The following is a 72,089-nucleotide window of genomic DNA, read 5'->3' on the forward strand; positions in this document are numbered from 1 at the left end:
CAGTAAAACATATAATAAATCCTACTACCATCAGGGCTTGAAAAGTTTAAAGAACTCCAAATACAGACTTAATGAAAGCCAGTTTGAACTTAAGGCAGGCAATGCCTCTAAATTTTAACTCTACTCCTAGAGCCACCTAAATTACACCAAACCAACCCCCTTTTTCTTCTCCCTCTCCTCATTCAGACTAAAAGTACCAACTGCAAATTAGAAAAGACCATTGTACAGTAAGGCAGAAGTTTCTGGACTTTTCCTTTCTTTTTGTCTCCCCCTTTCCCTCCCCCCCCTCCCAATACTGGATAGATGAAAACCAGTAAGGCTTAACAGATAGGTTAACAATTATTTTATTAGTTTATAATACATACAACTTGAGAAATGCTTTTAAAAAATTTATATTGGAGTCCATTCCAATTCTGGGTCAGGTCAGGAAAAACCATGTTGATGTATTAAATAATATTCTATATTTCAACAATAGCTTAACTTCAGTAATTTAGCAGACATGGTTAAATACTCTTAAATACGCATATATATACAATTGTGAAGCCTTAAAAAAAAAAGTAATTTTCTTCCTGTCTTCTCCCAAAGCCATGCACCCTGTGAACACAGTACTGGCCTCTAAGCTTTCAGTCTCTCACCCGGACTTCAAATATCTGAAGAGGAATGTTACAACAGTGGAAATCGCAGCAACCCTATCTTTCTAAACGTTTGATGAGAGGAGATGCCCAACAGGCAAAATTACCATCAAGTCTCTCTATAAATAGCAGCTTCCTTAATATCCAGTTCTAGGTTAAATTATTGCTTATGCATTTTCTGCCCAAAATGGATTTTTAATATAGTCAAAAATACTGAGCTTTAAGTCTGCCTTCCTGAAAGACAGCATCCTTTCAGTCACTTATTTGCCATTCCTGTTTTGTACACTTAACAGATTTTTTCGCAAGCGTGTACAATACAATGCAATTCTCTGCAAATTCTTTTAAAGTAACATGAATAGCACAGGACTAATTTAGCACACAACATTTAGGCACTGGCTTGCAGTTTACTGTTCTCTTTAGTTTTCTGTTGTTTTTTTTTTTTTAATTTGGAATTAGTTTTGTATTCTGATTGCCAAACTTGGTCCATTACAGAAACAAGAATCTGAGTTACAATTTTCAAATCAGGGACTACTCTGCATTCCTTGTTATCTCACTGAACCAAACTGCTGACGGTATTCGCAAGTAGGTACACAACACAACCTAAAAAGTCAGAAAGCCTGCCGCAAGCGCAGAAGGATCAGACATAAACATTTAGAGTGGATGAATGAGATATTTATATAGGTACAATTAAATTAATTTAAACATGAAGCTCCTAAAAATATCAGTTATATTGCACCAGGATCCGGACTTCTGGATTTCCAAAGTGATTTTAACAACGGATTCACAAACTGAAAACACTGTGACAGAAAAAAATAAATCTTCAGCTAACTACCCAGTCTAGGTAAAGTAACTTTCAATGATGAAATTATAAAGGAGCAGGGAGTATGTTTCAATAAACATTATAAAATCAACTACCTGCCCTCCAAAAGTGACCATGTTAATGGTTCCCTTTTCCATAAAAGCTACACCTAACTACAAAAGTCTCACTTACTTACCTGACCTTAAACTGTCCTAACTGGACCCCACTCCCAGGTTTTAGATACACTGTCACATGACAGGAGCTGTTCGGAGGAGGCAAGAATTTTCTTTGGAAACAATTAGCCATGCATTACAGGCTCCAGCTCAGGAAGACACTGTGCTGGTACTTGCTGCTCAGCTCTCAGCAGCGATTCTGTTTTGGTCTGGGCATTTTAAACTAAGAAATGCCAAGTTTAGAGGAAAGCTTACTTCAAAATGTGCATAATAGCAGAACTGTCTATCCATCAGGGCATAACCAAAATGAATCAATAACACACATGTTAAAGTAATAGAAATTAAGACAGTCTACATGGATTGCTAGCTTTTACTTAACTTTCATTATCCAAAACTATTTTCCATCACACTCAGAGAATTCCAAACCTAACCTCCAAACTCAACCTTTTGGGTGTTGCTTCTCCTAATTTGTTTCATCTTTTACCTCACTAAATATTTCCTAACGATCTGTTGTATTCTTGAGGAGTCAAGCATTTATGAATTTTTTTTTCAAGAAAATAAATCTTAGTATTAATGAGGTAAACTAAGCAGAAGAATTTTTAAAAGGACACCTTCCATGAAACAATGAAATGGAGTTTATAAAAGATGCATTACCCGGGTGTCATGTGGTGGACATACACACACCAGCACAACAAGTGTCAATACATGAAGTTTCCTGTAAGGATTCAGGGTTGAGATTTTTCTGAGTTTTCAAACGTAGTCTCTAATTCAGGACACGCTGACTGAAACGTCAGTGTGCAAAAAGATCAAGTTCAAAAATTAATGAATTTCAAAATACTGTTAGCAACAAAACCCAAAAGGATTTCTGTAACTAATGGAGAATAAATGCATGATTTTTTCAGTAGAGAATTTTTTTTGCTTCTAAGATATTTGTCCCCTTGAAGTTTTTCCAATTCCTTAAGAAAAGGAATGATGCTGTTTTCTCCTTACACCTTTATTCCCTGATTCACCCAGCCTACAGAGACAACTTTACAAAGAATAAACACAGGAATTAAGAAGGTAGCACCATCAGAAATAATCACTCTATCTAAATCGTGAAAAAAAGAAAAACTTCATTTATCCTTATCCAACATACTTTGACATTCAGCAGCCTAATAATATATGGTTAAGGGAGCTTTCATAGCTTTATATTGATAACATTCATAATGGTCATGCATATTACAATCAGGTTTCTAGGGTGCCGTTTGCAAAGTAAGCCTTCATGCAGATAGGCATTCAGTTCATTAACTCCATTTTCCTATTTCCTATTAGTCCCTGAGAAGTTAATATTTCTACCTACAATATGGCTATTAAAGACATTATAACGATCATACACTTAGCTGTTTGCGATGGAAATGCAACATGGCTTTAGGGAGGAGCAGCACAGAACTACAGCAAACAAGTGGTGATGAATACAGATCTTACTTCTAAAATGCTTTCTTTTCATAAGCAAGGATGCTGAAGAGTAACATAAATTAATTTAGTCACAGATACCGAACTAGCTAGGGCCACTTATCCTTAGTAAGTCGCTACTATGAATTGAAGACATTTTGGGCCCCGAGACCTCTCTAATTGAGCATTTCCTTTACATGAAATCATCTGGATTTTGACCTAATGTAGGGTCATCACAATCCTTCTTCTTAATTACTCAACAGCAGTGCTGGGAGAACTTAAAAGAATCAGGGATTTTCTTTGCCTAACAAGTATTTTGCCTTTTCAATTAAAGTGATCTCTTTAAATTGTTCAGAATTCAAATGGCATTTTTTTGGTGAACAATTTGCATTATTGCCAGCTGCTCAAAAACCATAAGCTAGGGCTCCCAAAACAAGGGAACTGATTTAAAACGGAGACTTTGTGGTGGGGGATGGAGGGAAAGGAATAAAGACAAGTTGGGGTTTTTTATTTTTGCCTTCTGGCTTCTGAGCAGTTGCAGATTGCATTTTAAAGCTCTTCCCTACAATCTTCAGGGATAAATAATGACTTTTTAGAAAAAAAAAAATCTATCTGAGATAGAGCATTACATTTAAACATCATGGTCTTGAGATTTACAAAAAGGTATCATTTAATGAATTGTTAAATATTACAGTTCATATCTAAGTACTGTAAAAGTTTTTACAATCTACCTCGTTTTCAGTATTGCAGGAAGTTTTGGATTTGCATATGTAGTTTATTACGATGACTCTTACTGAGCTATTACAGAAAATGTACTTACTTCATGCAACTTATCTCCGTAAACATCTTAATTTCTGGTGAAGTTTGCCAATCCCAAACTTCATAGCTATTTAACGATACATGAGCTCTAAAAAATTCTTCATGTAGGGTCAGACAGAAAGCCTTTCTCCCTCAGGACTTGTTCCTACCTGCCACTGAAAGATAAAAAATAATTTAGTTCTATTATATTACAGTAAGAAAGAAATCTTTATTGGCCAGTTAAAGGCCACCATACCTAAAAATAACAATTAGTTTTGACAGGGAGTCATTGATGCCTTTACCTCTAGTTTTTCAGGATAAAGGGGAAACAGACATAATTAACATAATCTGTTAAACAATACCAAGTGGGTACCTAACTCTTACTATTCAGGGAAACTGGAAATAAGATCATCTGTAGGAATTAACAAATTGCAAGAAGCTGAGCAAATTCTTACAATGTAATATTTATGTTATGTTCCAGGCTGTGTCCTGGAAATCCTACTATAGCTTTTGCCCTGCTCAAATTGTTGCAACTTTATTCTTTGCCAACTGGACAAAAAAGAGGTAACACATTTCTTCTCACTTGCACACAAAATAGATACAGTATTTTAGAAACAACATCAAAGTAAAATCCTGATGACAGCTGCAGGCATTAAATAGTTGATTTAAATTCCTGCCAGTTTAATTTCCATCACTATAATTAATGAATAGAAAGGGACTGTATGAAAATGTTTTCTAACCTTCTTACTAGGCGAGTGTACTTTCTCGTCAGGAAAGTTAACACTTTAGAACAAAACTCATCTGTATATGCTCGCAGTTTCTCAAGTTTCCTGCTTGTATTTAAGTCAGAGACATTGTCTTAATAAAATATCAGAAATACTTTAAGAGGCAATCGCTCTGGCCTCCTTACTAAGGGATTTAACTTTATTTGCTCAGAGCTCTACTCTGGACCACTATATTAGCATTCTTACAGAAAGTCATAGTTAAAATACAGAGATGCCTGGTAACCAAGCAGATGACTGTAGATGCACCTAAAAGTAGACAAGATCTTAACCAGTGCTACTGCTCATGTGGAAGCTTTACGAAGGAAACCCTCTTTGTAAACCTGAAAGCCGCACTCTGTTCAATGCTGGGATTTCAGTACACATCATGCTCAAATTAGCTTTACTGTAGGTCATTTTGGGATACTGCTGGAAAGGTAGTGGTGGTGTCACAGAATGTATTATGGCAAGCTTGGGTAGTAAACAGATGAATAGCTCACACTGAATGCAGTGCTGGTATGAGCATAGCACAAGCCACATCTCTCCACACCAATGAACCAGGATGAGTGGAAAACTGCATCCATGACACAAACCTTTCTATACAGACAACTGAGAACTTTCATAATAAAATCTAGGCCTTGTACAATTCAATATTTACTTTATTGAAAACTGATACTTGAAGAAATCAACATGTATTTCTAGTCATCAGTACTTATCACCAGTTACCATTTCTGTAATTCAATTCCAACCTCTCCCCTGCACCTCCAACCTGCATAGCCATCAGTGTCAGGCTTCTGGCCCCTGTTGCAGGCTGAAACTGGTCTGAGATTGTACCTATTATTTCTGAGTGAGAGGAGTGTTGCAGACCCAGATTTGTACTAAAAAAAGAGGCTGAAATTGAGTTTTAAAACATTATAACCAGTTATTTTGGAGAGAAACCGTTGTGGGACGCAGAAGACTGAGCAGCACAAAACTGCTATCTGTTAATCAAAAATCATATTCTGTCAATTCAAACAAACACACTTGTGTAGGCTTGTATGAAAAGCATAGCTGAGCTATTTTCAAAGTAAACAGCAGGAATCTACAGACAAAAGCTGAGCAAAGGATGAGTTTTGGCAACAGATACAGAAGATTCAGATTTAAGGAAACTTATAACTTTCTAGACCACTCCCACTATCAACAATTCAGGAATATAATACTCACTAGAGAATATTTGACAGAGAATAAATATTTTGAAGACATAGAAAAATAGTTCACAGCATCAAGGTATTTGTAATATATTACCTTGAAATAAAACTTGTATTTAAAAGATTAAAAAGAGAAGACTATTCTTGTAGTGGTATCAATTTTTCATTCATACAAATATTAAGTAGGGTATATTTGTTTTTTTCATATATTCACATTATTGCTTGCTACCACAACTGTACAAGGAACATCTTAACTTACATTAATGTTCACATACAGTAATTTTAGATACCTAAAGGAAATCAAAAAAGATGATTGAGTTGCAATTAAAAAAACAAACCTATATATGAAGATATATACAACTAAGATACAAGTAGAAGAAACGAAAATACAACTGGCCTGACCCAAGCATACATCATCTATCCAGTTTAAAAAAAAAAAAGTCTTATGCAGAAAATAATAGTTGTAAACCAAAATGAGCAAAAGCAAGGGTGCAATAAATAATTATCTAACACATTTAAACTTTCCACTGTTGCCCAGTATATCCTGCTTTGATTATTTTTAATACACGGCATCTGCATTTGCATCTGGAACAGTATTCAAGACTTCTTCAATAATCTTTTCCATTTATGTGACTTTAAAACAAACAAACAAAAATAAAAACCCTGAAAAGTCCTCTTGGACAGTATTTTCTAGCAAAACAAGTCCTCCAACAACTCTGTGCACAGGATCCGGTAAACAGAACAAAGCTGATACATGGCAATATCTTGAATTAAAACAGCTACATTATAAATTGTAGTATCAATATGGTTTTATGATCTCAAGTTCTACTAACCAGACGTATGCAAGTCTCTCAACAACTCTTCTAGTCTGAATGTGAAATAATTCTAGTTTGTTGGGTAATTTTTCAAACAAAAAAAAAACCAAAACAAAACCAAAAAACCTTTAAATTAGAACTTTTTTCAGAACCAGCTGACTAGACTTCTTCATGAAAAGCACAGAGATTTCTACTAATGCAATGGCATTTGGGTTCCAAAAAACACAGTTTCAAGAAGAACTTTATCTCCTTCTTTTGTTGGAAGAGGCTAGCCAATATCCCAAAAAGAAATAAAAATATTTACAATTCACTAGTCACTGACAAAAGTTTAGGAAGATCTCGGAAGGTATTTCAGCATGTAAATGAAAGATTAAAAGGACTTACGCAACGTACAGTCAATCAGTTGTGTCATTTTGGGATAAAAAAATACCTGCTCGCTTGTATACCATTTTCAGCTGTGTATTTAGTTTTATATATATATATATATATATGTATGTATGTACACACGCGCACGCACACATAAAAAAGACTCTTTGAAAATCAAGATATACTAATAAACAGAAGTAGTAAAAGTAACAATAACTTAAGTAGCAGTTAACATTTGTGTGAAATTCCTTTGCAGAGTTTGAACAAATGCACTTGGAACATGCTCTTACTGAAAAAAAGAAACCCAAGAAAACAAACAAAAAAAGAATGACAACACCACAAGATTCTGTAGAACCAATCTATGTTACCACCAGGAGAGCACCAAGCAAGGCACCATTGGAAAGACAACATACTTGAGTAAGTCTCTATAAATAAATCAAATGTTAATCTGGTCGAAAAATCGGTGTCTTTGGTAAAAATTCTATAAGGATGACCTGTATAAAAAGAAAACAAACATATATTAGATGGAAGATGGCAGCAATCTGGTTATCACAGTGTATGCCTCCAAGTACATCAAGTTATGATGATGATCAGAGATCACTTAAATTCAACTGGAAAGGTTTGCCTACCAACACCTAACATCTAAACAAACTGAAATACGCAATGATATAATTATTCTTTATTATAATTCATTCATTTTATTAGGAAAAGACTATGAAAGAGATAAACATTCATTAAAAAAATCAGAAAGCACAATGTATGCAAAGTTAATTTTAAATTACACATTCAATTCCCTTTACTTAAAATTTTTCAATTTAATATAGTATTCTAATTTATATTTATCATTCAGAACTTGTACAGATAGAAAGGTGTATCAACCTTTGCAAAGTTCCCATATCTAACGAATCTGCAAGTAGTTAACAAGAAACGTAACTAATGCTTTTGCATGATTATTCTTACGGCCCCTATTTAAACTAGGTGCTTCTGAGCTATGAACACATGGTATTGTACACTCCAGAATACAATCCAAGCATTCATCCTACTTTAAACAGAAAGCTTAAGGGAAATATTCACTTGTGCACTTTCTTCAGAAATAATAGTCATTACACAGCAGCATGATTGTATTAATAAACAAATAAATGCACCCAGTAACATAACTAAGGATTTTACTTACTTTTAAGGGGTGCTTACCTTTCTAAGAAGTTAAAATAAAAACAAATTTCTAAACATTTTTATGGTAAATGAGAACACAAATTGGCTGCTTAGAGAATAATCACTTCTATCTCAGCACACTGAACAGCAGAAGTCTCTGATTTCACTTCTAAGGCAAACAGATCCAAAATAATATCAAAATCGGATGCATAAATTTACTTTTAAGAGATATTCAGAAGTGACTTATATTCAGAATGATGTAAACTGCTGAAAATCCACTGAGCCCTGACATGAGTCAACCAGTGAATGCTTCAAATTCCAGGGCTACTGATATTCAGGCAGGGTTTCAGAAAGGGAGCACAGACCCAAAACTGGAACTCTGTGTTTATGCCAAAGATGTAAGGCTATTGTGGTTTTGTCTACTTAATTATTTATTTAATTTAACATCTACAACAGTGGATTTTGAACTTCAAGCTGGTAAAGCACCCAAGTTTTGGGTACAAGAATCAAATTTATCATCTGTTTTGGAAAAAAGGATACATAGTATTTAAAATTAAATCATAAACACAACATTAGTGACAAGAGACCAGCAAATCAGTTCCCTGAAAATGAAAAAATGGTAGGGAGGTTTTGTAAAAATTCTCTCTTTAGATATATCTGGGGATAGCACATTAAACATTACACAAATTGAAAATAAAATCTTCAGTCTTTAGCCTGTGAAACTACATACTTATGACTACATATTAATGTAAACAGGTCATGTAAAACTTATTTTAAATTGTATGTAACAGAATTAATATTCATCTGTAAAGGCTGCTGGGCTATAGTGTTTACAAATTAGCATTGTATATGTCTTTTTCAATTGAACCTGCAAAACATTGGATGTGACAATGTTTTCCTGCAGGAAAATTTTCAGTGAAATAAAAACCTTGAAACACTTCATTTAGGTAAAGTTCAAATATACTTTCTGAAATTTGCTTTATTCCATTTTCAGCCACATCTCATATCTAAACAACAACAACATTTTAGAATAGATGGTACAAAAAAATCTACTTATATAGAGTCATTCTGTGAAAAAGCACTTTAAAGATCTTAAGTTTCAGGCTAGAAATAAGATCTAACTCACAAACAGGAAAAGGAACCTAAAAGAAAATTATTCTTCTAATAACTTTTCCAACTGCTTAATCACTTTTAAAGTTTTTATATGCATGATAAAGACCACAAATACATTACAACTAATACTAGCCTTTTTAACAGGTTAACCCTTCCTATCACCTACTTCCAAGAGCATTAAAAAAGTATGCAAATTCTGATGCTTCTCGCATTTTATCAGCTTAATTTCATCTTATTCTATGTACCCCCAAGATATTTTGAAAACTGAAATAAAAGCAACACCAAAAAAGAGAAAGAAGACTGCAAGCTAAACAAACTGAAATCCCACATTGGACATCATTAATTTTAAACAGTATATTTTCACTGTGTATTTCCAAGATGTGCTTATGGAGTTTCAGCCAAAGACTGAAGTAAATTAAAACTCCAGAGACTGATTTAAAAATATTTTAGTGACACAGCTTAGAGATAAAGATACTTTCAAGACAGTTGAGGTTAGGTGCAGTTAAAATTTAAAAAGGCTAGAAGTTTTTTAAGCTCCAACAGCTTAGTTGAAAGGTCTTCTTCCATACTTTTAGACTTGATTAGCATTATATAAACCAGCCATATCTGACTTGCTGCGTAACCAAAGTTGTGGTTATTCTTTATATAGCATCTAAAATTTCACACTCCATCAGCACATGTTCAAGCTATTTTATCTTGGCAATTAATTTATTATTTTTCAGAACACAGTGAAGCCTTGTTTTCAAGTCATTCATAACTTTATAAATCAGTCCTGCACATGAAACCATGCATCTGTGAACCGTAGAAAATCCTTGCACTCAGGCGATTAAGCTCCTGACACCTTTACTGATTAATAATCACGAAAAGAATAAGATCAGAAGCAAAATAAATGATCATTTAATAGAGAAACTCACAAAACAGCCCTTTAACTTACATATTCCATCATGTTATTCGTTTCACATTTCCTTTTGCTTAGTCTCCAATGCAAGCACAGCTAGACAAGGAGGAAAGAAAAAGAAGAAAAATGAGCTGTATTTTACTGCAGCACACAGACTAGCCCATTTGTCCACCTTTCATATTTTTCGTTCAACAAAAGCATCTGTTTCCATACTGTGCAATTCAAACTCCAACAGTACGAAGCTGCTCCCTGCGGCACTCACCTTGTGGTATAACCTATTGTTTTCCCATTCTAATAACTTCTCAATCGATCTTCGTGTCTGGAAGACAAATGAGAAAGAATTTTACTCTTGACTGGTTTTAGAAAAACTTTGTTTTGCAGCTGCTTTTGTGTGAAAGAGAGGTACAGGACAGTGACTGAGTACAGGGTGGTCTGTAGTACTATCAAAACTTCTCTGGTATTAAATAGTAACTAGAAAAGAACAGCCTTTTACAGCACCCAAATAACTATCTTCAAGCATTCTGGAACAACTGTTCATATGTATATGCTTTCTGGTTCTTACAGCAGTTACAAATTTAAAACCACAGAAATGATGAAGTGATGTAAGTATAAAAGCAGGAACACTGGTCCTCTAGTATCAGTGGTCTAAATGCACCTCTTTTGAGAAGGTTGGTATCTAAACTGACAAATGTTACCAACTATTTTGCAATGCTGGAGGTCAATTACAAACATGCAATACCCTAAACAAAAGAGAATTTTTTGTGATTTTTATATCCAGATTTTAGAGACTGAAAACAAAATGCAGAAAGTGCCAGTAAATTACCCAAACAACTATTATTATACTTGTACTTATACAAAGAGTGAACCCAGTATTTAGGATTCTAAAGCAAAGTTTTACTGACTATGTTGCCCACACTTGACAGTTCATATAAAGAATCCTTAAAGCTATTTGCAGAGCTTTTTAAGATTATGCAGTATTAAAAGGACATTCTGTGCTGTAAAGTTTCACAGCATTTTGAATATAATTATTCAGTTATATTTACATTCAAGTAATACATACTGACATTTATGGTCATTTGACTGCCAGAATATATACTGCTTAGCTCTAAATGGGATTTGCTACTGGCTATGAATAAAAAGAGGATAATTCATGGTGCCAGGTGTTAAGATGAGACCAACAGAGCTGCAGGTGCAAAAGGACAGAGCAATGACAAGGATCAAATACAACTTAGTGCAGCTGCAGCTTCCTTACAAGGCAGTGAGGGGTGAGGGGAAGGGATGAGAAAGCATCTTGCTGTTATTAGTACAAAATACAAGTACTGTAAATGAACCTTAACAAATCAAACTAAATGCTGTCATGAGAAATGAGGATGTATGGGTAAAATAAAACTCAGATAACAAATTACTCACTTCCCATTAAATATTAGCATCTTGGTTCTCAAACATCAGTTTCTCTCTAGTTTAATACAGAAGCATTGTGGGGAAGCATATCTAAACATGCAGTGTGGTCACATGATTAAAAATTAGATCATTGCTACCTATGAGTAATCATTACACTGAATTTTTATTATGTTTTATTTTAAAAAGCACAAGTCAAGGAATTATCACAAGGTGGATGTGCCAGTGACTAATTCATCACATCAATTGGGGATTGAGTATTTTTGGGGTTATTGTTATTACTATGTTTTTAAAGACAGTGCCCTTTAACAATAATCAGTAGACCTCACTTGTTTCTTTGTAAAGATAGCCTTTTAGAGTCTGCTCTCCTTTTAAATGAAAATAGGGCAGCAGTTATGGTCACACTTTTGTTAATTTAGTTGCCAGTCAGCTCCAAATCAAAAGAAAATAAGGCTGCAGAGTGTAATTAACATTCAGTTCAGTCGTTTTGTCCCTTGTCTAGCCCCCAAGCTTTGTTAAAATTGCCATCTGAATGCTGAAGGCTGTAGGGAAATCGATTTGATTCTAATCGCACCATGAAAAGAACATGATCTAACTGCTTTCAGCCCTCCGTAAATCTGTACTAGGTCTTTAGCACAATGCAACTTCCAATTTAAAAAGCACTGAATGTCTCGTCAATGACTTTGTGAAGAAAAAAGAACAAGGAGCAGACATAAAAATTCCAATAGTTGTTTAAGCATTAAAGTTCATTTGCATCACAGCAAACCTGAAAAGGGCTGACCTCTCAAACCGCCTCTCAGGTCTATGAAGTTGTAGCCTTGACAAGCTCACATTGACAGAGCTCATTGACTCTGAAAGGCTACTCTATCAATGGTGAAAAATGGCAATAGGTTCTACTCTGAGTAGGCATCTGCCTGCCCACCCGCTGCTAAACCAATGGCAAAACTGATTCAAAACCTGAATCTACCTTGTAATCTTCCTTTCCAGGACCTTTTAATAATAGATTAAGATCACTATACAATTTAATTTCATTGTTTGCCCCTAAGAGTTTGAAAAACATCCAAGCTTTTCAGAGTCCAATAAAATTACATATATATTACAATACATACACACAAATAAGAAACTGATAGGTAGTTATGTACTATTAATTGGTTTGTTTAAATAAGAAGACAGTTTAAAGTAATTTGACTAGTGTGAGATAAAAGCACATGCAGCCTCAAGAATACGATTATTTAGGTTCCCAGAGCTTTAAATAGAATCCTTCCTGAGGTATAATTTGTGACAGTCATAGCTCCCAAATCATGTCACATTACCAATACAGAAATGTTAACAAAAATTAGACTGTAAAATATTACTGCAAACCTCGGAGCTTGGGATAAAAAGAAATGAATTAAACAGCATCACACAATTCACTATAGTAAGTTTTCTTCCTACTTGACAGGTGAAAAAAAAGCACTTGCACGTGCAGCTTAATTAATCACTGCTCTTGACATCTCAATGATTTACAGTGAGGAGCAGGTGAGGATATACAAAACCAGAAAGGAACACTTGATTTGAGTGTAGCATTTCTAGCACACTAGGATGACAAGCTTATATATTCTATCAATGGTATACAGAAAAACCCATACAGCAAATTATTTGTTAGCCATAACAAAAGCACAAATTAAGTGGAAGAGAGACTTGCTTATTAGGAAGATTTAATACTATCCAGCTTTTAATTTAAAAACACAATGCAATATTTGAGCAAGCTAAAACTACAATTCAAGTACACATTTTAGCATGCCAATGATGAGACAGTATGCTTTGTAACATATTTTGTGGAGAAAAAAAAAGAAAGCAGCTAGACTTTAATGTTTACCAAATTTTGTGAAACAGAGCTCTTCAATCAACAATCTAGAAGCAATGTTTAATGAAATGCTCCTGTAAAATAACCGATTCTTCAACGATGTTTGTGTTTGACAGTGTCTTTGAAAAAATCAGGCTACTGGAAAAAAAAAAAACAACTCAGAATACACTGTCACCAATGCTCACTGCTACCAATTAAGTAAAATAAAATTTTGCCCTTAAACATGGAACAAAAAAAAATACAAAACCAGGAAGGCTATGAACTTTTCATGCAGAAACAAGGCAGCACTGAACACAAATACTACATTACCTGTATTACCAACTACAAGACCTACCAGCGTCTACTGAAGTTAGCTTACAATTCCAGACACAGCTATGATCTGGACTGGGATGCTGCACAGCCACAGGGTCCCTCTTGCAGTGCATGACCTGGAACATGCACGTTACACTAAACCGTACTACTGAACCTAAAGCTCCCTCAGCTCTGGCTGTAAATCAGTGAATGACTGGTACAATATTAAACAAAAGGATCTTACATGACTCTTAAAACGGTGGCAATTTGAGTACCTCCCTTTGTCTTTAAGAGGAGAAATAACCTGGATAGTAACAACTCCACTACTGATTTTATTTGTAGTTGTCTGGGAACAGAAGAATCTCCAGCTAAATGTATTCAATCTCCGACTTCTCACCTGAAAACTGCAAAACATATGTAAATGTAGTGCAACATCAGTCCAATAAATAGTACATAGAGATTTTAAAATTTCTTTCTATAAAACTTTACCATAGTAAAGTATTAGTAATTCTGAATATTGTTCTGAAAAAAATACCCTTTATGCTCAAATTTCAAAATACAAAGAGACCAATTTAAGCAGATTTTTGTTGATTCTCATAGGGTCAGATTTTGTATTATATACCAGAGAAAAACGGAGAAGGAGTATGTCAGAGGTCTAAACTTTACGATCTCAAAGAGAGAAATTATGGATGTCAGAATTTCGATTCTTTCTCCAAAGATAAACCCAACTATAAAATGTAATTTATCAACACAAACAAAATGAAAAGTAATCTTTTAACTGAATAACACAAATGCACACTCATTTTCAACATGCCAGAACATCCCCCAAGTCAATATTGAGGCCCATAGTGGTACCACAAAAATGCCAAAGCTGTACTCAGAACACACGTACCTGAATTACGTACTCTTTACCTGTGCTGAGCAAGTTCCCACCTTTAACATTGTATCACAAATAGAAATAGAACCTTTAGAAACTGTAAGTTTGTGAGATTTCAATCTTACTGAGGTATTCTCTATTTGTGAAGGGCAAAAATAACAAATGAAGCCTGAGTTGAGTCCAGATCCTGACATCCTGGAATACCTGCTTCAGCATGTACAGTAACTTGAAAAGGTATATGATCAACCACATAAGGTAATGCAAGATACACCTATGAATAGCTTGGATATCTCTTACTAGAGATTATTGTAAAGGTGCTCATCCCAGAAGCCACTGCAGCATCCATGCAAGAAAGTGAATGAAGCCCATACATCAAGGATTGAAGAATATCTGGAAATAAGTGTAGCATTCTGGTGCTTTTTGTACAATCTTGCTTTCTCCAACAGGATTACTATTGCTGTATCTTGTCTTACCTTACAGATGATTCTGGGCAGAAAGCAAGCCCAGACAAAAGGAGATCAAAGCTCCTGATCAGGCAAAGAGAAATATAATCAGAATTCTGGAGTGGAAGACCTGACAACATCAAGTTGCCTTCAGGAGTCTTCCTGTTCTAAAAGATAGCCCTGAGGATATTATCCCATTTTCTCACACAATCTTTAAACTGACCTAATTTGTACGGATCTCAACCCTGGATTAGTACATCACAGAGAAATTAATCTAAAGCTTAATGAATCAAATCAGATCAACTATTGTCTGGAAAGGTCTCTTCCACTGCTGATATAAAGAGCAACATTTGACATTACTGCATGTAACAGGTTTTAATGTCCAAGCCAGAGACCATTCCTGAGACTCTGGTTACCTTGATTGCTTGACTCCTAGACAGTTTAAGAAATCACTAAAGCAATTAAATATGTGGAGAATGGAGAAGGTATCAGAAACATACACCCCATGTACATTATTCAGGAGTAAAATGGAGAACATCTTGTAGCATTATCACCATCATATTAACTGATAAATACTGGATGACTCCACAGTCACTTTGGTCTGGAGTAGAAACATGTGACCAAGAGAAAGTCTCAAGGAAAATTCCTAACAGTTGATTACAAAATTCTCATATAAATTTACTCTCAAATATAGACAATACAAAAGACTCCAGGTGCTAACTTTATATTTTAGCCACTGGATATTTTAGCTCCCCTGTAAGAGCTAAGTTACCAAGGTAAGCATAGCTAATTACTTTCTGTAATGACATGACAGCGACTAGGGTCAACTATTGTGGAGCCTTCATACTATGGAGAAGACTTGTAGAAGAAATAGTCTTGACCCTGACAAAATTAACACACTTCCCTTGAGAAGGCCTAATTGAGATGTGGTAAAACACACTTCCCAGGCAGACAGACGTTGAACTGATCCATGAAGCATTGAGATTACAACTAATGTTGTTATTTAAATTTGTAACTCTTTTCTTCTAAAATTAAATTCTATCTCTAACTCTTTGTCATTACAAAGAAAAAGAAAAATTAATCTCTGTTCCCACCTAAGAAATTATTCGCATCTGGCCATAACAACCTAAAGCATCTACCCTCCTGCTGAAGGGCATTCTCACAGAAAGGGCAACAGAAAATTAACACATAAAATGGAACGGACCATAACAGGGATCAAAACGGGACTGAATCTCCACCAAATAACTCATACGTTGTCATCCACTGTGGGAAATTCTAAACTGAACATGAGTGAAAATTCCACCTCCATCTTTTCTATTAAAGTTACAGAGATGTTAATTTGGGTCCCCATCACTTATTTCCAAAATACCCAGTAGTATGCTATGGAACATAGTTCAAAGACAGTGCAGCTGGAGAAACTAAAGAATCTCAGGTTACATTTCTATTAGAAAACTAAACTGTGCCCAGAAACATTCCCATTCACTTGAAGCCAGCTGGCAGGGAACAGCTTACATCTGTATCAGTAAGTTTTCATAACCTCTGAACAACTCACAGAGCCCGAAGCATTCCAATAATGCCTAGCAATTGTTACACAATACAGATCTAGAGCCTGCCAGGGACCTCTTGAAGACTAGAAATTATAAAGCACCAATTCCTAGGAACACTCCTAGGTTTAACTTGTTAGTATATAGGAAGCCTTTGGCTTCAGCTGTTAGGAATGTCTAAGGGTAAGCACCAAGAACGGAAGAGAAACTACATGGCCAGAAAGACTGAAAGGCAGCACAACCTAACAAAATAACTCTACAGTGCTCTGTAAAATCGAGCACTTTACTAGTGTGCATGCTGAAAAGAATGGTCCCTCTGAATGAGACAGCCTACAAATAGGCTTTAGTTACAAATTTAGTGCCTTGCCCCATCCAGGATTGAACAGAAAATTACAGAATCCCAGAATCCCAAATAGGTTGATCCTATTTGGTTGAGCTCATTAACCAATTTAGGGAAAAAAAAGCTGGCTACTTAAAAATATTTTTGATCACCATCATCATTAGTGTTCCAAATTCAGCAATTAACTCCAAAATTGAGCAAAAATAACTTTCATGTAGAACAAAAGAAGTACCTAGTCACTTTTCACTTCAGTGTATGGTTGGTGTGGTAGAAGACCTAGCAACTCCTTCAGTCAGTCTTCACTTTTGTAAAAAAGATGCACCTCTCATCCTCCCAGCTGTTTTGCCAGCAGCCATGTTTCTTGAACTGCCTTTTCTTTTTGTTGTTCCAGTTGTTAAATAACAGCCTACTTTATTTATACATAGTACTCAAGTTACTTTGAGTGTTTCACTTGTGCAGAAAATAATGCCTTACCCTGGTTTGTTTAACAAAGCCACAAAGTGAATACATCCCAGAGCAAGACAACTTTGAAAAAAGGCAAGAGGCACAGGTCACCTCACACTTCCCAGCAGACCACTCTAGTCTTATGCTACTGTAACAGAGTCTAACAAGTTATTGTTCAGTGAAGTGCTTTCTACTTATTTTAATGTAACCATATGAATTTCAGATAATATTGCATTCTAGTTCTTCCCTCAAGAGTGTCTGCATATGCTATTTGGCATTATCTACAAGTTGCTAAAGACAGAATCCTAAAAATTTCCAAAACTGACAATTAGCTAGACCATTTTTAGTGTGCTCTTTCAAAATAGCTCTATGCAATTTCAACCAGCTTACATTTGTTTCAGAAACATGTCAAATTGGGCATCAAAAGCAATACAAAAAACAATATTAAACCCAAACTACTGCGCAATCTATGATGTATAAGCTATGAAGAGGGAGGCACAATGTAAATGGCACTACAACAGGAAAATGTTAATCCTGCATGTATTATTATAGTTCACATCGGTATCTTCAGAGATATCATTCTAATAACAAATGCACTAGCATTTACAGAAACCAAAGATATATGCTGCATTTAAGATTAATATAAAACCTATTAATACATGAAATTACAATTTTAACTTTAGGATACACATTTTTAATACTAAAGGATCTGCATTCTGAAGGAGGTGATCCTGCCCCTCTACTCTGCTCTCGTGAGACCTCACTTGGAGTATTGTGTACAGTTCTGGTGTCCTCAACATAAAAAGGACATGACACTGTTGGAACAGGTCCAGAGGAGGGCCATGAGGATGATCAGGGGACTGGAGCACCTCCCGTATGACAACAGGCTAAGAAAGTTGTGGCTGTTCAGCCTGAAGAAGGATGCGTGGAGACCTCATAGCAGCCTTCCAGTATCTGAAGGGAGCCTACAAGGATGCTGGGGAGGGACTGTAGTGACAGGACAAGGGGTAACAGGTTAAAACTTAAAACAGGGGAATTATAGATTGGATATAAGGAAGAAATTCTTAACTGTGAGGGTCATGAGGCACTGGAATGGGTTGCCCAGGGAAGCCGTGAATGCTCCATCCCTGGCAGTGTTCAAGGCCAGGCTGGACAGAGCCTTGGGTGGCATGGTTTAGTGTGAGGTGTCCATGCTCATGGCAGGGGGGTTGGTACTAGATGATCTTAAGGTCCTTTCCAACCCTAACTATTCAATGATTCTATAGAGAAATAAACTACTATTTTTTATTTAGTTACAATATAAGTATTTTTCATGCTAATATAATTGCCCTGCCCCTCCCCACTCACCCCAGCAGGCTGGCAAACTAAAAGACACAGCAGAACTATTTGCTCCCACACTGTATTATGCACAGACTCATTACCCTTCAGGAAAGCACATGAAAATCTGATAAACCCTTACAATGAAATAAAATCTGAGTTCAAAGGGAAAAAAAAAACACAGAGCTATACACTGATTTGACATTTATAGTTTTCTGCAAGCATTGCCACTTTAAGGTCAGTATGTGGAAGACTTAGTGACTCTCCTGTCCAAAATTATAGTGAACAGTCTTTAAAGAAAAACATACCATATCTGAATCCTCAAATTCTTTTAGTTTTCATGTCATAGCTAACACTAAAAGCAGAGCTAATTTTAAAGACCTCTGAAGACAAGGGTCAAGAATGCATTTGATACATACAAGCTCTACTTGAAAAGTTTTACTAAGCTGACTAAAGCCAATATAGAGATCACATATCTTCTGGTTAGGACAAACATAATAAATACATTACAATTTTAGGGATTCTTCCAAACTGAATTATAGAGACTTCCAAAACAAGGCACCTTCCATCTTATGTAATTGCCTTGAGGAACTACTTGGAAATGCATTATGGTATTAGAGCATCTCCAGTGCCAAGTCCTTGGCAACAGGGAGAGGAGAAAAAAATAAATTTTTTTCAATTTTGAAAATTAGTATAATATATTCATAGCTTCAATAAACTGAGCTATTTTAACATCAGTACCATCCACTGACAAGCAAAACCACTGTGTTGAAGAAAATTCACTCCAGCTCCTCCCCCACATATTTAATCAATACTTGGGAATTTGTAATTGGCTTATGTTTATACAGCACTCTGAAGATGTAAACTGCTACATAAGTGACAACTAATGATGAGGCTTAAGAAGCATTTATCAGCTTTGTGTGAATTCACAAACAAACAAGTAGCTCTTGAAAGTATTAATATAGATCATTATTAAACATCTCATTCTATTCATTTTAAGAGATTGCCACGAACCTTCTGAAACATGCAATTTACATGTACAATACCAGCTTTTAAGAAATCTAGCAGTAATGCAATTCTATCCTAGCTTTCATTGTTACTGTTTCTGTTGAAATTATTTATCCTATTTATGCATCAGGAACTACAGTATTTAGTTAATACTGAAAATTAGTGCCAATTCATCTGAAAAAGTGGCTCTAAATGGGCACCTCAGCCTGTAGTGCTTTTTGAAATTATAATTCACCATGTCATTCCTTTTATTTAAAGAACAATAACTTAAAGACTTAATGTTCATTTCTACAATCTGGAACTTGTCCCAGGAAGGAGAGTAAAATCTGTGAGTAAAATTGCTGAAGATCATTGACGATCTAGACCTGCAAATGAAGGCCTGTATTTCCTGTAACTCTCTTGAAAGCTTTTATTCATTAAAATTGAATCAAGACCACATAAAAGGAGAAAGGCAATAAGATATTGAATCAAATTAAACATTTATTCTACTGGTAAAGACTAGCAGGCTTTTTTTCAAATACCCCAATGCAAAAGAAGAAAGAAAACAATACTGTACAAAGACTTCCAAAACTAGCACTGAATAAAACACTGAAAGGAAAAATGCAGTGAAGTGAAAGTTTTCATTGCATGGAAATGCATTAAAGTGATATAATTAACAATTAAGCTTACGAACATCTGAGTCTTAAATTCTTAGTTTGAAGCACCTGCTGATTTAATGAGAGAAACCCAAAACTTCTTATTCACTGCACAAAAATAAGGGTATATTCCCATTACACATAAACTTTCAATAATTGTCTGCAATTTCAAAAACTGTATTTACATTTGTGATAACACTGCCATGTTAGAATTTTAAAAGTCAATGAATGGCTGTAAAAACATCGAATACAATGGAAGATTATGAGAATTATTGTAACTTCACAAGCTCCAAAGCTGTGGCTTTCATTTTGTCTACATAAACTTTAAAAAAAAGTTTCTCTGAAAATGAGTTGCAAAGTATAGCAGCAATTTAAGAACATGGTCTTTTTAAAACAGGCATTTCTTAATCAGTCATTCTAAGAAAAGTTACTCTTCTACATTAAAAGTAATTGTATAGCTGAAACTTATTTCATTTAATAAAAGCCTTAACTTCAGAAACACTCCCACTTGTTAGATCACTGTCTATGCAATTCAAAACAAATTTGTTAGTGTTCTATTTCAGTAGAAAAGGGCAAAGATGAAGGCTGGAATGTTTTCATTGTGTGATTAAAACATGTCCTACACAAATTTCAGTTCTACATAAAACACTTCCATCCTGCTTTCAGAAATCAAACTCTCTAATTGTATGATCTTGGAAGCCTTGTGTGATCACTGCAGCAAAGGATGTAACACATGCCAGTTCCAAGTAACTGTCCTTTCACTTTAGGACAGGGCTGAATTAGACAAGCTCTCTGGGTAACACTTCTCAGACAAAATGCAGTAACCTTTTGTTTATTGTTCATTTAATGTAATAGTTTTACATTGTGAGTGTCAGTGGGAAAGAATCCATTGTATCTAAAAGCTGAAGAGAAGAAACAGCCACAGGTCGTCCTGGATCCCTGCTTCCTCAAAAGGTGAATCCTGGCTATTGTGACTATACCTATGGCTGGAGTCTGGCTGATGAAATGAGATGTGAAGAAGTCAGAGCATGGAAGATCACTTGATCAAAACCACTCTCTTTCAAAACACTGTGAAGTCAGAGATAAGCAGTACAAGGGTTCAAATATAAATGATTACTTTGCATTGAACATGTCAGTCTGCCATGCATCAGCAACGCAGTAGCACTAGCAGCAAATCAAAATAGTTGACAGATTGTTGGTTGGTTGTGGTTTTTTTTTTCAGTGGAAGAACATGAAGTTGTTTCTTGTCACAATTCCACTGGAATCTACTGAGAAATTACAGATTGGAATCTAGATGAAACAAGTTGTATTTACAACTGCTGTCAATTTGCAGAGCAGCCCCAGGTAATTCATATCATGCACTGTCTCTCATTTTTGCCACTTGTAGGAAAATACATACAATTAATTTCCTGCAATTGTCATAGCACTTTGATGTAAACTGATGGAAAACCCTGCATAAAAGAAAAAAATCTTATATGCTTGTGAATTCAATTCAGTATTGCATTAAAGGTTAGAAAACCTGTAATTCTAGGTAAGAAGGATTTAAAGGCTTTAAATCACTTTCTACTTTCCTGATCTGGGTCTACCAAGAAATAAAGTTGAACCCACTCATACCTATTCAAGCAACTCAAGTGACAGTAACTTTTCACTGCTTTTCTGTGAGCAGTAGCCCTGACTAGAATCATTATAAATTCTTTGCTTGTTTGCTGTATTAGAATTTGCAATAGGTTCTTAATAATATCTCATAGCTTCAAATTCTATTTTTCTAGCACCTGCTTTTTTTCTGACTTTAACAACATACAAGAAGTTGATTATCTGTGACCTCCGGTAATAGATTAAGAGACCCCAGTTTAGTTGATGAGGGTTTGTGGCATCAGACCCTACCATGTTACATCTGCTATCACTTCCTGCTACAACAGCATGTCATATAAGAAAAATGGGTCCAACTACAGAGCACCAGATGCTTTCTCCTTTAGAAGTTAAACATAGACAGTAGAAATGCAAGCTTCCCTTGTGTCTGCAGTGAACAGAGCTAGGCCTAGGAACAGTAAGGGTAGGCTCCTCTGCAAGCCAGCTAAATCACCAATCTATCTGTTGAAGCAATCAGCACATCTCTTATAACAGACTTTCCAGATATGGATATACAACCATGCTACAGGAGACATAAGTCTGTGACAGCTTAAAGTCAGAAAACCTAGAGTTTCATATAATTGACACCGACACAAGCATTATTTTTTATTCTTGCACAGACCTCAGTATCACCAGGAAGTTTTTCTACATTGCTTTGTACACAAAACTAGCCTTAAGTAATCTCTCAAAGGGACCAAGCACTAGAAGTCTTAACACAGAAAGTCAGATGCACAAAAATGCATACGGGTTTTGATCTGATCAGTGTTCATCCTATAAATATTATTTTCTTTAGAATGCCTTGATTTACTGACCCTGTAAAATGAGGTCTTTGATAAAGTCATGATGACATTCAGTGTACTTAATTGTACATAACTTGTAACATTAAGAGGTATTATAGAAGAGAGAAGGATCATACACAAACCTTGCCATGAAATGGAGAGATGAACAACACTAATAGCGAGGACAGGAAGGGGAAGCACAGAGACGTCTCACAAAGAAGTGAAATAGTACTAGCCCAAGACAATTTTGATGCACATGAAAATTGAAGAGATGGAGGGTAGCCTAATTAACTATACTGAGGGAAAGGAAGTGAAAAACAGGTACATACAATGAGTTTCTGTTATGAACGATATATTAAGTGTCAAGTGTACACAGACAGAACACTATTTTCCAGATTTTAATGTAAAAAAAAAAAAAACCCAAAAGATACACAAAAAACCCTCAAAAAAAAAAACCACAAAAAAAACCCAACCAAACCAATCAAACAAAAAAACCCACAAACAAACAAAACAACTTACTCATCTATAGATTGGAAGGAAAATCTCAAAAGAAAAATCAATTTTATCTTTTTTTAATTGCCTTTTTAAACAAGTTATGGCTATTTGAACCACAGTGCAAGCAGAAGTTCCTTAAAGCAAACTGCCACTCAATCACTGACAAATTCTGATAAGCCCAAACACTGTATGACAGAAGATGCAGCTATTAAAATAGTATGTTGAAAGCTACTTCAATAAGTGTTGTACAGTACACAGTTCTAGTGGAAACATTCAGCTATGCTACCACTCACCGAGTTATAAGCTCAAAGTTCTGACAGGTGTCTGTTTTAACTAGTATTACAGACAACTGATATCAAAACATATGAAAGCAAACTGATTTAAGTAAGCTCTAGTATGTTGTTTCTAAAGCTGGGGGAGGGAAAAAAAAAAAGAAAAACCAACACAAAAACCACAAACAAAAAGAACAGAGAACTAAAACTAAACACCACCACAAAATAAGAACAAATCCTGCACAATTTTATATCAAAACTTATATCAATAGTTCAACTTACTCTTTTACTGAGGCAGATAACTGGCCACATACTACAACCTAAAGTGCAGCAACAGCAAAGGCATCCACATAGTAGCCATCGTACATTAACTGGAAGGTTCTTCTTAAGACAACTGTTAACTCTGCTGATGCTGGCTTTAAATTCTTCAGGTGCAACCTACAAAGGAAAAACAAAACAAAACAAAAGACAAGAAAGTACTACAGCAGTGTTTTTTATTACTTTTACAGTGGTCTACACCTGGAACTCTTGTTCTGTAACAAAATCTTAACTCTGATTTCAAATGCCTATTCACAGATACTTACCTTTCCAGTTAAAGATGAAGGAAATTCTGCTTCAAATTTGTTGCTTAGTCCAAACCTGCAAAACCAAATATAAGATCATACCAAAATGAGAAATAACTTAATTCCATGCCACAAGTTATAAGCACTTCATAATACCCTCTGGGTTTGTAACACAATAGCATTAATTTCAGGGAAGAAGTTATTGTTAAAAGTAATTCCTAAAATTATCTTAACTAACAAAAGTACCCCATAGTACACAGCCTGAAATCCATCTTGCTTATAGCTTTCTTAAAGTTTTGTTGATACTGCTGACTCTTCCCCAAACTCAGCAAAATTTTTACAAGCAATATGCATGAAAAGTGAAGTACTTGTCACAGTTTGAATTATCTCTTCCATCACCAGTATGGATGTATCTTAAAGAAAAGCTCACCTAGGCTGTGCTAAATAACTGTTCTATGTGTTAAAAACGAATCAATACCAGCTTCCTTATTCAGAAAAAAACATTAATAAGTTTCAGAACACAAAAATACTACCTAACAAAGCATTATTTTAACAATTTAAATCATTACTTAAATGGTAACTAATTTGAAAGGAACATACTGGTTACGAATGTAAAGCTATGAAGGAGTCTGAGATGAGCTGGAGTCACTGACTATTCTAGGTTTCAGAAGATCTAAATAGTAGAGAAGTTTCATTTAATCTACTTAAAAAGAGGTTTCTAACTTACAATTGGCTGGTTGAGTTAATGAACAGATAAACCTCACAGAATATTTTAATATTTTCTGGCATCTAGCCTGGGCAATAACTTCTAATAGAGACTATACAGTCTAACAAAGTAATTAGCAAAACTGCATGACTGGCTACTAAATTGGGAAACAGCAGTAACTGTAAAACTTAAGTTGCAATTAATAATCTTCTGAAAATAAACCAAAGCAGCCTTACTGTCAGATACTACGAATACCACAAATCAGAAATTAAATGGCTCAAGACTTGAATACAGGCAGCAAGACCTAACGCACAGGCTCAGTTGTAGGCAGAAAAGCTTATCTGAACTTTGATATTTGAAAAGACCTCATTTGTTTTGGCAGTATGTTTACTGAGCAGCTAGGTGTTTCTTGGGGTTTATTTCAGGTTTTTTTCTTACTGAACCAAATTATCTTCATGCTAATGGAGAACCTTATCCAAGTAATCAAATGGGTAGTGAAGTGCCATACCAGTGTTGAGCTACCTGTGGAAGGGCCTCACAAAACCCAGTGGACAAAAGGTGACAGCATGAGCTTCTGCATATATAAAGGTGGTGAATCTTGGAAAAGCTGAACTATACTTACAGGATACTCAACTGAAGCTTGGTAGCTACAACTCACACAAGAGATCTTTTATCACCAGTCATGATTCTCTTAAATATCTGCTCAATACAAGCACCAGCTGCCAGAAATATTAGGCACCACTAGGAATAGCAGGATTAAGGCTTAAGAAGCCCACAGAGGGCATCATTTTGACTCTCCATAAAACCCTCATGTACCCATGCATTCAGTACTAGGTGAGGTTCTTGCATCCACATTTCATTGAGGACTTCATAAAGTTAAGAGAAAGCAAAGAGAAGGAAAACTAATATAATAAGGGAATAAAGCAGCTGCTTTAGGAGACTGACAAGGCTGACACTAACCTGGGAAAGAGAAGGCTGTGGGGGTATATGATCAAAGTGCAAAGATTCAGGAAAGCAGTGGATAAGGTGAATGATTAACCACCAAATGCTACAACAGAGGGCACACACACTGAAAGTAGTCAGATACTGGTTTAAAAAATAAAAAAGTGCTTCTTCAAGATGCAAGTAGCAAAATTCTGTGGTTTTCCACTTGAGATTAGTGATGAAGACTGTGACAACAGATTTGAAGGCAGACTACACAAGTTCCCTGGCAAACAGACACTAAAGGAAAGACGACGTTGAAGTATACATCACCTCCCACAACTGCAGATGACAGAGTACAAGAATGGACATCAGGAACAGATAGACTTGCATGCAGCCCACAAGCAGCAATGGCTGTTGCCTCAGTCTGCATCAGCACATTGGGCTATGTATTTTGTGAATTTGACTCTGTAGGCAATTTTTATGTATGGTTTCAATGAAAAGTAAATGAGTTATCTCCCTATCACTGACTGCAGGCAGTAGAAGCAGAATCATTTAGGACTATCAAAGATCATCTAGTCCAACCCCATTACCACTAGACCAGATTGCTCAAAGCTCTGTCCAGCCTGGCCTTGAACATTTCCAATAATGGGGCATCCAAAACTTCTCTGTCTCACTACCAGCACCATAAAAAATGTCTTCCTTATATCCAACCTAAATCTACACATCCTGTTTAAAAACATTGCCCTTGTCCAGTTAGTTACTAGAGGCCCTGGTGAAAGTCCCTCTTCAGCATTCTTACAAGCCTCTTCAAAGGCTGCAATAAGGTCTCCCCAGAGACCTTAGTTACACATAAGTTACCTAAGCATATATGAGTATTTGCAATTAGAACAGTAGTTCTGTAACCCCTGTAAGTCCCTTAAAACTGGTGAAGTTACAAATGAACACTGTTCACCAGAGAATCATATGACAAGTTTACCACCTCAACACAAACCAAAGAAAACCAAGACTTACTGGAAAGATACTTCCATCACTGAAAATCCTGTTGAATACTCCACGACAGGAGGACCATCCACCCTTTCGCTAAAATCCAAGTCAAACCAAGTGCTGAGGCAAAAGTTACATAAGCATCAGAAAGAAGTGTCATGCCCTGTCAGTTAAGCTACTTAAAATTGCCAGTAAGGTGAAGTGGACCCAAAGCCTGAAAAAATCCCTTGGATCTGTATACACTTCATAAGAAGCCAGGAGCATAAGAGGGACTCCAAGTTCAAGATACACAGCAGGCATCAGAAGTCTTGAAACTAAAAGGTAACATCTCTTTACTATGTAAGTGATTCATCAAATCAGACAGATGTCTAAAGAGATATCCCTTCAAAGAATGATCTTCATGTGCTTGATGCTTCAACATCCAGAAGAGATTTTCCACAAATAATGGAATTAAATACAATTTTGAGCAATAAAGGAGTGGCCAGCTACAAGGATAGGATGATTCAGTCCAAAGCAGCTCATGTTGCAAGAACCAAACCACAGCTGAGCCCCTCACCAACACAATACAAAATTTCAGCTATCCTGCTACCCAAAATAATAAGGAAGGAAGCCCTTTACCCTGAGGTGTGAGCAGGTAAGTCAAAGGCACACAAAAGTCTCCCTGCTTTCAGTTAAGTAACAAAAAGATGTAATTGCAGGGAAAGCCCTGTTCAGTCTCATACTGAAGACTGGCTGGGAAATCAGCAGGGCACACACTAGGCTTTTTTGTGAATGCATGATCCAAAAACATTCACATATTGAAAGCCTCAAACACAAGCAAATATTCACGGAGATCGCAAAAGCCATGTCAACAAAGACAACCCTACTGGAAAAGCTCTAGAGCTATCTGAATTTATAAACGGGCTGAGGCAGAGTCAGGCACAAACACTTCCGAGTTTCTTCACCACAGTTACACTTTGGTGAAGTTATAAGTAAATGAGACCAAGACTCCAACTTGAGGCTTGTGGCAACATTTACAAGTGTTTATGGTGGGGTAGCAAAACTGAAATATCAAAGCTAACTCAAACAGCTACCAACAGAATTCTGAGACTTCTGTATTACAGTTTTGTCACTGTATGTGAATAGCAAAAAAACGTGACTCCATACACTAAAAGCTTTGATAAGCAATTATATGATTTCAGTATTATCAATCTTGACTGTAAGCTGCAATTTGGAAATTAAAATACTAGAAACTTCACAGAGCACTACTACATGTTCACTATAAAGACATAAAAGATCTGACAAAAAGCAGCAAAAAATGTCTTAAAATCAATATTCTGGAAATCAGTATTCTGGAAATGCATTTCCTCAGCCAGCTGTCCTCATATAACACTAGACTTCTTTTCTACAGCACTGCATCTTCAGTGACAAATACCCTTCCCTGCTTGCTCTATGCTTTTCCCATTATACATCATGTCTTCAACGGATCCATGTTCACCTCCTGGGTGAATGCTTTCTTTAACCTTCCTAGAACTTGGAAAAGTGTTTCCTGACATGACTCTGCTTGAAAGGTTCAGCTCAGTTACTGCCCTTGTGTACAGTTTAGAAAGAAAAGCTGAGAGACAGAAACGTCAAAGTACAAAAGCTTACAGTATAGGACACAGCCAACCTGCAACCTTTACTCAGCTTGCAACTCAAATATTCACAACATATAAAACTGACACGCTATTCTCTTCCCCTTTGTCCTGTCTTATGGGGACACTAAACCATTTTTTCATTGCTCTTAACTATACTCTTTAGTTGCACATGTTCACAGACCTTACAAAATAAATATATTCCACAAATCTTAACACACTCTATCCATAATTTCTACATAGCCCTGTTTTGCCTCATATGTCCTTGATACAGATTAAGGTTCAAAAAATGTATCAGCAGAACTAAGTTTAAAGAACCTGACTTGGGTATAAATATATTTTGTGAGAGTTTTTTTTTCTCTCCAAACAGTTATCTTGCATCAACACAGAATATGCTAAGATGACAAATAGCACAGAAAGGCATTCATTAGCACATCACAATGGCTTTCCAGCATTCCAGCACTGCAAAAGGCTAATGAATTCAGTATTACTACTACAAAATACAGTTTGCTACAGACTAGCTAATACAGTCTGGTATAGAAAAGGCACATATGTCTCAGCTAGTCAAGGAAGAAGAAAGCACAGGAAAACAGCCACTGAAAAACACAACCAGACACCAAATACAAATATTCTCTTGCAATTTCAAACTCATCATGTACCCCTCTTTCCACCCTGATTTTAGAAGCAAGCATGAAATATCTTGGACTTCCAATCCGGTTCTAAATCCTATATTCTCAGCTTTCAGGTTTCTTGCCATTAAAAGAAATCACCTCAAGTTATCAAAAACTAAGCCAAGTATTACTCCAGACTACTGAACTATCTAAACTCTGCTAGTGTGAAAACAGTTTAACTGAATAATAAAAAAAGCAATGTCAAAGAAAAAAAAGTTTTGGAATTCTGTGCAGCATGGTCCCAACACTGAGTTTCAGAAGAAAATTAGAGCTAACAAAAAAACCCACACTCTGGAAAGGCAAGGCCTTTGTATGTTTGATTTGGATAGTATTTACCCGCTGTCCTTCCTTTTAACTGCTCAGCTTAGAAAGGTCTCTCACAAACTTCCGTTGTCTGTTGGATGAAATCAAGTGGTAGTAAATGTCATTCTGACATTAATCTGTAGGCATGGAAATTACATATTTCAAACTCAACATTATGACTCTTATGTAAGATCAAAGAGGATAGACTATTAAAAGAGAGCTTCTGTTTAAATTCACACCCTGCAGAAGAGTGTCAGTCACTCTTTAAACAGCAGAGCCAGGGACAGATCAATCCAGTATCTGCTTACCTGCTGATAGTTTTTGTCAGACCTTCCAAACTCATACATGTTTTTATACCAGGCCAGACTAATTCATTACATACATAAGACTTGACCTGCTCCTGAAACCCATCAAGTGAATGCTCTGACAGTGACCTAACTAATAATAAGCTTCTCTGTCAATGACAAAAAAAGTTATAGGCTGTACAAAGGTAAAAGTGGTTGATGCTGTTTACTGAACTGTTCACACCTGACGCAATAAGGAAAGTAGACAAAGATGAATTGCCTAATTTTTGAGGTATATTTGCATTTCATTGCTCATCCAAAGCCTAAAGTGTAAATATTTCAAGGAAGACCTTAATGTAATAATGAGCTAGTGACCATTAATGAACAATTAATGAGGTAACAATTCTTCTTCAACCACAACACCCTAAACCAGTCACAGACATCCTACACAAGCTTCTTACGATTCCACTTAACGGGCCATGATCTTGTCTCACACAACTTACTTTCCAGTATTGGCAAAGAAAACAGTGTTTGCCTCTATTTCAGTTCTTTATATTTTTGCATTTGCCAATATGAGAACTGTGGTTTTACTGTTTACCAGAAATGGGCTGAGGCTAACAGTTTATTTTCAGAGAAGTCACTGGATGGGTAGCATTTTTTTTTTTACAATAAACAATCATACACTGAACAGTTTGGCTACATGCTTCTGTTCCTTTATGGGGCCTCCTCAGCCTCCTGCCCATCCACATCCTTCCAACCCTCCAAACTTCTCTCAGTCTATCATGTCTTACTTCCTGTTGTTAACCAGACAGTAGACTTCACTGCCCAGCTGTTAGTATTACTTAATGCCAACCAAACATAGCAATAATGTACTAATGTGCCACAAAACCACTCCAAATTTAAGCCTGGTCTTCTCAAAAGGTCAATATCTGAAAATCAGTAGAGTTCATGGAACTCTGATATAGATCGCAATACCTACAACCTTTATGCTTCTATTGCAAGCCTGGTCTTGCTGAACAGTGAACACTGGAAAAAAAGTTCACACTGCTGTGTTTTGTCTCCAGGTCGATGTTTCAGTTTCTGCAGCTGTACATCATAACTGACAACCACTGCCTTTTGGAAGAGTGAGACTAACAGAATAGACTGAAGGAAAGACACTCTCGTCTGTTACATTATTGATAAGTTCTACACTAACTCACAGACACTGCTGGATCATCAAAGATACTAAATACAAAACAGAACTCACAGTCACTCCCAGATTAAATACAAAGAAACAACACTTCAATCACAACTTAACATGATTTTACACATACCTATCTGACTCACGGATACCTTTTCTTTCTTAAAAGTCATCAAGAGCTACATTAGCGGCCACATGTCAAATGGGAATGGGTAACAGATATATAAACAACCCTAAGCAATAGCCCAGCCGGTCAGGTGCCGGCATATACCTATTATACACAGGAACCTTACTTCCTGACAGCTCATCATTTTGGACAAATACTTCACATTCCTCTGCTAGTCACAGCTCAAGGCAGCCTTGCTTCCCCAGCGCCTCGTTTGAGGTCTGCACCCACTTGCGAGACCCAGGCGGCCCCCAGCTGCCCGGTGGGGCCGAGAAGCCGTTCAGCAGTCCCACGGAAGCAGTAACGGCCCAGCATCCCCCTCACCCGCCTCCCCGACCTGGAACCGCCGCCGCCACCACCCCCAGGCCCGGCACCCAGGGGCCCCTGCCCCGCCGCCCAGGCCTCCACCGCCCGCCCCGGCCGCGCAGGCTCCGGCGCGGCCCTTACACTGTGACATGGCCGGAGCCGCGCACCACCACCGGGTCAGGAGAGTACTTGAGGAGCTGCTCCTCTAGCGCCCGCTCCTCGTCCTCCTCCTCCTCGTAGATCTCGTCAAAGTCCGCCATAGCCGGGCCCAGGAGTCCGCTGAAAGAAAGAGGAGCCGGGGCTGCGCGACAGGGCCAGCCGCGGAGGGCCGGCAGGAGGAGGCCGGCAGAGACGCCCCGGTGCCGGGGCGGGCGGCAGCGGAGCCCCGGCGAGGCAGCGGCAGAAGCGGCAGCAACAGCGGCTCCCGGGCGAGGAAGCGCCCGTCACCCTCCGCGGGGGGAGGGGGCGAGGGGCGGGGCAGGAACAACAACAACAACATCCGGCCGCGGGCCCTGCCCCGCGTGGCAGGGGGCGGGGCCGCCTCAGCGAGAGGCGGGGAGGGCGGCGGGGCTGGGAGGTGTGTGTGGTGTGAGCCCGAGGGTGCGGAGCGGCTCTGACCCTCAGCGGTGCGCGGGGGGGGTGCGCTTATCACCAGTTTTAGCCCCATTTTGGGCACCCGTGGAAACAGCCGAAGGGTTTGGAGGCTTCCGTGTTGAGGGAGTGCACTTTGGGCCCTCTGGCTTAGCTCAGCGGGATGTGAGGGAAGCAGTCCTCATACAAAGGTGGCCTGTTCCGATGAAAGCTGGTGCCAAGTGTTGGCATGTCCCGTGGTGCTTTTAGGGTCTGGGTCTGCCATCTTTCTGGTAGGTTTTGAGCCCACTATGGAAAGCACTACGCCAAGACTGTGGGTTTTGTGGAGTGCAGAGCAGACACAGAGGCTAACAGCCCCATTTAGGGATATATATATATATACATATATATTATATATATATATATATAAATGAAAGCTAACTAGAAAACCCTAAAAATGAACGGGAGCCTTGTTCGCTCTCTGCAGTTTTGGTATTGTCATAACCAAAACCTAAAGTAGAAGGTGGAAAATAGCAATGAGCACAATGGCCTTAGCTACAGGTAGGCTGTTTCCAGTTGTGACAACAGTGGAAGGCAGCACCAAGGTAAGATTTAGCAGCAGCAGGCTGACATTTTAAAAAGGGAGAACAGATCTTTTTTATTTGACATGGTGGGCTAGTGGATCATGTAGTTGCAGCAGTGTTTAATACATAGATGATGTCAGTTATGAGGTTCAGCCCCAAACAGTCAAAAAACTTTGGTGCTGAATCTTCTTTTCATGAGTGTGAAGAGAACTCTGCATTCCCTTTTTCTTTCCCAGTACTTTAATATGTGTATCTTAATTACAACAGCTCCTTTCTCATATTAGAACATTTTTCTTCTGAAACCTGCATTTCTTTTTTTCTTGTCTTATTAGAGTATATATACTGATCAGCGTATTTTTTGAAAGACTATGTTGCTGCTTAATCCCTGTTACCCATGAAGAGACTCATGGTGTATTTCTCAGGAATAAAATGTACACAAAGATGTGATGGTGCTTACTGCTCCATGCAAAACCAAGGTAGAAGCAGTGTGGTTGTGAGACTGTCCAAGACACTGACTTTGCCGTAAAGGAAAAAAGCAGTATCTTTTATGGTCACGCTGGAAACATGTGACTGTATTTCCATCATGAGCTACTTGCAACAGGTTTCATTTCTCAAATAACAATTCTACAGAATAACACAGAATTCATTTGAGTAATAGTTTGCTTTCATACTAGTATGCATGTTTTTTTTTACCTAGTTACTGTTTTTGCATGTGTCTCACACGTAGAAATTTGGTTTAGCAGGACTGATGACTCATTGCTTCTGTCTACCATCCTGAAATTGAGAAAATGGACCACACTTAATACTGGAAAAAAGCAGGAGGAAGCACACCCATTTCAGTGAAGCTATGCCTCCTTATGCTAGCTCACTTTGCAGGGTGAATTTGGTAATCTGTTTTCAGCTGGCTGTTTCACAGTAGCATTGAAAGGGTGGGCTTGCCTACATCACACTCAGCCCTTGTAGCCGTGCTGCAGGGCCAGCTATCCCATTTGAGATCTGAGGTCCCTGTGCTGCACAGCATAAGCTTGGGTAGCTCACTTCATGTCATTGAGATAAGAGAAGGAGAAAGAGAGTCCCTCAACTAGTTCATTGCATTAGGTGTATGTCACTTGCCTAACAAATGCCTGCTCCATGGTCTGCTGTTCAGTGTGTAGTAGTCTTTAACAAACAACTGTGGCAGACAGTAAGCAAAGTGCTCAGTTTCTAGGCTGAGATGCCCATGATGTTCCAGTACATGTTCTGTAGCACCTGTGCAGTGGGGAATGCAAGGTACTTCAGCATATTGGGCTTCTGGGACAGGCACCAAAACTGAAGTACATGCAGCCAGCAGCCACCCATAAAAAATTCGATTTAAGTAACATTTCCATCATCTCACATGGCACTGTTAGAATCTTGTTTTGCAGGCAGAAATTAACATACCACAGTATGCTGTGTCTCTCTGTGTCATTGGCACTAACATCTTCAGTACTGGTGCCAGCAGTACTAAAGGTCACCCTCAAAGGCACCAAATAAACTCCCTGTTTCATGCAGCTGGCATCCTGCCTCACACCGAAGAAGGTCTTGGCATGGGCCTCTCCTGTGTTTCAAATAGTACCACATGACTAGTTGCTCCTTCTCCACTGCTGTCACCTCAGCTGTGTTCCAGACTCCCCAACAGCTACACACTCCTGAATCCATTCCTTCACACTGCAGCATTTGCTTGTGACTGTTTTGGTGTGTGCTCTGACTCAAAAGGGTGGCACACCTCTCCTCTTTACAATGTGTTGTCCTTTCTCTGGGAACAGTGAGAGTAATGCCAGACTGATGCTGACTGTATTTTTAAACCCCTTACTCTCTTTGTACCTAAATAAAAGAGCTGAAGTCCAGCTTGAGGAGCACCATGCTGTTATTGCAGGTGGGAGTGCCCTTCCCAGTGAATTTGCTTGCTGTAGCAAGCGGTTCCATGGAGAACTGATGCCGTGCACAGGTTTGACTGACATATTCACTGTCCTCTTGAGTAGCTTTGTAAGGACTGTACACTGTAATCTAAAGGGGACATTAAATCATTATCACGTTTGTTTTTCTGTAGCTCTTTATTCCAGTTCCCTCTCCTTCTGTGATTCTGTGATTCTGTGATTCTCTTTTGCCGTCTGCAAAAGAAGAATATAGAGAAGAACAAAGTCCTTACAGTTTCAAGTCTGCTGAAACTGTGGATGGGTGCAGTTGGATAGTCCTGCTCTTTCAAAGACTACATGACAAAATGTTACAGAAGGCAGAATCTCCTAATCCAAAAAGAATTTGTGATATACTCAATTTATACTACAGGCAAAATAAACTCTTGGCTGTTTTTAGGCATGACCTTGAGATTTTTTTCTTGTAGGACTCATTGACATAGGAAATATGTAGTCACTTGTTTCTTCCTTTCTCATCAATATGAGAATATAATGCAGCAGAATCCTTGCTGGTTTGTTGTTTGTTTGTTCCATAATCACGTCAATTAAACAGAAACACACAAAACATCTCTGGTTTTCATTTCATTTGGGACAGATGTAGCAATGAAATCAGTGAGGGTTTTCAATGCCACAAGTACAAAAGCATGAAGTCCACTAAAATGAAACATAAACAAAGTCATATAAACAGACAAATGGAACAGCAAAGTCTTGGGTTTTAAGGCATTCTGAAAATGGCAAATGGTCAATATTGGGCCTTGCTTCAGAAGATCACAGTATCTGTTGGAAGTGCTGAAAAGGAGTATCAAGGAATACTGTAGGCTAAAGCCTGTGCTATATCTGTTAGAGACACAGATCCTGTTGGTTGGGTAAAGCTGTGGTAAATTTGTTCCCTGAAAAAAAACAACCAAACAAAAGAACCCAAACCAACAAAAAAAGCCAATGATAAACGTGGGGCTCTTGTAGCTGCTGTTGGAGAGAACAATCATACCACCCTGAACATCAGCAGGGATTTTAATTTAATGTCTTTATTTTTTCTTGTTTCTTTGTTTCTCCATCTTTTGATGCCTCATCTCATAGTTTATATTTATTTTGAGGACAGTTATTTTTCTCTTGGTAAGTATGACTGAATGACCAAGTTATTTACTCACTGTCTTTAAAAAACAGTGGCTACTGCAACTGAAGTGCAAATTTCTAAGTCACTACAAAAGATGTAGTTTTTCATGAAGAAAGAGCTAAAATAAGATTTACTATTCTGTTCTTAAGATAAAATGCCTTCATGTAATATATTCTGGAGAGTTAGACAATGCCTCTGTCCATTTTTGCTTGAGAATAGAAAGTGCCGAAGTTTTTATCCTGCTTAAAGGCAAAATACTCTCTGCTATGCCACCCACATGTACCCAATCTGTTGGAAAACTAGAGCTATGTATTTCTTTAGGTTTGAGAACATAATTCTTTGCCTGTCAGATTATTCTGACAAATTACATTATAATTACTTCCTCACTAATTACTGTGACAAATGTTGATCTAAAGAGAACAGGGAAGGATGTCTTTCATTTAAAATCATCAAAACATGAACAATTGAGATTTCCTCTGAACACTTGAACAGTCATTAATATTTGGACATGCTAACATGTTCATTCCTATTGCATATAAGCAGAGGGAGACTTCTATCACGTGTCTCTTTCAGGTATGACAATTTTATTTGCTTTTGAACATCTTTAAAATAGCATATTTTCTGCTTCCAAGGAGATATTTTTTCTCTTTGATAGCATGAGACATGGTCCACAAAGCATGAAAAAAATAGATTCTCTTGTTCTAGAAGTTGTTTAAATTTGACAAAAGCACTCATAGTGGAATATACTACACACCTAGAGCATGAGGTCCTCAAGGAAAGTAAAGAGCAAATAACAATTCTAACCTCTGTGGTAAAGCATGATAGATGGTAATAATCTGCAACCTGAAAAGAAACTTGATTCCCTTTCAAAGCAAGATGCTGGAAAGGAATGGCCTCTCTTCAGAATCCAGTTCCTTCTTTGAGTTTGTTTGTGGTAGTATTGTCCTACCTTGTCCTGTGATGTAATAGAGTGAAAATCTGTGCTTTGTCCTATCACCATATGAATGCTACAGTTGGTGCATGTGTGAGGAAGCAAGAGAGGAAGGAATTGCACATGATTCAAATGCACTTTGTGATCACATTTGTAAATCTTATTGCAGCTTGGTTAAGACATTGGTATAAAGTTGTTTTCTCTCCTCCAAGGGACTAGAGTAACAATAAATGAAATCAGTGATGTTTCGGTAACTGGTCTGTTTGTACACAATGGACTGCTTGTACCAGAATGTCCTTGCAAACAGAATAACCTGTATAAACGCTTACTCACAAAGGAACAGGGAAACCGCATTAGGCTTCCTTTACCCAATGAGTTATTAAAGTAGATTCAGATTCAGCAGGTTCTTTGCAATTCTGCAAGATCCCTTATGAACCACTGTTATTTATTGATGTTGAAAGACAGAAGACTTCTGGTCAAATCCCATTTCCACAACTATCTTGCTCTAGAACCTTGGACAAAATTGACTGTTTGGACCTATACACCTTTCCCATAGTGGGTCAATTTCTGGACAGACTCTCACTGGGATGCTCCCAGGGTTTTTCCCATTGGGTGATACCTTAAAATACAAGCGTTGTTTCTATGTGTGCATCTAGGAAGTGTGATCTTGGATTTTATTTTTATTTCTTTGATACTCTTGAAAGACCTTTTGTAGCTCAGGGGAATGAGCTGACCTCTTTTGTTCCCCTAGCCTGAAAAGGGTCATAGTTTGTTTAATTAACCTTTGAAAACACCAGGCCAAATTCTACTCCCACTGCACCATTCAGAATAGCTGTGGAGTAACCCTCTCCTATAGCTCTGGATGAGAGTAGAATTTTACCCAAACCTTTCCGTCTTCTGACTTCTAACAAGCATGTCACAGTATGTCTGAGGGTACAGACAGTCATGCCTCTTGTACACTGTAGTGTTGGTTGTATTCTATACGTACAGGTGATTTAATAGGAGTATTGGTCTTTGGCTCAGCTGCAGTGTAATAGAGAGAACCCAGACTGCTAAAGTGGAGATACTTGAGTCTGAACTGCTCTTCAGGCACTGGACTCCTTCTTGGCTGATGGTTTCCCATCTGGTCAGTGTATGATAGTGATTATATTTTGTCTGCACTCTAAAATTGTGACTTATACCTTCCTGGTTACATCTTCTGGATGTTTAGGTTCCTACTTCCTTCTTCAGAAGCTTCATTCTGTAGTGGGTTTTTTCCATTTTAGTGTCTTTACTTTTCACTAGAATAGTGCTCTGAACCTTATAAGCTAATTTTCAGGACTTCTGACATTCTTTTTCCATTAGTTTCTGGCATAGCCTCAATGCTATAGCAGACTAAATAATCTTTGAACTAATATACTTACAGAAGATCATAAACCATTAAAATATCTAATTTCTATGATTATTTTTCAAAGAGAAAGCTTCAAATATAAGCTTGAACAATGTATTAACTATAAATAATAAGAAGCAGGCTATGTAAAACTTTATTGCTCTAATAAAAATCTTCACTTTGGTTGCATTTTGATATGTTCATATTGTGTGCTTCTGAAAGATGTGATTTTCTTCCCAGGAAAGTGAAAGGTAGGGTACCTCTAGCCTGTACTTCACTGAGACTCTGCTTCCTGAAACTTTCAGCTTTATCTTAAATTGAGGATACAAATACATATAAAAGGATTAAATTGTAAAAGGGCTGCTTCCAGCCACAGGTATTAGAGATCTGTTTTCACATTTTCATGGCTGCTTGGACAAAGCTAAGACAATGTTGTGAAAAGGGAGCTGAAGAAATGAGATGGTAGATTTATTTCTTATAGAGGTTTTCAGATTGTATCAAAATTAAACCAAGGTTTATTCTGAAAAAAAAAATCACCATTTTAGCACATGTGACTTTTGTTTTACATTATCTTAACCGCAAATGTAAAAAGGGAAGAAAGCACCCCGAAAACTAGTTTGTATCCAGAACACTGACCAGGCAATGAAGATAGAAGGTACAGAATAGAGGACAGAAAAGACAGTGGACTGCTGCTTCCAGACATGCTCTAGCTGCTCTGTGGACTTTAGCGTCTAGAAATTTCAGTCCAGTATCTTTCTTAGAAAATACATTCCCTCAAATAATCCACGACTTAATTTTAAGTCAGTACTGTGTCAAAATGGATATTAAACAGTATTTGTGTGTGTCTTCAGGCCAGAAAAGAATCCCGTAACTTGAGGCACAGGCAGAAATTTGTTGAGTTTTCTCTTAAAACTACTTCCATTTTATATTTCCATTGGTAAGTCCCACAATGAGTTTCAGAACTTCATTTGTCTCAGAGGTTGGTTTTTTTTTTTTTCCCTAGGCTACATTTCTGCCTGACCAGAGTATGTCCACCTCTTATTGTGGTGATACTCTTCTTTAGGTGGAATAGCTCTTCTCTCTTGTGGATATTTACCTCACTGGTGTAAGCAACAATCATATCTCTTCTCTCTAAATCTTCTCATGAGGGTCCATGTTCTTTACTGGATTGGGGCCTGTATTACTACAAAGTGTCACTCTCATATTGATTCATGATACATCCATGTAAAACCAAAACGTCACGGTTGGCATGTTCCAGAGGCCATGGCAGTATTCTGAATCCTTGTTCTGATTCACCTGAGCTCAGGATTTCAGCTCCACCTCCACTGAGGCTGTTGCAGAGGTTCAGCTCTATCCCCTTTAAAAATACACCATCATAGCTTTCCCTCTCATATCATCTGCAGCAGCTAACAAATTTAGCAGCTAGAGCTCTAAACAAAGGTTGTTAATGAAACCAGAGCCTGTTTGGTGTGTCTGGACTGATGCTGCCCATATCTGAAGAGTACTAGGGCCACAGTATAGCCAGACTCAGAGAAATACCAGGCAAGGCTGTGGATTTCCTTTTCTAGCTCCTCCACATGACCTCTTGTAGGAAAAACAGTGAGCAAAAACACTTGTAGACTTCAGTATGCTGAGAAGGCACAAACAAGAATCTTCTTTTGCACCCAGGCACTGAATGGAACCCATCAAGGAGCTAGCAGTCTTTCTAAGAGGGTTAACAGGGAGAGAATTAAGGCTTACACCGACGTCTTTTAAGTACAGACCTGATTCACTTAGGAAGAACATGAATTGCAAAGTGAATTGTGAAATTGTGAAAACTGCAAAGCAAATAATGCAAGTTCTCACTCCCAATAAAATAGCAGAATAAGGCCTGCAGACACTTGGGAGGGAGTAGGGGGTGTCTGGGGCATGAGGACTTCGGCAGCCCCCGGGGAAGAGGAGCCAAAACCTGTCCTGCCTCTGTGTGGTGAGGCTCCGCGGGTCTCTCAGCCACCACCAGCCCCCATCAGCCCCTTTCCTCGGAAACGGCACGATTTTCTGAGGGGTACGGTGGGGGTGGGCCGTGCCCAGTCGAGTGGGGTGATTTATGACCAGGCCTGCGGGCAAAGGAAATCTCTCACGGAAGGGAAGGGCACTCGAGACCTGCATCTGCAGGCAAGGGGGAGAAGAAGGCTCCCTCCTCCTCAGCCTGCAGTCAGCCTGCTAGCCCTTGGTGAGCCCGCAGGCCGCTGCCCGTCTCCGGGGAAAGAGAGGTCCCGCGCCTCTGCCAGCAGGGGCCAGGGAAGGAAACGCGGGTGCCCGGCACGGTTTGAGGGTGGTGGTGTCTCGGCCTCGCCTGTGCTCCGCCGGTGCCGGGTAGGCGGCACTGCACGCTCCCCTCCCCGGGCACAGTTCCCATCCCCAGCGCGGCAGCCGCCAGCCCCTGCCCTTAATGAGATTCTTTGAAATCCAAAAAAGAGAGTTTTAATGTTACAGCCTTATCTTTGGAGGAGCGGGGGGGTTCTCACCGCTTGTTAAATAATCAGCGGCTGAGCCCCTGAAAAGAACGGCATTGCACCCTTCTTGCGGAGTACGCTTCTTAGTGCATATAACGCCAGGGCCTTTTGATGTCTCACAATGCTTGTTACGCCCAAAGATTGTCTCTTTGGACAGATCTACAACGCTTGGCTTCATGTTTGGAAGTTAAATGGACAGCGAGGTTGTTGAAACTCCCACGCTTTAAGCCTGCGCAGACACTCGGTGCGCTCCCCTGCTTCTTGCTGTAGAGATGGAGGCGGCGGGGCTGCAGGGACGGAGCTGCCACTCCAGTCCGGGCTCGGGGCGGAGGGGGAAAAAGGCAGCCCAGCTCAAACTTTTCCTCCCTTTTCTTCTCTTCATTTTATTCTTTGGCAGCCTTAAAATGGGAGCTCTGTGCAAAGCGTGCGCCCTGCGTAGGTAGCTTGTGTCTTGAAGTCGCTGGCAATGTTGCTGCTCCATGAAATCAAAATTTATGATTATTCAAATGTTGGGGACTGTGAAAAGAGAGGAAGAAAGAGAGAAAATTAATATTGCAGCTGTTCTTCTGATTAATGAGAGATAATTGCTCATGAAAAGTCACCCCTGTGGCATTTTGTTGTCTCCTGGATCTTTGTTCTTTTCCACTATTATTGAGGACTTTCTTGAAGACTAAGCGGTTCTTTTCAATTTTTGGTATTCAGAAAGTGTTGCTTGGTTACAGATAAAGGAGAAATCTCGGGCTATATTGGGTAAGATGTGCCACAGACAGCAATATCACAATGCCACTTTCAGAAAAGGATGGATACAAGTTAACGATGCGCTTTCAATAAAACATTAATAGACTTGTTCACGCTTTTATAATGACCTCCTTAATGGGAGCTGGGGGCAAGTCCTGTCTTTTGCTTGCCTTCACTTCACAACTTCGAGATGGCAAATCGCTTTGGAAACTAATAGCAAATCGATGTTAGATTAGGGAATAAATGCGGTTACAGCGCAGAGGCCCGCGGCCCCTCGCTTACCCGCGTAGGGCTTCATTTCGAGCTCAGCTTTCCTGTCCGGGACCTGGCCCAGCCCGGGCCCATCCCGCTCAGCGCTGCCGCCTGTCACCCCACTGGGGTGCTAGCGTCCACGGCTGCCCCGCACAGGTGGCCTTGAGGGTTGTTTTGGGGTGGTTGTGCGGGTCGAAACGTGTCCTCGGGCTGCGGCGCCTTGCAGAGAAGCAGGTTCTCCCGTGAACTCCGCAGAGATGCGCGCCTGGGAGCCAGCGCTCTCTCCGGGCGGGCATGGCTTTTTCTTCTGCCGGGAGCTGCTGGGGTTGGGGGAGGGAAGGGAAAGAGTTGCTTTTGTCATTTAAGCCGTGAATCTCTTCTACATAAAGGTGTTGGAGACATCTGGAAGAAAAGAGGGACCAGCACCCAGTCCTGCGCTCGGCGGACCAGGGGAGCGGCTCTGATGTTCTTTTTGAACTGCTCCACTTTCAAAGGGGGGCAATTTCGTTACATTCTCATTTGTTACACTGTCTTGAACTAAAGGCAGACAAAGCTATACTCTGTCACCCCGAGCAGAATGAAGGGAATCAAAGGATTTTCCCTTAAAAGGACTAATTTTCTCCTTGAATTATGAAAGTAATGGCTAGGTAACAGCCTGTGCTCTGTACCCAACTGCTTAATACCTTCTAAATCCTTCCACGTGGCTCTCCCAGTCGTAGCAATTAGAGCTCATTATAGGCTCATAAGAGCTCTCATTTCGGGGATTACTTAATGGACAATGAAATTTTATCGGACAGAATTATTGAAAAATAAAATTGTAACGAGGCTGATGTGATGTGGGCGCACGCCTTACATCATTCCGCCTGGTTTGGGATATCTGCTTTCAAATGACTTCTTTTCTTGCTCTGGCTTTCAGGGGTGGTTTTTATTTTGTGGGGTTGGGGGTTTTTTTCTTCATTTTTTTTTTTCTACTCTCTTTTATCACTGCTTTTGGTTTATTATAACAATTACAAATTGCAATTTTGATCCGACTCTTGCTCTGTCTGCTTTCCCTTATGACAGCCTCCTCCCCAGATCCACTCTATCACTGCAGACAGTTTTCTCTGCTGAGGTCGGTGGAGATTTTTTATTATTCTTTTCCAGATTAGCCTCTCAAAGGAAATAAAAGAAAAAAGGAGAAGAAACGGCGAGATTAATCCAAAACTCCGCCAGATGAACTGTGTTTTAAAAGGGGAGAGACAGACAGAATCCCGTGCCTGTGCACTGTGCCCGTGATGAGAAACCCGCAGGCCCTCGGAGCTCTGAAGACAGACCCCAGGGTACTCCCGGGACCGCGTTCCTCAGCTCCCCAGCGGGGGCTCGGATAGCGGTGCTGGCCCCGCCGCTGCCGGGGGCTCCTGGGCCTGGCCGCTCCGAGGCCTGGGCTGAGCCATCAGCAGCAGTTTGGGGAAAAGTAGTGAGGTCGGAGCCGACCCACCTAAACCCCGCGAGTCCCTAATTGTTGTCACAAGACGCAGGATTATCGCATTGCTGGAATAGCTGCCTGTTTACACTCCGGAGCCCCGCCGGCCGGTAAACACTTTCTAATTGAATTCTAATCACATTCAAATAGCTCCATAACCAGCCTCAGCTGCAATTCATAAAACTTTAATTGCCACCCATAAATCCTCAGATTGCCTAGTGCGGAGTGTCCCTAAAACCACTGTTGCATCGTGTTCGGTCGCGGAGGTGGTGAGGGGACAGCACGAGAGAGCCAGCCCTTCTTAGGGCTCCATTTATACTGCTGAGCCTCGTTGGTCCCGGGGCGAGGAAGCGCTGCATCCAGCAGCAGTTTTACTTTGCTGGGGTTTCACAGAAGGCGAGTGGGTGTGAGGAAGGGCTGGTGGGATGTCCGGAGCCCGGCCCTGCTCTGGGGCCCGAAAACCGCCTCTAGGGACATTACGGCTGTTCATTCAATCCCCGGCCTCTGCTCAGCCCCTGCTAATCAGGCGTAGTCTGTGTTTTCTGCTTTAGAGCACAATTGTCACTTCCCTCTCCCGATTCAAGCGGGATGAGATCCGCAGTCCGTTTTAAACGCCGCTTCGCATCTGCCAAACGAGAAGGCGATCGCCCTTCCATTAATGGTCTCTTCTTAAACTCCCATAAAACAGGTCATTGGAAAATCGTGTAATACGCTGTGAACACCTTGGCTTTTTAATGCAATCTGAAATGCTTCGGAGCCACCGACCGTATTTAACTGTTTATCCAATTTTACTTTGACTGTTTGCTTCAGCAGGCTTGGTGGAGATCAAAGCGCACAACACCCCCCACCCCACCCCCCCCGACACGTTCTCTTTCATTAGCGCTGTGCGCTGGGGTCCTGAAGCAGTCGGGGGAGCTCACTTGGAAGTTTTCCGTTTTGATACCGTTTGGCTGAGAAGTGTCCAGATATTTGAAGGCTTTGTCCGTTGGAGTAATTGCCAATTTGGCGAGATTCACTGAGGGTAAAAAGGGCGAGGAGGAAAAAAAGCCAACCACAAAACCCCACGCGGTGCACATATGTATGTACAAACACACGCACCCGCGCGATCTTTATATCTATGTCGGTATTTCTGCCTTCAAATGGTGCCGAAAGGGCTTCCTGAAGGAGTCCTGCGGGCAGGGTGGAGACCGGGCTGAGGAAAGGTGTTGGTAGGCGGGAGTCATGGCTCTTTGGATGACAGTTTACGAGGGGAGATGGGAGGGCAGGCAGCACTGAGCCGCTTGTTTCAGAGCATCACCTGCTCCCCTCTCTCCTTCCCTCCCTGCGGGGGAAGCCCAGAGCAGAACCTCCCCAACTGATTTTACACACCCCCTCTGGGTGTGTTGACAGGGGGATGTGTCAGCAAGCAGGACGTGTGTCGGGGCCGCGGCGCAGCCCGGGAAACCCCCCCTCCCCGGCTTCCCTGCTCCTATAATTTATCCGGGGCGGAGGCGAGGGACTGAAGTCATCGGGCAGTGAACGAGCACGCACACTTTGCCCCCCCCCCCCCCCCCCCCCCCGGCCTTGTCCCCCTTCCCCCCCGGCCTTGACCCCCTTCCCCCCCGCCCCCCGGCAGCCTCTCTTGCCGGCCTGGGAAGCCGGGGAGATTTAGATCTGCGAGGCTTTCAGCCATCACGTGTTTAAATAGTTGATATAAAACCCCGGCACAGGGGATCCAGGCGGGGGGACTTTAAGACCAGCCCTCTCCAGGGACCCTTTTGTTTAGCTCTCAAACATAAGCACCTTCTCGCCTCGCCAGGACTTCAGTGGCAACTTGGCCAAGCAGGAAACGCCCGGCTTCGGGAGAGAGCCTCCCCGGCTGCGGCGGGAGCCTTCCGAAATGTCCCGCTCTTTCTATGTCGACTCCTTAATCATCAAAGACTCCTCGAGGCCGGCTCCGTCCCTGCCTGAACATCACCACAGCCAGGACTTCTTCATCCCTCTCAGCATGCCTTCCCCCCTAGTCATGTCGGTGTCGGGCCCGGGCTGCCCGTCCCGCAAGAGCGGCGCTTTCTGCGTCTGCCCTCTCTGTGTCACCTCGCACCTGCACTCCTCCCGCCCTGCCGCCGCCGCCGGGGCCGTCCCACTCATCAAGAGCCAGTTCCCCGCCGCCGCCGCCAGCGAGGCCCAGTGCTGCCCACGGGCCGGCCACGCTCACCACCCGCCGCAGCACCCGCCGCCCGCCGCCTCCGGGCCCGCCGCCGCCGCCCTGGGGCACCCGGCGCATCACCCACCTGCCTGCGCCGCCACCGCCTACAGCGTCAGCGACCCTCGGAGGTTTCACTGCCTCGGCATGGGTAGGAGCCCTGCGGCCGCCGGGGAGGGGAGGGCAGCGGGAGAAGGGATTCCCCCGGGGAGAACGTTTGCCCCGGGGCGGAAAGCTGTGGGACCATGTCTTTCCTCTCTATCTTCTTTTTCCACTCCTTTCCCCCATCCCACTGAAGTTCGTGCTTTTCTCCCATGCAGGATCGTCCGATTCCAGCCAAATTCAAAATGGAAAAAGGATGAGGACAGCTTTCACCAGCACCCAGCTCTTGGAGCTGGAGAGGGAATTCTCCTCCAACATGTACCTGTCCCGGCTGCGGAGGATCGAGATAGCCACCTACCTGAACCTGTCAGAGAAGCAGGTGAAAATCTGGTTCCAAAACCGGAGGGTGAAGCACAAGAAAGAAGGCAAAGGTACCCAGCGAAACTCGCACGGGGGCTGCAAGTGCAGCACCAACCAGGGGCATTACCCCAGGTCTGAGGACGAAGAATCTCTGTCCCCCTCATCAGCAACCGAGGATAAAGAGATCTCCCCGTTATGAGCTCGGCCCGGAGCTCTGCTCCCGTTGCCGGGTTCCAGCCCGGAGGAGGCGAAGGCACCGCGGATCACCTGGAGCCCCCGGACCGGTGACAGCAGCCTGCCGCCCTGGAGCGGGCTGGCCCTCCCAGCCGGGAGGCTCCTTTACATCCCCTTGCAGTCATAGAGAGAGAGAGATAAATATATTTTTTTTTTTAATGTAAATGTTTTAGTCGTGAGAGTTCAACTAAAACGTTATTTAAGTAACCCCAGGAGCGGGCACCTGCTCTTCCTAACAAGTACCTCGGGACTGTACTCGCACGGCCCGGGGTGCCTCCCCCCCCTGCCGCAGGCAAGTTAAAGGAGAACAGTTCAAAATAAAGTATTTGGAACCGAAAGAGGAGACGTTAAAAAACTGAAAAGCAAACAAAAACCTGTAGGACTGAGAACCTCCTGGACTGACTTCTGAAAGAAAATGAAAACAGAAGTAAAGATCAGTCGTTTGTGTTTGGGACGGTGGTTTGTTCGTGAATGGTTTTATATAAAATTTATATTTATATTTATTTAAATAAATGAGATCAGACTAGAACTGGGTTTTTTTCTTCTCTTTCCCCCCCCCCCCAAGTGCCAGCCTGGTCCGAGCAGCGAAGGTGGGCTGGCTGGGCAGGGTGCGCTTCTTCGCAGTCCTTTGTACGGTGAAAACATCAGTGTGTATGTGTCAGACCTCCCAAAAGACTAGAAATAAACGCCATCGGCTACTAACCTGAGTACGTTTGCTGCTCCCCTGTGACTCGGGCCGGCCGGGGGGCGGAGGGAGGGGGACGGGGACCCCGCTCCGGAATGCAAATGAAGCCGCTTTTCGGAGCCCGACAGCTTTGTGCTCGCTGCCAGCCGGAGCCAGTGCCCGCCCTCACCCTGCCGACAGCTTTCCCCCGGCTGCTCGCCCGGCGACACCGGCTGTTCCTGGCTCAGGGCTGCCGCTGCCAGCAGCGGGTGAGGGACGAGGGGCTGCGCCCCGGAAATCCCCCCGCTCTGCTACCCGGCGCTATTGCCCCGGCTAGTACCACCCGAGTCTTTCCCATCCAGGGGCTGCTGCACACACCAGCCCTTCGCCAGGCTGAAACGCCACTTACGTTATCTGGGGTGATGTTAATCAAAAATCTGTGTTTATTTATTTATTAATCCCCTCAGGCAGCGGGACCTTATCCAGTCTTCTCGGTGTTGATTTGATTTAGGCGCCTTGGCCAGGCCCAGTGAGCAGATCAACCCTGCTCGTGGGGTCAGGCCAAGTAAGCCAGGCTGAAGGGCTCTGCACCCTGTGCTGGACGGTGCCCAACCACGGGCCCCATCCATTCTGCCTCTGCCTTGTCCATCCTGAGCTCCTTGCAGGGGCTGGTGCAGAGTAGGGTGAAACTGGAGCTGGTGAGTACCAAATGAGCCTCTTTGTAACTTTTTTGCTAGTTGCTGCAGTCTTGGCAGAAAAGCACATAAGCAGATCACAAGTGCCTTTTGCACACTGCATTATTGCCCACTCGCACCTTTTCCTTGGGTGGATTTCCCACTAACCCAATCTACACTTTTGACTTCAGCCCCTGAAACTGTTGCAAGACTTTTCAATATATAATTCCCTGAACAATCCCTAAATTTCTCATCTTTGATCAATAACCTCGGAGCTTCATCTTTCCAATTTCACTTCCCTGATCTGCTTCTAATCAGCAAACAAGTAATAAACCCACTTGGGATTTGTGCTGCAGTGTGAAAAACCCAAGCAGCCTGATTGCTGAAAAGAGGGAGAGAGATGAAGCCCCAGCACAGTGGCTCCCTCACTGCTTGCTCATCTTGGAGGAGACGTTTCATGCATAGGCAGGTCTGGGGTGGGATGAAAAAGGCCTGGTGTGGACACTGCCCTACAGCCCAGATCAGCTGTGGTGGAGGGAGTGCCCAGCACGCCCACAGTGCAGCTGCTTACCCAAGTAGCAGTCCCCTTACTTGTCAGGCTGGGGAGACCCGAGGGCCAAAGGCTTGTGGTCCTCATGGCCACCTCCCACGGGACCTTATGAAGGACCTGGCTGAGGGGGCTGCCTCTTCTTACCCTAAAATCTGCTGAGGTGAGCTCCAGAAACTGCTGTTCCTCTACTTCAGTTCACAGTGTCTAGCTTGCTTCTGCAATCCCACCTGGTCTTTTACAACCTAGAAGATCTGTGAGGAAAAGACCCTGTCACCCTCTTGGCAGATCATCCCCATCCTGTAACATGTGGGAATCAACAGACCTGCAGCAGTCTGTGAAGGCATTGGTTTGCTGGGGGAGAAATGTCATTACATACAAGCTATATCGTTGAGACAGTTGCTGCTATCACCAGATTTATTTTATCTTAAAGTAAATGTTTCATGTTAAAATTTTTGGAAAAGGGGAATGGTGCAACAGTTTGTCCTAACATCTCAGAAGACCAGTACAACCAGCTTGGCCTGAACCTAGCACTGGAGAACTCAAGCCAGTGTGATGGGAGCACTGCTGGAAGTTGTATGTACCCTAACTTGCAGTAAAAGTATTGTAGGGTTTCAAAGTCCAGCAGTCAACACTTAGAAATTTAGTTAATTTGACATTATAATCCATCAGGTTTGTTTTGCTTCTTCTTTCTAATCTTTGATTTTCTCCCACAGAGTGTGAAGTGCAGGTTTCCCACCAGCTCATTCAGTGCCCAAGATAGGCAGCGTGCAGCTCCCTGTTTAATATTCATCTTATCTTTAGTTTTCTAAGAAAATAAAGATTATGCTGCCACTCTGCTTACTTGTCTGCCACTTGCCTTCATATCCTCCTAACTCTTAAACTGGGGTTGGTACCAGCCAGGGGGGTTGACATGATAGCTATGTGAGGGTCTCCAAGACGGGGTTTTCCTAACAGTTCTGCAGATCTCGACAGCGAGCTGAGAAGGAGATACCCGGGAGCGACCTTAGCTCCCACCATCCCACCGTCCCGTCTGGCAGGAATCAAGTAACCCATATCTGGGGGGCCAGAGGGATGTCTTTTGCCCAACAGCCTGCTGGAATAGGATATCGACATGGGAACGAGGTGATGTCACAGAGGCGAGCCTTGAGGCAGAGTGTATGGTCAGCAACAGGGCTAGGAACAGAAGCTATAGGGGAGGCTGAAGGGCCTGGGGGGACATGGAACAGCACCCAGCATCTGCACCCAGCTTTTCCCTTAATGCGATCCCGAGTCCCATTTGTTGCAAGTGCAGCTAATAAGAAGTTGCCCTTTTATTTTTCTTTGGTACTTGTCACGACGATATCTGAGAGCTAGGAAACATGACTGCATTTGTCTTTATAGCTCCCGTGGGAGCAATAAATTCGCTTCTCTTCAGAGATCGAGAGTGAAGCCTCGGAGAGGTTCAGCTCGCCGCTGCGGCATTGCACTTACAGCGTGAGGCTCCATGCAACTTCCCAGCCTTATTCCTGTTCTTAGCACTAGCTATGACCCAGGCACTGCGTCCCGGCGTACTCCAGATGTGGTTACCGCACTTTCGGACATGCCCCGCTCCGGGCAATCAGAGGAAGAGGCAGGAGTCTGTTTCGGTCTGCTGCCATCGGTCTGCTTGGCATAACTCTGCGACGGAGGAGCTGCCTGCTCCCCGAGTGGTGGTGTCTGTGCGTTTCCCGGGCGGCATTCAGGCCTGGGAAGGTCCCAGAGGCGAGGCCCGGCCTCCCCCGGGCCGCCCCCCAGTCGGGAAGCAGCGGGGGGGGGGAAGGAAAGTAGCGCAACTAAAGCCCTTGCGTTTGCCAGAGGGATGCGAGTTATGGCTCTGTGAATGACCCCGCTACAGACCTTCTGTAACCTTTCGGGGCTCGAATGAACAACGCTAGCATTCTTCCAATGAAGTTTCCCCCCTTGTGTATTTATTTGCTTCCTTTATTTCGACGTAACTCTTTCCAATTACAAAACTCGGAGGAGGAAAACAGCCGTCTTGTCGTGGAGTCCTCCGGGGCGTTATTGAAACCTTTCCCCCCCTGTCGGAGCTCTTGGCGCAACGCCCATCACCGGCATCTCGCACCTCCGTCCCGGACTTCGGGGAGCGCAGCCCTTGGTGACAGCTCTCTGCTCCCACCCGCGCTATGACCGGGGACACGTCCAGCACCCGTGCCTCTGGGACCGCCAGACCGATGGGCTTAGCGGTCCCGGCCGGAACAGTCAGACAGAGCCCGAGAGCTCATGGTTGGGTGGGCTCCCGGCGCAAGGACCCGCAGATACAGTCCAGAGGACTGCTGGGAACCCTCCTTCCTCAGTAGCTCAGGGTCTGGAGCTGGGAAAGAGAGGGGACAATGTCATTCCCCCTCATTCCTCTCTAGTTTATCCTGATTTCCTACCCCCGCCTCCCTGCTAGCCCGACCCCTCCCGGACTTTGACCAGCGTTTCCCTTCTGCTCGACTGCTGCCCGGGGCTCTTTCCTCCCCCTTACACAGTTCAGCCTATGGCTCAGCCGCCGGACGAGGCCACGAATGGAAGGATCAGGCCCACTCGTACCCATTGGGATAAGGCAGCCAGAATAGAGAGAGCCCAGTTGCCGCCCCCCCGGGTGCATCCTGCCACCAGCCCAGAGGGCGCAGCTCTCCGTTCCTGGGCTGGGGCCTGCAGGTGAAACAAGCCCGGCCCCAAATTTTTATTACTACTATTATTATTAATTATTATTATTATCCGCGGCTGCTCGGCTGCTTTTTAGGCCGAGACTTTGCGCACCTCCGGGATTTCACTGGGTGAAAGTGGGGGGTTTCGGTGGGAGAAGCCCCAGGGGAGGGTTTGCAGCTCCCGGTCCCGGGCAGAAAGCCGTGCTCAGGACAGCTGCCGGGGAGCTCGGCATGGCTCCGCGTTCCTCTCCGCGCCTTCCAGACGGCCTCTCCTCTCCTCCCCCCTGCCCGGCCCCATCCTGCGCCTCCGGCGGGCCCTGAGCCTTTGGGAGCGAACCCAAAGCGATCAGAAGCGTGTGCTCTGTGTGCTCTGGAAAAATAACGAGTTTCAGATTAATGAAGGAGTGACAATTTCAAGGCTAACGTTGGCACTGCCCAGGCCAGAGCGTGGGGAGCTCGCCAGGCTTTGCTGTATATTGTCCACTTTTCTGAAGAGCAGACAAAGATGGATAGAGAGACATTGAAAAGCAGGAGGCGTATTTCAAGCCGTTCAATAAAGAGGGTTGTCACTTAAAGACAAGAACCATAGTGCTTTGATGACTTTGTATTAGCCTCACCGTTTCAAATAAGTGACTCAACTCTCTTTGCGGAATTCACCGAGTTTCAGTGGATGACACTTCAGTGAAGCCGCTTTGGACAGGAAAAAGAGCTCGTAACTGCGGGGCCGAGCTCCTCTCCGGGCGGGTTTTGCCATGAAGATTACTGACCGGGGCTGTTTTTTCTTTCCGCCCTCAAACTAAGGGACCTCTGGAAAACCAAGTTTTACAATTTACGCGGAAGCACTGACAAAAGAGAGAAAACGCTCCGCCTCCGAGGGAATGTAAAGAAAGCGGCGGGGAGATGTGGAAATGCCGGGGGAAGACGCTGCCTCTCGGCAGCGCCCAGCAATACAGAGGCTGTCCTTCCAAAATCCCTTTATCCACCCTCGGAGAAAGCACCGACACGGGGTGTTGAAAATAAAGCTGGTTAATCCCCCAGGAAGCCCACGCGTGTTCTCACCCCGCGTGCAAGCGCAGCCTCTCCCGTATCCTGTGTGGTCTCCCCCCGGGTCCCCGGTGCTTCCCTTCCCTTCGGGACACCTTTCGTCTGCCCGGGCTGCCGAGTGCCGCAGCCCGGTGCTGGTGCAGGGGAAGGGAGGGAAGGCGCAGCTCCATCGGTGAGACTTTGCTACCAAACCCCGAGGATTTATACATTTTTCTCTTAAAAATGATTTTATTTTTTAAGATGGGGAAGCCCGACCGCTGCAGCCCCCCTCACCCCCCCCCGGCTTTGCAGGCACAGCGAAAGGCCTTCACTGTGGGTTTGAGCAGACCATTTAGTCACTGTTTCATTAGGCACTATTTGAACCTTGCAACATGTGGTAATTTCTGGGGCAAGCTGAAAAGGGAGGATTATGTAGGAGGGACACAAGGAAATTAGCTAACGGTTAATTTAACTCGTTTTCTGGTAGAATTTTCGATACATTCCTAATTGACTGAGGAGGCAGGTGAAGTCTTCAGTTCCAGGCAGACTCATTCACGGTGAGAATAAATGGCTCTTTTTCAACTCACACTGCTCACAATATATCATCAGGGAAAAGACATGCAATGAATATGTTGATTTTTTTTATTATTGTTATTGTTAATGGAATTACACCCTGCCATGCAGGTGTGAGGGTAAAAACCTATACTGCGATGAAATCAGATTAACAATGAAATGAGAATTTTATTAGCTTTCTATGTCACCTAGACCTGGATTTAAACTGTCAAAACAAGAAACAAGGAAGGGTGGGGGAAAAGATAGTCTGAAGGCAACAGTGCTGATCAACAGGCAGAAGGAGCAGCTCCGTATCCAATGATAATTAGTTGTAATTCGCAGTGAATATCCACACCACCCTGCCCCCCTACGCTATTTATGTCATATAGAGAATGTATGATTAGCCTATAATGGGGAATTTCTTGTGAGCCAGGGGTTTGCTAATTAATCCTAATCACCCCGATTTGCTGTGACACGGGAACATTTGCTCGTAAGGTCTGAGTTTTAATAAACCAATAGTTCGTGCCGGAAATAAACTCTGGCTGAGACTTTTACCAAGTTCGCAACGGGGAAAGGGCCGAGGCAGATCGGACTGTCCCGCGGGAGCAGAGGGACAGGACCCGCGACCCCGTACCGGTCAGCTCTTGGGGAGCGAGGCGTTGGGGGTGAGTGACCCTGCACCGGGCACGGGTGGTGTCGGGTGTACCTGGGCGGTGTACGGAGAGGTGATGGGCACAGCCGGGCAGGGCCCGCCGCAGGGGAAGCCCGCCACGTCTGCCAAAGGCCCTTTGTAACCTGCTATAGAAAGCGGGGATACTCTGCATGACAAAGCCCAATTAAGCTCGCTATTCAGGACCTCTGCAGCTGGTAGCCCATTGGGAGAGTGGGAGGAAATGCGAATATATTAATTATGCGAAGGGGCGGTGAAAAATACCAACAACGGCGGTTCTGGGTTGGGTGTTGGGTATGTTTGTTTGGTTTTTCCTGTGTCAGACCCGTTATTTATGTATGTATTTGGTGACGGGGCGGTGGGAGGAGGTGGGACGCTGCCCGGGGGCACAAGCCTCAGCCCTGGATCTGTCTCTGCGCTACTGGCAGCAGAGCCCCTGGTCCTGAGGCGCATGAAATCCCGGGGCAGGCTGAAGGTTAGCCAAAGAAAATACTGGAGACCTAACGTTAAGATTGACCCAGACAATCCATTTGCCTTTCCATTTTATTCCGATGATACGTGTGTGGCTATAGTTGGTTCGTAAAATACAATTTCAGACTCCAAAAACATCAAAGAAATATCTTGCACGACATAGCCATCTTACTTTAAATAATCCAACTCTCATGATAGCAGGCAAGTTTTAGTTCAGAACTATGTAGCATTACCTACAGAAGAACTATGCTTGCCATCACACGGTCTTCAAACCCTGGCCACATATGCATAGATGTGACCGCATGGACGTTCCATTTTCTTCTGTAGAAGTAGACAAAAACAGAGAAAATTCAAGCTGGTTTTATACCACGAGTGCTACCAGTCTTTCCAAAATGGCATGGAGTTTACGCCAGAGTGCAGTCAGCCATACATGCAGAAGATGAAAATAAAATTGAGCCAAGGAGCATACTTGGCATAAGACCTTTAGTGCATATGAACAAAATCTTGATGTTCATTTTTTTTATGCAGTATGTTTAGGTTATAACGAACCTGCCATTATCCTATTCTAGAATGGTTTTCAGAGCAGTCATGGCCTCAGAGTCTCAGTGCAGAAACTCAAGTAGACATCACCTCCCCCTCCACTCCTCCCTCAGTTTGGGTACCATAAAGGAAGGATACATTGCTTTTTGTTTCAGCTCCCCTGAAAGACCAGTCCTGGCTTTTAATGCATATTCTATATTCTGGAGTGGATAGACAGGGCTCCTCTGCTGTTTTGCATTAAACTAGTAAGTGCAAAAACAGCACAGTCTTAAGGCAAGTGAGTGATTCAGCTGAATACAGGACAATCTAGTGTAAAAACTTGTGTAAAAACCGGAACAACTCCGACGGGGAGATGGGATAGCAGCACAAAGAATTGCTACTTGATGCCAACAGCATCAATTTTTATGTTGCTGTTGCCATTTTCACCTGCTCCCTTAGTTTTGTTTTGAGATCACATTTTTTGTTTATTATTCAGCCAAATGAAAGACGGATTTTAATGAGTCAATTAATTGCCATCAGATATAATTTTTTAACTTTACTTTTTAATCAGGTTCTGCCAGTTTTTCACAGGCAAAGGAGTTCAGCTTTAAAATCACGATGTTAAAATAATGCTGCCATTAAGATTTTTCAAGATCTGGTTTCTCTTTTGTAATTAATGCAAGACAGAGTGGGCTTAGGCAATGTACAGTTTAATAGATTGTGGCAGCTCAGCCCACAAGGTTTTCAGTAAAACTTGTCAAATTGCGGTAAAAGTTGTCAGCATTTTTTTCTCCTTCCCAATTGCTATTAAATGTAAGTGATTGCATGCACAGAAAGTAGGTCCCGTTTTAGGGTTTTTTTTAGCAAGGGTGAAAGTTCATTGGAGTTCCAAATGCAGGTCTACCTGCACTAGGCTGCCTCAGCAATGCATTGCCTTTCAAGGCCGTCTCCAGTTTTGTGATAAAATGAGCAGATCTTTTAATCTTCAGAACTAACTTGCAGAATGAGTTTAAGCTAGAAACTGCTGTAGATAAACAGGTTGGACCTTGCAAGCCAGCTGCCATTATAGGTGAGCATGAGAAGAAAGAATACCACACTTAGTAAAAACCCTTTACAAAACAGGCACTGAGTCTTTCAAACACCTTGACTCAGGGCTTGATGCTTTTGGGAATATCTGGGAACAAGACTGAGTTCATCACCTTGGTACTTGGAGAGCTTCTTTATTGCATGTAGTGTCAGTATAGGTAAGGAAGGCAGCAGATGTATGTCTCCATGGGGCAGTAGGGTATGAGTCCCCTGTGCAGGTCTGACCTTGGCAGCTGCACTGATACTGCTGAGATCACAGCAGCAGTACTCACCATCCCCAGAGCACGGGCCATCATGCCCATCAGAAAAGCAAGAGGGATAATGCTGCTTTTTGCATTGAGGGAAACCCTGTGAAAGTAAATGAAAGTGAATCCTGCAAAGCACAGCCTGCCAGAATGATGTGTATCAGCCTTGTTTATGCTGGAGTCTCATGAAAGAAGACAGTGTTGTTGTCGGAAAAGATGGCCTTTGCCTCCCGTCATTCCCTGCCTCTTGTTCTCTGGGCTGTCCCATCCTTTGCATTTGCTTCTTCCCTGTGGAAACTTCTGGCTTGCCTTCATCCCATTTCTGGGAAGTGCACAAACCCAGATGATGTGATCAGTTTCATGTTTAAAGCCCTGCTCCTACATGGGAGGAGGGAGCATTTTCAAGACTTCTACTCCTTTCTAACTGACATTGGCTGATAGATCTCAAAATCGTAGGGGAGCTGAGCTGGGGGGACAAGCTTAAATGACAGAGGGAGGTACAGGAAGATTGTTTTCATAAACGGAATCTCTTTGGAAAATGAATTTTACAGTATCAGAAACTGCAGTCCCATAGCTGCTGGGTCAAAGTTGAGATGGTTTAAAATATCTTCAGTGTAAATGTAGCATTTGAATGAGGTTTTTCTGGAGGAAGACTTCTACCATGCTTGAGGTACAGGAATATTGGCAGGAACATGCTGTGCTTGAAGCAATAAAGCTGACATACTTTGGATGTCCTTTGCCCCTAAAGAAATAGAAGTTTCTGACCTGCAAAGAAAAGACTTGGATGAAACTGCAGGAAGAGGAGACGGTAAACATAGTACATGTTTAGAGCAAAGGACAGCACAGATCTGTTGTTGTCATAACTGTTTTGTCCCTTGTTAGTCTTGTGTTTAGTTCTTCCCATAACTCTAAAGGGAAGTGGAAGAGATCTACCGTTTTTTTCCTTATGTTAATGTTCCCCTGCCCCCCTGCCCCAAGGCAAGCTCAAGGGCATTTGAAGAATTCTGACATTTGAAACTAAAGGATAATTTCTGTGTAAAAAGTAAACAGGAGATACAAACATTTGAAAACTGTTTCTGTTTAACTTGATTTAGAACTTCAGCTTCCCCAGGCTCTGCAGCAGGCTGCAGTCCTCAGCCAGTGTGTCCTCCTCTGTTTTTTCACCTTGGCATTCCCATTTCATCTTATTCAGGCATCAACTTATCTTGAGGGATTTTGAGAAGCTCCTAGGTCATATTTTGCAGAAAGTCTGTTTTTTTCCCCATAGGAAAGCAGGGGGTATTATACCCCAGTCTTTATACAGTATAACACTATCTTTTACAGAACTAACAACACAGAAAGAACTTGTTTTACTGAATTGGTGTTATTCCCTTTTTCTGTTTGGGGGATCATTCAGGAATGAGTTAAGGAAGCACTTGTTTCCCTTTCACCTTCTAACATCTTTACACTTTGGAAGCAAATAGAATAATATTGCATACCAGTTTATAGTTCATTTGTTGGCTTTATGTATATTCTTTCTATTAACCACATAAGCACTCAAGTAGTTCTTTCTACACACTAAAAAGAGCTATAGAAACTCATAGGAAATTATGTGTTTTGAAAGATCATTTATACATTAAAACGGTATAGATATACACAAGACATGTTATTGTTGGAGGATGCTGGCAAACCTACAGAAGTAACAGCTTTGGCGATGGGCAACATCTAGGCCTCAGACCAGGAGTAAAAGAAGACGTGGTCCAGCCAACTCCAGGAGGAACTTTGGCAGGGAGAGCAGTGCTCTTAGCATTTTGCTCCAAGATGGAATTTGAGCTAATGCCACCTAATGGAGAGTGGGGTCCACTGCAGCAGAAAACAAGATCGAAGATTGGGGTCAGTTCAAGGGGGTTGGGTGGTGATTCCCCCTCGGGACCTCTTTGGAAGGTATGGAGAAGGCAAAAGGTGGAAGCTGAACAGAGAAAGTGGAGAACAAAGATTTTCTTCACGAAAAGGAGTATTTTGTTTACTGTTCAAGCTGCCAGACTGTCGAAAAAGGGGAGCAGGAATGACCATCCAGTCAGAGGGGACGGGGATTTTAAAACTTTATTCTTATTGTAGCCAGAGGATAAAATGGCGCAACATGAATCCATTCTAGGGGCAATGATTGTAAATGAGAGTGGGAATGGCACAAAGGTAACCCATTCCAGTCCTAACAAGGTAACACTTGTGTGGTCCTAACACCCTTTATTTTGTGCTGGCCAGTTTCTTTGCTAGAACAACTGCATGCTTATAGCCATGGAAGACTACATTAGCAAATACTTTTCCATCTTTGAACAACAGAAGTTTCCACTTTAATTACATTAATGCTAATCAATAAATGTCTTTGACCTGTCCTGTAGCATCACAGAAATGATGTTACAGTGATTAAGGCAATACTTGCAGTATCAGTCAATTCCAGCTACTTAGAGCACTCCATAAAGTCAATTTTTGGTTTTTTATGTCTAAGGTGAGCTGTGCTTATTGTCAGTAGAAAAGGGAAGACACAAATATTTCAAACCATGTGCCTGGTACGTGCAAGCACAATTGGACTCACAAAGAAACCTTGAAGTGTCTGCACAGTCATAGGTTTGCACATGCAAAGCAGGATGTATCTGTAAATGGGAGTTTGCTCACACACACTAACTAGCTGGAGCAGCAAACAGCATGAAAATGATACTTAAATTGTTTTAGAAAGTGAAGTGCCTGGGCCAGTTCATGCTGTTAGCCATTTCCCACTCTCCTGGGAAAGCACTGCGAAGGCTTTGCTGGTTTGTAAGTGCATCTTGCTGGGTTTGTATCCAGCTAGAAGAGAAGCAGGACAAGAATTCAGGAATGAAGGACAGAGAGGGTCAAACAGGTCCTTTTGGAAAAATCCTCCTGGGGACTCTTAGAGAGCTGCTAAGTCTTAAAGCCAAAGTTGGAGTAGGGCTGGAGCAGGACTGAGAGTAAGTGTGGTCCAGGATGAAAGCCAAAACTGTCTAGATAGGTGATTCTATAACTCTTCATGGTATACTTTTTTTTTTGTAGAACATTAGAATTTGTTCACAGAATGTGTTAAAACCTGACTAAAAGATATACGACTCCTATATTTATGTACACTTGGCACATTACCAGAACATTGGGAAATCCGTGTAGTATGTGTCATTTAGCAAATAAATGACAACTTTAAGAGGTACTTATGGAGGAAAACACACCCAATCTAAGTTTACAACATGCATTACATCGTTTTTAATAAAAAGATTCATAGTACAGATAAGAATAGGATGGGTGATGGCTTCGCATTTAGGGCTTTATCAGTTTTCTCATCTAAACCAAAAAATATTTGTATAATCCCAATTATCCATGCCAGAAGAATTAACTGTTTTTCTTCATTTGTGCTTTTCAATACTTTCAGGTCCTTCTTAATCTAAAAATGCTGTGTTTTTTTAGGACCCTATTGTCCTTCTGCTGTTGTGGTATTTGGAAAGCACCCACCATGTATATACGGTCAGTGATCTCAGCTTAAATTTATTATCAATATTCTGAGTAGAAGGAATAGATTTTGAGCAAAAGGAATGGACTGGAAGTGCTACACACTGAAATAAATACAATTGTTTATTTGAATGGAACATAATCATAGAATCATAGAATAGTTAGGGCTGGAAAGGACCTCAAGATCATTTAGTTCCAACCCCCCTGCCATGGGCAGGGACACCTCACACTAAACCATATCACCCAAGGCTTCATTCAACCTGGTCTTGAACACTGCCAGGGATGGAGCATTCACAACCTCCCTGGGGAACCCATTCCAGCACCTCACCACCCTAACAGTAAAGAATTTCTTCCTTATATCCAGTCTAAACCTCTGCTGTTTAAGTTTCAACCCGTTACCCCTTGTCCTATCACTACAGTCCCTAATGAATAGTCCCTCACCAGCATCCCTGTAGGCCCCCTTCAGATACTGGAAGGCTGCTATAAGCCTTCTCTTATATTTGACAGAGTGTCAGAACTTCATATTGTTTTATGTTTACTCAGACTGCAGAAATGTGAGAACTCTACTCTAAATAATGATCCTAAAACGTTGTAAGTATGTCCTGGCATTTACATACATACCTCTGTTTTTTTTTTTGGTACAGAAATTCAATATACAACATTGTCAAGGGACTGTTTTATTTTAAGGTGTCTAGAATATCCAGCAATGTGTTCAAATTATTTGAAAATATTATAATTATATTGCATAGAGGATTTCAGCTTCAAATTCTCAAAAGAGTGTTAGAGAGACACACACTTCACTATAAGCAGCACTTCTTCTGCTTGGAGCACAAAGAGCTGTCATTTATAGTGTTTCAAGTGAATCACTTTAGAGGTTGTGGATTTACAGGAAGAATTGACAGTGTTATTGCTAATCCCACTCATCAGTGTACAGGGATTTCCCCTTGGGATTCAAGTCCAACAAGGCTTTGAATAAGAAGACTTCCCCTTACAGACCTGATCCTGCTCTCACTTGTTCAGTTTGCCAGATTAGCTAAAATAATTGCAGGCATACACTCTAAAAACAAATCTTGCAAACCATTTTTAACAGAAGGGAACAGTAAATTGATGCTCTTAGTATTCTGTGTCCTGGATTCATCTCTCATCACTGTGGCTTTACACTGGAAACTCACCCAGGCTTTTAATTAGGGAATTCAATATTGTTCAAGCACACTTCAAAGGTTAAGTATGTGATTAAGTGTTTTCCTGAATCACTTACTGGAGACACCTCTCTCTTTCCATAAATACAGAGGCAATCAACTCAGCCTGGATACCTGCATGTAGGAGGCTTGAGCTGTCTGCTCTAAGTTCCTCCCCAGTGGGTATAGCTCTAAAATAAGGTTGGACAGTTTCCCATTTCCAGAACCCATATGACAAGCTCCATTAGCCAGTGTCATCCTCTCCAGGTCCGAGTTGCTGGTAAGACCCATGTTCAAACTGTCATTAGATTCTCTTGAGCAAGTTCTGCTGCCCTTTATGTTACAGCACTGAAGGCTGCAGCAGGCTTCTGCAGCAGGTGCCTTCTGCTTGCAAGTTTGTCCCCAGCTAAATGTTGAATCTTAATGTTTGGGAGAAAAGCAATAGTGAATGTATTCCCTGCAGTTCAGAAACTTTCCTGTCTTTCAGAGGGACATACAAAGGCATAGATGAGATTTTCCTGCACTTTTCTACATTTTTTTTTACATTTTCCTAGACTTTCCTAGATTTTTCCTGCTTTACTTGGGCACAGGATGGTGATGTAGTAAGAGCTGGGAGGATTTTCAGGTGTTTTTGGTGTTTATTTATGTGGGTTGGAGGTCTTATTTCCAGTCCTGCCCTCTCATCACTCCGTATCTTCTTCACCTTTGCTTGTGAACTTTTTATGGCTCTTCCTGGGGAAGGGTATTCCTTAGAGTGAGTAGTAGCCTTTCAAAGGGGCTTTATTTTGAACTGAGGGATCTAACAGAGGCAATCTGAATGACCTTTGACTTAGGAATAGCAATTATGGGCAGATACATAGGCAGTCTGGGCTAATAACTGATGTTAGTCCTTTGGTAGGTAAGAAATGAAACCCCCTGATGAGCAACATGGAACAAGTGCAATCAAGCCCCTCGCTCCTCCCAATTCCTCCATCCCCATCCAAGCTGTACCATGGCTGTCAGAGTGAGCGGTGTGCTTCAGAGCAAGCTCATAGAGCAGCTCACATTTGGTTGCTGTACAGCAGGTATGTGATGAAAGAAGAGTGAATGGGATTTTCTGCTCTCCCCACCATGGAGTCAAAATCTGTTGGAATGCTGCTCATGCAGCGTTGGCAAAGAGGCAAAGAGCGGGCCAAAACCAGACAGGTCTGATTTATGTCTACCACATTATTCTGACAACTTTATAAGAAGAGATGAGAGAGTAGTACTGCAGTGATATAATATTGGTAATCACACATGAACCAATATGAGAGGTTTTATCTAGAAGCACCTTTGCACATAATATAGACTAGTTCCAGGTGGAAGTAGAACACACAGCATAAAATGTTAAATGCACTTTTATTAATATTACTTTTTATATTAATGTTAACTTCAGTTTCAGGTCATCTTTATAAGATTTCATATTGGGCCCCGATTTACTCTGCTGGTATATTGTCCAAACTGGAAGGATTTCTTGGCATTCTTTGTTTCCTCTTCCTGAACACTACTAATTCATGGAACATTCTGCAATATCACAAGGTCAGGAAACCCTTACTGTACACCAGAAATTTGGCCTGGGATGACTAAAGAGTCTTTCTTGTGATGGTTGAAAAGACTGATGTCTTTTTAAATGGAAAATAAGGTGCATTTTAAAATGCCCAATACATACATGTATGCAGATTATTTTCAATTACATACAGCTGAATAAAATTGAGCAGGTGTTCAGTTTCAGAAGTCTCTCAGGTGAATGGAAATTTCCAAAGTAATTTATATTAAATGGCAGGTAGCATACACCTGATTCATTCTCCTACATTATTCTGCTTTCGTATATCAGGCGTTCAGTGATGTGATGCTACCCAATGGGATTCCTCCTGATTTGGACCTACGTGGCTCCTATGCTGAGCTGTTGAACATTTTATTGAATTGCTCAGGAAAATGCCTATAATATAGCACTCAATATGTTCAGTTGATGTTGCTGTCATTTTAAAGAGTGGGCTGAAATTTGACAACATAAATTCTTCATATCTTTTCCCAGGAAAGTAAAAATCTGTCTCAATTTCAGTGGTTCAGAATATGGCCTATCAAAAAAGTCTTGTGGTTCCCAGGGGGCTTAGCCCATTTTCTGATTTATGGGGTTAACTCCCTTACAGTTTGATTTAAAATATTGTTATAATGGGCTGCGTGAAGGTTTCAGATGATTCATTATTAGAAATACTGTTTTTTTGCAGAAAAATGGCCAACTGTTATTTCCATTCCTCTGGACTTCTTAAGAGTTATAGCCTCTTCCTGGCATAATTTGGAAAACAGTGCTGATTCACTCCATTTTAGAAATAGCTTAAAGCACGATGGGAAACTGTTACATGCCACATCTCCTTTCAGTGAAATTGTAATTGCTACCTTGTCATGCTTTAAAAGCACAACAGTAGTGAGAATCCTGCAATCATAGTCTTTGTTCTTACATAGAGACACAATCAACTGTCTCAAGAGGAAAAAAGATGAAACCAAAGTCTGGGAAAATTGCTATCCTACCATACTGGTGTTTGTGTGTTTCTGATGATGGGAAAGATTCTCTGTTTTGAAACCAAAAACAAGTGGAGCACTACTATTCTCCTTCTAAGTTTGCTCTTGAAGTGTGACAAAAGAGATCAGTAAAGGATTTTTCTGCTTCTCTTTATGTGTGCTCGATGCCAGTTTATCAGTATCATGCTGAATCCCAAATTTCTGACCGTGAGCTGAGTTGCAGCTTTGCTCAAGAACAAAGCAGTGTGTCAGTGCCTGAGAGTCTGTGTTACAGAAGGCTGCAAGCATTGCCTAGAATAAGAGTTTCAGGACTTGATGCATTGTTTTTAAGAGAGAAAATGGCATTTTTAAATGTGAGACCGTTGTAATATTACTGGAATAAACTCTTTGGGGAAAATTCTTTGGTGGCAGCTGGGTGGTAGAAGACATCCTGGCACGGTCTTACCCTCCCACCAGCTCCCTACTGCTTGCATCTGCCCATGGAGTGGCTCCTGTAAAGCCCTTCCCTTTTTATAGTCAACAGAGATGGACCTGGTTAACTTAATTGGTTTAAAGAGCGGATTTTTGTTAACCTGACCCATTCTCTGAGAAACAAATCATGGAGCAATGCCACGAGCAGCTGAGTGGATAGAACAGAAACTGGTTTCCACAGGGAGATGTGTGGAAGGAGCAGAGGAGATGGGAAGCTCTAAAAGCCAAGCTGCTATGATGCTAACTAACTCTGTCGCTCAGCAGGTCTTATTAGCCTGGGCACAATGCCATGCAGCTGAGGGGACAATGTGTAGTCAGCAGTGGCTCTGGGATCTCTGTAGCATGCCCTGCTGTGTAGTGTAGAAGTCTACTTTATGTTTTCTTCAGATCATTCATGCTACAATTGTTTTTAAGAGGCCAAGAAAGCCTCAGACTTGACAAGATGCACAGAGCTGGAGTCCAAAATGAAATTATTAGCTCATCTAATGTGGGCTCCCATATATCTCAGGATATTAAATTTCACCTATTTATTTTTTGCAAGCTGGAACTGATCCAAAGCCTACTTGCAGCCTCTGGACTTACTCCAGCAAATTCAATGGGTTCTGATTCAGGCTTTGAATCAAGCCTTAACTTTACACATTTTTGATTATTGAAAGGACTCTAATCCCCTCCTGCCTCCATGTGTGCTGATACAGAGACCTCATTTTCCATTGGTTGACACTGGAATTTGTCACTCTGCAGGAAACATGCAACATTTTAAATCAAAGCAGTCACCCAGTGTATTTTTCTAATAGATTCTGTGGGTATGTGAGCGGAGCCATGTGGCACAGACCCAGGGTGCAGTTGACGTAAATTATTTCTGAAACTCAATGAGCTGCGAGCACAGAAACAGAAGTATCAAAATTTCAACTTCAAAATACAGGTCTCTGCCACTGGAGCCACAGACAGTGTCCCCAGAGGGGTAGGGTGACTCAGACATGCACAGGGGTGGACCAGCTCCCCTGTCCAGGTACGCAGTCCCAAAGCTTTGTGGGAAAAAAACCTGGCTGATTGATGAAGAAAAGCAGGTGCTTCCCTGACAGCATTCATTAAAAGTAGAGTGGAAAACAGAAAGTTTGATCCAAGGCAAAATGTTTTTGTTTATGGAAGCAGCAGAGAAGTAGGGGAGAAGGAGACCTGACAAGGCAAACTCACAAAGCAAGCAGAAGGAAATATTTCTCTCAACCCTGGGGAAATCTTCGTTCTCTGTCTCGCAGCAACCAAAAGGCAACAAGTATATGCAAGTGAGAGGAGGCTGGCACAGCACCAGCCTCTATATACGATTATTTGAAGAAACTTGTGAGCACTGAAGAGAGGGAACTCCCCGAGGGCAAGCAATGATGGCAGCTGTGTGCAGGGTTACTTAACAAATACCCACAAACTTTGTTCCTTTCATAATATCAAAAAGAAAATAGATCTGATGTGTTGAAAGAAGAGTGCAAGGGTTAATCATTTTACAGATATAAATAACATGAGGTCCAGCTCACTCTGCAAATACAGCTTCCAACTATGCCATTCCTTCACTTGCGGTAGTGTAATAAGACAATTCAGCACATCGCCAAGGTATTTGCAATATGCTGTCATCTCCAGCCAGCTTTTGAAGGGTTCTGGGGTGAGAAGGAAGAATTCACAAACTGATGCACTAACAATGTGCTGAGCTGCTCTCAGAGGAGCGTGCCAGGTCTCAGTGAAGTTAACAGGTTGCAGTCTTGGTTCCTTTCCCGGTCTTTTTTCTGTCTCCTCTCCCAGCTTTTTAACTCAGTTCTTGTCATATCTACCAGCTGATAGCTGCAAGTTCCAGAAAAGTGTAATCTCTCTGATGACCTGCCCAGTAACCTTACAAACCCTGAGCAATCACTGGGCTTCAAACAATACAGTTAATTAACTGTAAGTGCAATAAATCCTTTCCTTTTATTTAGGACCTTGAAACTTCGTAATAAAGAGATTTATTCCTTTCTGCACTGCAGTGGTTTGTGGGGTGTCATAATTCGGCACTAATTCTCAGCATGGGCAAATCTCTGCCTCTTCTCCACATCTAAAAGCTCTGGAAAATCAGACTGCAGTTGCTGCTGCCACCAGCAAGGAAAAAAATTGGTGCATATGTAGTAGAGGATACTGGTGTGGGAGATGCCTCCTCCTCATGCCTCATAGCCAGGAACAGGATATAGCAATTTTGATGCCTACTTGCCTTTGCTGTCCCGTCCTTCTGGCAAAACACATGCTTTTCTGGATTATATGGAGCCTGGTCCTCTGAGACTAGGGCCATGAAAGGTCTTCCACCTCCCAGGTGAAGCTGGGCATAGCTCTGTCCTCACTGCTCTTGGGCTGCTGCACGCCTCCTGGTGACCAGCCCACCATTTCTGACCTCATCCTGTTAACATGTGCTACAAATCTGCTGAGGTGCAAAGTGCAACTGGAAAAATTCAGATATTGGGAACTATTAAACATGAAGGAACTCCTTCTGAGATGCAAATCATTGCAGGCTAGATTGGGGATCTGAGAAAGTAACATTATGCATTTGCCTCTACTTCAGTGTTACTACTGGCCGTGGTCAGAGACTAGATAGGCTTGTGGTCTGACTCAGTACAGCTGTTCTGACAGACTTATCTTGAACACAAATCCTGGATTTTTCATTTTCTGATTTCTTTTTAATGTTTTGAGAAACTTCTAATATAACTGAAATATCTCCTTGTCAAACCCAGTGTGTCTGTTTGCATTATTCCCTGGTGCAGAACCAGCATCACTTTGTGCACAGAGCCCCTCCATGCTCGTGGTCCAGCGGCACTCGCTGCTCAGTACCTCCTCCATCTGAGTTGAAACTGGGGCCAGAGCAGCTTCACCTCCACATGGCAGCTGAGCGAGAGCTGAGCTCTGCTGACTGCCTCTGTGACTGAGGTCTGAGACAGGAGCTAGGAATAAGGACACAGCCACTGATGTTGTCTGTCACACTAGTGTGACTGCAGGCTCTCGGGCAGGCTGTACATATATTTACATATACACATATATATGAATATGTGTGTATACTAAGCATCCACATGGCAGAGCCCTGATCTTAACTGGTACTTATTGCACTAAAAGTAAATGAGAAAATACTAAGAGCAAACAAACAAGTCCTGGAAACAAAACCAAGTGTGAAGGGAAAATGTAGAGAAATTAAGAAAGTTACCAGAGAAAAGTATGCTGGCATATATAAGTGCATAAGAAAAGTACATTAATAAATTGCTTCTGTACGTAGCTTACTCATACGGTTCCCTATGGTTTATTTTTCTATTAAGTTATTCTAGACAGTAAATCAAGTTGGTTTGGACAGTTCCTGGATTAGTTAGAGGAGGAAATAACAGATTATGGTAATCTTTCTCTAAAAGAGGTGCCTTTTAAAGTTATGTATGGTGCTCCAGAAATGCTGCAATGCCCTTCTCTTGTGAGAAAAAAGAACTATGCTAAAGGGTGAAAACACTGGAGGAGCATTGCACAACTTTGTTGGTTTATAGGAATCTGTCAGGTCATGTTAATGTAGCACTACTCTTGAAACTGAAGCTTAAACAGACACTGCCAACTTGAAATTGTGCCTGTGTCTGCAAATCGGGTAATTATCAAAGTGGCAGGTAATATGCAATATGCTAAACAAACCTGGCATATTTTTTCTTCTTATGAGGGAGCTATTCAGATTTTTTTTTTGCTAAAAAGACCCTTGCGACAATGTAAAATTGAAAGATTAGGAAAACAAGCTAGTAAGAACAAATAATGTGACAAAAACATTTCAAAGGCCGTTCCAAAGGAATGCTAGAGATAGCATTTCAAAACTGTGCTATTGGGACTTGACTTCTTTTAGAGCTTTTCTCAACTAGAAATCATAACAACCTGATAGGGATCAAAGTTTGTAATGAAGCAAATGTAATGTTGTGATACAACTTTTTGATCTACGTCACCACACCCTTTAGAAAAATGAGTGACTTTTGCGCCTCAAAATCCTTTTGATATGAGTATAGGAGATGAAAAATCTTTCAAAAAGGTTGTTTTCTGTTCAAGGCAGTTGTCAAGTGAAGTAAAAATCAGCCTAAATAATCTGTGTAGTCACATTTTTCTAAGTTTTTCTTGTATGAATGCTGTGTTACTGCAAAACCCATATTACTCATTTTCTTGAGGCAGCATCCCATGCACTTATCAATATTTTCATAAAATTAGGTATTTTTTCAAACTCTCCTGTCTTTCGATGTACCATAGGGACACTCAGGGCTACAGTCACGGTGCCTGTTGAGCTCATACCCAGCCACATCATCTCTAACCAGATGATACTCATGGAAGAAAGGGAGAGCTAGAAAGGAGCTGTTTGCATTTCATTGGTCCTGTTCCTGTTTTTCACTACTGTCTGTTCTCAAAATCATTTAGAGAAGTGTTGGATCCTTAAACTGACCAAACCCATCACAACCTCATGCTTCTTCAAGCATATACATGGCATACATCTCTCTATATATTTCTATATGTATCTTCTGACTTAGTCCAGAAATACAGCAACCACCTGCTCTGCCTATGCCACCAACACAGCTCAAGCTTCAGCACTGATTTTGTCACAAAGGGGTAAGCATTGCCCTTTTCTTTCTCTTTACTCAATTTTTGTCTGTCCCAGGTCCAGTAAATGGGAATGTGTTTCTGTCTGAAAACAGACAAATTGAGGAAGTCTCAGGATGTGGCTGTCTGTTGCAATCGCTTGAAAGCAAGTCAGAACAACTGCATCATTGCACGGAGTAGTAAACAAGCCCAAGCAGAGTAGGAGTTGAGATAACCCAGGTGTTTTGTGTCAGCTCTCGAGCTGGTGAGAGTCACCACGCTCAGGGACATTTGTCATCCTTCTCTCTTTTTGCTTTGGGAAAAAAATGGGAAAAGGAAACTCATAAAGAGATGGGGGAGACAAGAACCTGTCAGTGTTTTAAATAGATTTTTCTAGTTTACAATTTGGGTCTTCTTAATTTTGTCAAAATATAAGAGTTTTCTTGGAGAAAATTAAAACAACTCCCACAAGTGCCTGTTAAATTTTTCCAATAAAAAGCAGTGACTTGTTTTGGCTGGCTGAAGCTTTTTCATTTATGTTAGCAGCTGCCAGAAGCCCATTTAGAGAATATGTTATGCACTGTTAACCAGAGAGGGATTTTGGGTGAAAGATGCCTTACTGAGCTATATCCACCATCCTGAGTTTCTTCTACAGTGATGCTGAAAGCGGACCTCTGATATGAAGTGATGTACATGTGGGTATAGCAGGTTGAAGTTTTTTAACCACCTTTTAATGAGTTTTGGGAACACTGATCTTCACCAAGGTCCCAGATAGCATGGCCAAGCAGAAAGATGTTTTACAAATGATATCCATAGGTATGGGTTTTGACCAAACACTTATGGAGTCTCTGATTAATTCTTGTGTAGTTAGTACAATGATTTATATATTTTATGTCTGGGAAAAATCAATGCTTGCCAAAACATGCTATTGTGTCTAATTATTTTTCAATATTAAAAGCTACTGCACTAATGTTACTAGTGAGTAAAGTTGCTCCCTACTTACTTTGGTTATCCTACACCAGTGTAAACCAAGAGAAACCCCACACACTTCAGCATGCTTGACTACTCTGCTGCACAAGCCCTGTGCTTCTGGGATGCTACCATCAGCAGAATTTGGTGGCAGAAGGGAGAAGAAGGCATAGTGGTGGATTACCTCTCTACAGCAGGCATAGGCATCCTGATGAGTTTAACATTTTAGTGACCCAGTTGTCCTCAGGACGTCTAAATTCTGATAGCTGTCTGGTGATTACAGAAGATTCTTTATCTGCATTCTTTCTTCACACAATAGCAGCAAATCCAGCATCTCCACCAGATGCAGTGTACAACCTCTTTGAAGAGCGACAGATGTTGCTAGTGTGATGCACTTTGCACTCAGAGAGCATCAGCTCAGTTGCTCTGCAGGGAGCAAAGGACTGGCTCAGTCCACCAGTTCAGAAGAAGGGACAGAGGATTTCTGCGCTTTCTTTGGGAGTATATTTGTCCCTGCCCATGGCAGGGGGGTTGGAACTAGATGATCTTAAGGTCCTTTCCAGCTCTAACTAATCTATGATTCTATGATTCTATGTGTGTTAGACAGACAGATACCCACTGCCTGTGAGCAGAAAGTAGAATAATGGAAGACACTATAGAAAGGAAGGAAAGAAGTGGCAACTGAAGGCAGACCTTGCAGGGCTGTGGAAGGATTTAATGAAGCTCTGAATCTACTTTCTGAAATCCACACCCGTGCAGGCTCGTGAGCTGGCACATTAGGTTGGCTTCAGACACCAAAGGATCTCCTGGCCCCACCACTCTGTGCATTGCCACTGAGGGGCAGCTTGTGTGTCCTACCAGCTCTGAACCCCCAGCTCTGCACACAGTGCAACCCAATTGTATTTCTTCCAGAGGCGCCTCCAACTCCCCAGGGACAGGAGTTGATTTTGGACAGCATGTAAGAGTGCTTGAAATGCCTGTGTAGATCCTGCTGCTGTTGTGAGAGGTTGAGGAATCTAAGAGAATGGTCAGCTTCTTGAGATTTAGGAAACAGTCTGGTATTTAAACTAGAGTAAAAACAAATGTTCCCTGCAAGAATAGATGAAGATGCTGTGTTTCACTTCATGGAATTTAGGGCTGGCAAAGACGAAAGCCTTTTAATTTGTATCATATCAAGGTCTTCTGCACATTCCTTCTGAATGGGAGATGCTGGAAGTGGAAAGTTGGCTCTGGTTCTTGTTTTTCCAAAACAAAGTCCTTTCAGTGGTATTCTTAACATAGATTGAATGGGTGAAACAAAACCACTAGAAACTTTTCTTAGAACTTCACCTGTAGAACACTGATTTTCTTGAAAGACATCTGACAGAACTGTGAATGTACAGCTTGTTACATATAACATTGTCCTCAGAGGTTTTTTGTTTTACCAGTTAAGTTTTCCAAAAGTGAAAACACCATTGGTGATCACTGTGACTTCAAAGAAAACAGGCTCCTCCTCTTAGTCCTGTTCTTTGCTCAGTGTAATTTTGTGGATTTCAATGGTTATCCCTCATTTACCCCAGCGAAGTCACTCCAGCTGTGAAGTGACTGATCCTTTTTGCCTATACAACTGGCACTAAACATGAGCTCACCTATTTAGTTTGCTTGGTCAAACCCAGTCTCCTGGACGTAACTTTAACAGGTATTTCACATGTGATATACATAGTCTCCAAAGGTTTCCAGTACGAATGGAAATAGTATGCAGTCTAAACTTACGCCTTTGTAGCTTTGTAGCTGCTTAAGGTGAATTGCTAACAAACAGGGACAAAACAGTCACTTCCGGAACATTTTAACCTCCATAGACATCTGAAAGCTTTTCTCCCTGAAAAATACTTTACCACAGACTACTTCGGGTTTAACTTCTGTGGTGTCTGTTTTCTGCTGTGGCTCCTGGAGATGCTGCAGGAGTTGTGGAGCCAGTGAAGCTGTGGAGCTGGGCAGAAGGAGCCCATGCTGTCTGTGCTTATAGCTGCTCCTCACTTTATTTTTGCTTCTGGGTGGGAAGCCAATAGTTGGTTTTAATCCCAATTTGAATGTGTCTTAGAGTCTGGCTCCCTTCTTGTGTAACACTGCAATGCTGAGATATTCTGGGACACTTTTACTAACTATGGCAGAGATGCATTCCTGAAGACTGAAGCAAGGGTGTTTTTCAGTGCAGGGCCACATGTTTGAATGATTCCAGCTGGAAAACCCACTCTCTCTGGTGGTCTGATGGAGCCCAGGTTTGCTGACCTTCATAAAACTGTGCCACCCACTGCAGTAAGACCCCCCTTCATGCCACACACATCCCCCTTGCTCTGTGTACTCCAGTGATCTGGGTCTTCATACTTGCTTCTCCTGGGTTTGGGCAGGCAGAGCAATTTAGATGCAAGGATGGGAGCAAGGAGTAGGACGGAAATGAAGCTACCAATTAATGACAGTTGTCTTCACTCAGACTCCAGTAGACCTTTGAGAAATCCAACATGGTTTTTTGAAAGCAAATTTGTTACATCCTTAATTCCGAATAATCCCCACTGCTGAAACAGGGTGAAACATCCTCTGCTGTGATCCTGCTTCTCTCCTACTCTTCAGAATAATTCAGGGGTGATACTTACACAAGGTGACTGCCTACCCTATGTCCTCTTGTCCCCCTTATCTCCATTCAGATGTTAATGATAGTTTAAACCAATGTTTGTGATTCACAAGCCTACAGCAAAGCTAGGCAGAAGGTCTGTAGATAGTACAAGAGCTAGCTATTTCCAACTCCCATTCTCTCCTAAGTCAATATTGGGATAGGCAGCAGTGAAAAACCCAACATACGGAGAAGGAATTTGAAGCCGGGAGAGCTTCAGAAGCCATCAGACCAAGCAGCCCCACAGGGCAAAGGGCAGTGGGAGAGGCATTGGCAGGTGCTAAGTGGGCTGGGGACCATTTGTCTCACAGAAAAAAAGAAAGGCAGGCGCTGGACTCATCAGATGTTTACAATGGCTTCTGTCCACTCAAACTGTCTAACTACCTATAAATTTTCACCTCCTGTAAGCAGAACTGTGTGTCTCCAACTTCCCTGCTAACAGCAGAGTCTACGGTTATACATCCAAGAACTGTTTTGGTCAGCCCTCATCTGTACAGCTGCTGATGTTTCTGTAGAAAAGCTTTTCCTCAAACCCTTCTTCTTGTTAAGTTGACTAAATCCTACTTATGTTTTGGTAAATAATCAGAGCAGGCTTTGTAGGTTCATCTAGACCACCAGAGACTCTGCTTGCAGCTTTCTGAATGAAAGCTTCTCAATAACATTTCATAGAGACAAGGATTTAAATAATACCTTTTTCTTAGGGTAGGGTAAAGCACACTGGGAGAAAAATAACTGAGAAGAGAAAACATAAGTTTGGTGATGGATAGGAATCACAAGAATTTATTTGGATTTACTTTGGCTCTACAAATGTTTTCTCTGATCACAAAGAAAGAGGGAAAAGAAATTCTGTATTCTCTTGACAATGAGGAGAGCACATTTGTATTCCATTTGATTATGAAAATAGAAAATAGGGATGAAGTGACTTGTTCCTACTCTATTCCTTCTTTGTGGTGTCCTTCACTGATGGACAAAGAGAGCCCGCAAAGAGCACTGTTCTGGTTTGGCTGGTTTTTGTATCCTTACCAGTATTCCTTCAGCACTTATCCTGTTAATGTGGGACAAAGGAAGCAAAATACAGATGGGAATAAGGGCGAGGAAGGTGAGTGATTATCCCACAGTTCCCTTTCTCTGAAAGGAACCCCAAATGGGTAAAATCAGAATGGGCCCCACTCTTTGAGCTCTTGCAGTACAGGTCCTTAAGTATTGTAGTGTGGGCTCTCCCATCTTTGCTTCCTGAGTCTCTTTGATGCACCTGCACAGGGCAGAGGAAGGATGGTGGATAAGCTCAGCAAGGCAGGAGGCTGGGACATGATGTGTGTCTCACTGCTCCCTAACTTTGCAAACCTGTTTGACAAACAGCTTAAAAGATTGCTTTGTGGAAGTCAGCTGCACCATGATGTCTTTCTTCACTGATTCAGCAAGGAGTCCTCCAGCAAGGCTGACAAGGCTTAATATTCCTGTACTTTTGAAATAACAAACAAGTTTTGACTCCTCCTACATCCCAACGCCGCTTAAAAGGAGCAAAACTCATTTTCAAGTCTATATTCTCCATACACCACAAGGAACCAAAGACAGTTGATTCTTCCCTCCTTTTTTGCCCTATAGTAAAGAAAG

General features: G+C 41.5%; 2 protein-coding genes across 3 annotated transcripts; one reads left to right on the top strand and one right to left on the bottom strand.

Moving 5' to 3' along the window:
- Positions 1–328: 328 nt before the first annotated feature.
- CHIC2 (cysteine rich hydrophobic domain 2) lies at positions 329–31,600 on the bottom strand. Of its 2 annotated transcripts, XR_004080566.2 has the most exons (7): positions 31,285–31,600; positions 24,028–24,082; positions 23,726–23,881; positions 10,388–10,444; positions 10,162–10,221; positions 3,856–7,456; positions 329–1,429 (listed from the first exon to the last, which is right to left on the bottom strand). XR_004080566.2 is itself a non-coding variant. In XM_005149084.4 (6 exons), the coding sequence occupies exons 1-6, from the start codon at positions 31,401–31,403 to the stop codon at positions 7,406–7,408; spliced, it is 498 nt and encodes a 165-aa protein (XP_005149141.1). In that variant the 5' UTR covers positions 31,404–31,600; the 3' UTR covers positions 329–7,405. The 2 variants fall into 2 exon arrangements, 1 of the variants encoding a protein (XP_005149141.1); XM_005149084.4 differs by having other exon boundaries at positions 329–7,456.
- Positions 31,601–44,468: 12,868 nt separating this feature from the next.
- On the top strand, positions 44,469–45,435 carry GSX2 (GS homeobox 2). Its single transcript, XM_005149082.4, has 2 exons — positions 44,469–44,925; positions 45,095–45,435. The coding sequence occupies exons 1-2, from the start codon at positions 44,469–44,471 to the stop codon at positions 45,433–45,435; spliced, it is 798 nt and encodes a 265-aa protein (XP_005149139.4).
- Positions 45,436–72,089: the final 26,654 nt, after the last annotated feature.

This window comes from Melopsittacus undulatus, chromosome 7 (assembly GCF_012275295.1).
Source record: "Melopsittacus undulatus isolate bMelUnd1 chromosome 7, bMelUnd1.mat.Z, whole genome shotgun sequence".
Lineage (NCBI taxonomy): Eukaryota > Metazoa > Chordata > Aves > Psittaciformes > Psittaculidae > Melopsittacus > Melopsittacus undulatus.

Coding starts and splice junctions, on each gene's coding strand:
- CHIC2 (XM_005149084.4), bottom strand. CDS start 31,403: ATGGCGGACTTTGACGAGATCTACGAGGAGGAGGAGGACGAGGAGCGG. Junction 23,882..24,027: donor CTTCATCTTTAACTGGAAAG/GTAAGTATCTGT, acceptor TTTCCTTTGTAG/GTTGCACCTGAAGAATTTAA. Junction 10,445..23,725: donor TTATCTGCCTCAGTAAAAGA/GTAAGTTGAACT, acceptor TTTGTCTTCCAG/ACACGAAGATCGATTGAGAA.
- GSX2 (XM_005149082.4), top strand. CDS start 44,469: ATGTCCCGCTCTTTCTATGTCGACTCCTTAATCATCAAAGACTCCTCG. Junction 44,926..45,094: donor GTTTCACTGCCTCGGCATGG/GTAGGAGCCCTG, acceptor TCTCCCATGCAG/GATCGTCCGATTCCAGCCAA.